Source organism: Camellia sinensis, chromosome 12 (genome assembly GCF_055761805.1).
Source record: "Camellia sinensis isolate YWXY chromosome 12, ASM5576180v1, whole genome shotgun sequence".
NCBI lineage: Eukaryota > Viridiplantae > Streptophyta > Magnoliopsida > Ericales > Theaceae > Camellia > Camellia sinensis.
Window position 1 is genome coordinate 134,725,215 of NC_138972.1, and position 72,089 is coordinate 134,797,303.

The 72,089-nt window shown below is 35.4% G+C and overlaps 1 long non-coding RNA gene and 1 pseudogene across 3 annotated transcripts; both read right to left on the reverse strand.

The window, feature by feature from the left end:
* Positions 1-22,757: 22,757 nt before the first annotated feature.
* On the reverse strand, positions 22,758-26,458 carry LOC145804797 (uncharacterized). Of its 2 annotated transcripts, XR_014347254.1 has the most exons (3): positions 24,739-26,417; positions 23,174-24,507; positions 22,758-23,079 (listed from the first exon to the last, which is right to left on the reverse strand). It is a non-coding gene; the product is annotated as an uncharacterized LOC145804797 (long non-coding RNA). The 2 variants fall into 2 exon arrangements; XR_014347253.1 differs by having other exon boundaries at positions 23,174-26,458.
* Positions 26,459-28,069: 1,611 nt separating this feature from the next.
* LOC114294674 (serine carboxypeptidase-like 18) lies at positions 28,070-54,437 on the reverse strand (annotated as a pseudogene). The gene is made up of 14 exons (XR_014347255.1): positions 54,110-54,437; positions 53,847-53,988; positions 47,401-47,477; positions 47,172-47,294; positions 45,995-46,097; positions 45,858-45,895; positions 45,639-45,740; positions 44,498-44,584; positions 44,251-44,403; positions 44,093-44,164; positions 43,885-44,003; positions 28,599-28,712; positions 28,452-28,509; positions 28,070-28,335 (listed from the first exon to the last, which is right to left on the reverse strand). The product of XR_014347255.1 is annotated as a serine carboxypeptidase-like 18 (transcript).
* Between the last annotated feature and the right edge of the window lie 17,652 nt (positions 54,438-72,089).

Below are 72,089 nucleotides of genomic sequence, written 5' to 3' on the forward strand. Positions count from 1 at the left end.
GCTCGGCCCAGCCTGTTAACAATGTAAATATTCACATTGACATGTTAACATTTACATTGATAAGAGTATAAAATTGGCCAGCGGGCCCGACCCGGCCCGGCCCATTGACAATGTGAATATTCACATTGACATGTTAACATTCACATTGATAAGAGTGTAAAGTTGGCCCGCAACCCGTGGACGGCCCGAAGCCCGACCGCAGCCCGACCCGTGACATTGTGAATATTCACATTGACATGTTAACATTAACATTGATAGGAGTGTAAAATTTTCCCGCTGCCCGAAGCTTGCCCGCGGCCCGGGGTAGGCCCGGCCTGGCCTGTTGACAATATGAATATTCACATTGACATGTTAACATGCACATTGATAGGAATGTAGAATTGGCCCGCGGCCCGTGGGCTGCCTGAAGCCCGCCCACAGCCCAGGGCAGGCTCGTTTGGGTCCGAGCCCGAGCTGGTGGGTCGAGCCTTGGATTGGGCCGATGGGCTTGGGCCTAGCCTCAGGCTTGGGCGGGCCTGGCCATTGTTTTTTAATTCTGCTTAATTTTTTCTACCAAAATTTTATTATTTTCCACAAAAAAAGACACTAGGCCTCGGCGCGGGCCTGGCCTCGGACCAAGCCTTGAATGGGCCTTAACCGGACTGATGGGCCAGGCCGGGCTTCAAAGTGATGGCCCAGGCCCTAGCCTAGGATCTCGAACTAAGCTCAAGCCCGGGTCCAAACGACCCTTTCCCGAGCCACGGGCGAGCTTCGGGCAGCCTACATTCTTTTTTACTATTCCATTAAGTCCTATTTGAGGTAAGAAGACTAAAATACCATTTTTATCTACTTATATTCTATTTAGTCCACATTATTTTCTTATGTTTCAATAAGTCCTATGGGAGACATAATTACCAAAATACCCATAATGTGAATGTTCACATCGTCAATGTGAATGTTCATATCATCAATGCGTAGAGGCCTAAGCCGGCCCATATCGAGCCTCGTGGGTGTCCGAAAAAATCCCGCCCGACCCGGCCCAGCCCACGGGCCAAAAAATTAGGCCCAAGCCCTAGCCCTGGCACAAGGGTATTCGGGCTTTGGACGGGCCAATGGATCGAGCCTTGGGTCAGGCCGGTGGGCCTGGGCCTAGCCTCAAGCTTAGGTCAAGCTTGGGAGGGCCTGGCCATTTTTTTTAATTTTTTCTACCAAAATTTTATTATTTTTCACAAAAAAAGACATTGCGCCTTGGGCGGGCTGGGCCTCGGATCGAGCCTTGAATGGGCCTTAAGCGGGCTGATGGGCCGGGCCAGGCTTCAAAGTGATGGCCTAGGCCCTAGCTTAGGGTCTCGGACATGCTCAGGCCTAGACCCAAACGAGCCTGCCCCGGGCCGTGGGCGAGCTTCAGGCAGCCCATGGGCCGCGGGCCAATTCTACATTCCTATCAATGTGCATGTTAACATGTCAATGTGAATATTCACATTGTCAACGGGCTGGGCCGGGCCTACCCCGGGCCGCGGGCAAGCTTCGGGCAGCGGACAAATTTTACACTCCTATTAATGTTAATGTAACATGTCAATGTGAATATTTATATTGTCACAGGTCGGGCCAAGCTCGCCTCGGGTTGCGGTCGGGCTTCGGGCCGCCCACGAGCTGTGGGCCAATTTTACACTCTTATCAATGTTAATGTTAACATGTCAATGTGAATATTCACATTGTCAACAGGCCGGGTCGGGCCCGCCCTAGGCCGCTGGCCAATTTTATACTCTTATCAATGTGAATATTCACATTGTTAACAGGCCGGGCCGGGCCTGCCCCGGGCTGCCCACGGGCTGTGGGTGGGTTTCGGGCAGCCACGAGGCTCGGGCTAATTTTACACTCCTATCAATGTGAATGTTAACATGTCAATGTAAATATTCACATTGTCAACGGGCCGGGCCCGCCCCGGGCCGCGGGCGGGCTTTTGGCCACCCATGGGCCGCGGGCCAATTTTGTACTCTTATCAATGTGAATATTCACATTGTCAATGGGCCGGGCCGGGCCGGGCCCGCCCTAGGTCGCCCATGGACAGCGGGTGGGTTTCGCGCCGCCACGGGACGCGGGCCAATTTTACACTACTATTAATGTGAATGTTAACAAGTCAATGTGAATATTCACATTGTCAACGGGCCAGGCCCCTACGCATTGACGATATGAACATTCACATTGACGGTGTGAACATTCACATTAGAGGTATTTTGATAATTATGTCACCCATTGGACTTATTGAAACATAAAAAAATAATGTGAACTAAATGGAACATAAGTAGATGAAAAGGGTATTTTGGTCTTCTTATCTCAAATAGGACCTAATGGAATAGTCAAAAAGAATATGGGTTGGATGGAATAAAGCTCTTAGAAAGTGGATTTATCAAAAAAGCTCCCTAAAAAAAATTCAAGCTACTTTGCCACATTGTGCTATTGGGGACAATTTTTTTTCAACTTGCTTTACCACATAATGTGTATATATATATATATATATATATTTGCAAAAATTAGAATAAAACTAGTTGTCTTTTTTTTCAAGAAGGCAAGGAAAAGGAAAAGGAAATAAAGAGAGTTTCCAAATGTCATTCAATTGTATGGAACCTTCCTCTTTGGAGAGTCGCCCCTTACACATGGAAAAGGAAATAAAGAGAGTTTCCAACTGTCATTCAATTGTATTTGTATATTGTATTTGTATGGAACCTTTTCAACAAAATGACTCGAATGGAAAAAGAATATAAATAATTAGGAAAAGGGAAGGCTTGAAAATGGAAAAAAAACATAAGACTTCTCCCATTACAGAAATGACCTACTCTGTTACTTGATGGGATAAAAAACTATTCGGACATTAAATTAATCTCTCCATTAGCTACAATTTGCAGTGGTGCACTTCCTTGGTTAATGATTCATCAAAACATATTCGCATTTATCGAGACATCTTTTGACATGAAAATGTACAAATTCAAAAATATAAAACAGATAATAAAAAAAACAGAGAGAAAGAAATATGAAAAGAAAAATAGTTTACATTTCAAATTCATTGAGAATTTACACAGAAATATGAAGATGCCCATGAACGCATAGATGCTTGAGTGGACTTTGCTTTTCTCTCCACACGTGCATCCCTGTAACCTCCAGTTGATGATGAGCTTGAGTTTTTCATCTTCTTCGAATTTCCATTCATGAACGGAGAGTGTAAAAGGCTCACGAGCATACCCCAGTCGTCTTCACTGGCTGTTTCTCCTTCTTCGAAACACTAGTCGTCTTCACTGGCTTTGGCTTCGTTGCAGTTAGGGGTGTGCGCGGTGCGGTTCGGGCGGTTTGAGAGTAAAATTACAAACCGAATGACGGGTTAGCGGATTAGTGGATTGACAAATTGCGGTTTGGGCAGTTTTTGGCGGATTAACGGATTGAAGAATATTTTAACCAATTATCATACATTTGCATAATATATAATACGAATTTGTATAATATTTTTTAGATATAACCAATAATTTGTAATAAATTTCATATCTTAAATCTCTTTCATACTTATTTTTACATTGATATTTCATTAGAAGTTAAAAAATATATACGTATTAACTATAGCGGAGCGGAGCGGTTCGGTTGGCGGATTATAAATTTTAAAGTTTAAACTGCGGTTAGCGGTTAGAGCGGTGCGGATTGATGTGGATCAGTGCGGTTTTAGCGGATCAATGCGGTTTTAGCGGATTGGGCGGTATTTTGCACAACCCTAGTTGCAGTGAAACAAGCAGTCAACGATTGCTCGTGCTCGTGGAAACATGCTCGGCGGATGCTCGCGAAGTCTTCGTATTTGTCCATGACAGTATGGCTCTGTTTCTCGTTCCCGATGTCCATGGAACGGCAGACTTCGTCGAGAATACTGGTAGCAAATGTATATGTATATGTATATTTGGTCATGTCCATTATATATATATATATATATATATTTATATATCAGAGTTAGGGGGTTGGTGTTTTTTAGAGAGAGAATACTGGTAGCAAAGAGTTGGGGGTTTAGAGACAGAAGAAGAAGAAAAAGAAGAAGATGATGATTGACGTGAGTAAGATGAAGAGAATTGGCGAGAAAGTCTGAGTTTATATAGGGAAGGAATTGTTGTTCAAAAAATAAAAAAGGCAAGGGAATGTTTTTTTTTTCTTGATCATATAGAATCAAGAAGAAGCAGAGTAGCAAAGTCGTGCGTGTGTGAGTGTACTTTGCTAACCACAAGAGGATCCAAAAATTGTTTCTTTTTTTTTTTTCTTCGTTACATACATTTCTTTCTTTTTCAAGTACTCGTAACTGAATTAAAAAAGGATTTACGATAAATTATCAACTTAATTAATAATTTTTAATGATATTAAAAATATATTTTAATTTCAATTTAGATGATTATTATATTACTATATTATTCCCTACTATATTACTACTATATTACTATATTTTAAAATTTATTTCCTACTATATTATTCCCTTTAAAATTTATTAATATATTACTATATTACTAAATTAAAATTTTAAATTTAATTTGGCTAATCCATTAAAGTAATAGTTTTCAAAATATTAATAATTCCATAATTTATAGTTTTCAAAAGGAAAGATAAAAAATATATATATATATTCTATATCTTTCCAACCTAATCATCTCCTACTAATTTTTATTTCCTTTAAAAAAATTAAAATTTGTTTCTTACTATATAACTATTATTCATACCATATATAATTACTTTCAAATTTTTAAAATTCATGATAAAAATTAGGAACCGTCCAAATATTTTGATTGAATTTACGGAAGGTCAAAGGGTGAGTTTATGGTGCATTCACACAAGTAAAAATAGACCAAAAACATTGGAGACAAAATAATAATGTAAAATCTATGTCACGATTGTATTTATGATATTATTTTTTAGTAGTGCCTCCTGCTCATAAAAAAGTATTTCGAATTTGGAATTGTGGAGAGAGTCTGGCTTTATAAAGGGAAGGGAATTGTTGTTCAAATATATAAATAAATAAATAAAAATTTAAAACAAAAGGTAAGGGAGGGGAAGGGAATTGGGGGTAAGGGAAGGGAAGGTAAGGTAAGGGAAGAAGATCACCCGTTATTATTTCATAATAAAAAAATATTTCATATCTTTTTAACCTAATTCTCTCTTATTGATTTTTATTTCTTTCAAAAAAATTAAAATTTGTTTCTTACTATATTATTATATTATTCATACCATAGATAACTATTATCAAATCTTTAAAATTCATGATAAAAATTAGAAACCTTTTGAATATTTTGATTTAATTACACACATTTAATTTTTTTGTACACTTTTTTTTTTCATTTTTGATTTGTTTTGTACACTCATATGTACTTATATTTATGCCTAAATTATAAATTATATATATATATATATATTATATAAGTTAAAGGAGATTTTCGTGAGAAATATTGTGGGAGTTCCAAAACCTCATAATAAATTTAAATTGGCCAATCCATTAAAATAATAGTTCTCAAAATATAAATAATTTCATAATTTATAGTTTTCAAAAGGAAAGATAAAAAAATATCCCATATCTTTCCAACCTAATCATCTCTCACATTTTTATTTCCTTTAAAAAAAATTAAAACTTGTTTCTTACTATATTACTATATTATTCATAACATATATAATTACTTTTAAATTTTCAAAATTCATGATAAAAATTAGGAATCTTCCAAATATTTTGATTTGATTTATAGAACGTCAAACTTCGAAATGTCATTAGATAAAAAAAACATAGTTGGTTATGTATAAAAAAAAAAAAAAAAGATAAATCTTTTGTTTCCTCGGAAAATTTGGTGAAAATTTCAAAATTTTTGGTATTTATGGCATTAGATTTAAGAATTATTTTGTTTTCATGATAAGACATAATTAATAAAATTATTTAGTGAGAATGATTAATTATTATTTTGAAGGACTTTTTTTAAATTATTTTACTCTACTACCCCCAAACTACTGGATAACAGTCAGAAAAATCGCTAGAAGTAGTTAATGACAACGGCCAGCAGTAATGGTGGTGATGATATGGACAGATAAGCATGGTGGACAAATAGAAAATGACATTTAAAAAAAAATGATGTAAATAGATAAGTGAATAATAAATAAATATACAAATAAATAAAGATGATATAACATTTTAAATTATTATTGTTTGTTTGTTCCTAAAAGAATAGACCTTGAGGGCATGTTTGATTGGGTGGATTAGAGCATAGAATTGGGATTATTAATCCTTAGGTCCAATTATCCTATGTTTGTTTTAACATTTTGGTTTAGGATTATTAATCCAATGGATAATTAATCCAACAAATTTGTATGATTATTAGTAATAGGGTAGAGGTGGAATTATTAATCCAATAGATATTAATCTAATTGGATAGTGAATACCACACTAATGTAATAGGATTATTAATATTTCACTATTAATCTTGTGAATCAAACATGACCTAAGATTATTAATCAAAAAAAGCTTTAAATGAAATTAATGGGAAATTTTATTATACACACCCTTGGAAGGGTGTACCATATTATGCATCCTTAATCATTTTCCTTTTTAGTTATGACAATATTTTAGTTATAACTTATGAAATTTTTGATTATACATCATGTGGTGCTTGGTTTTAACTTCTTTTTTTTTTTTCTAGTTATGACTCAAAAAGTATGATATTATATTATTAAAAATACTCGAACAATTGCATCCACATTTGTTCTTGTAATAGATTTATCTTGTAACCAATTGGCGAGTGTTGTGCCGACCCAAATAGGCAATTTGAGAGGCATCGCTGGACTGCACCTGTCAAATAACCTTCTTACTTGTCATAATTCCCTCAAATTTTAAAAACATAGTATTTTGAGTCTTTGGACCTTTCCAGTATCCAGTTGTCTGGTGTAATCCCTCCAATATTAACTTCCATTTCATTTCTCGAAATATTGAATTTAGCTACAATGACCAGGCATCATACCAAGAGGATTTCAATTTGAAACCTTTGTCAATGAAAGCTATAGGGGTGCTCTGTGGAGTCATTATTATTAATCCATGCCTTCAAGTGCTTTTGAGACTGGCTGTGCACATCTTATAACAGAGTTACTGTTGCATTGTAATTTCCATGGTAGATGGTAATGATCAGAATGAAGCCCTTTCAGTTCTTCAAAAATGACAGGTTTTATTATTATTATTTAAATAAAATAAAACAATCAAAGTGTTGTTGGTAATTTTAGACAAACCATAACATTACTAATCTCCCAATTAAACCAACAAACACCACCAAATTTTATATTTGTTAATACAATTCTATCTTGATATAGTGCTTCTAATACTAAGGCCCCGTTTGGTAGAGCTGTGGAAAAGTGATTATAGATTATAACTTTATAGATTATGGCTTCTAGCTGTGAACATAAGCTGTTAACCTGTTTGGTACAGCTGTGGGATTATAGATTTAAGCAACAGAGTAGTGTTTGGTTAATAAGCTGTAAATTAACTTTTTACTGTATAATTGTCTTTTCTACCCTTAAGTGATATAAAAATGATTATTTTGTCATTTTTTTCAGTTTTAATTTTTAAAAAAAATATTTCATTAATAAAAGTTAATATAATTAGTATTAATTAGTATCAAATAATATAAAAATTGATACATTTTCTAAAAATGTAATGGAAGTATTATTGTCACAATTATTTTCCATTATAAATTAATTAGTATCAATTAATTGCTTAATTAGTATCAATTAATACTAAAATTATTAATTAATATCAATTAATGGCTTAATTAGTCTCAATTAATACTAAATTATTAATTAGTATAAATTAATATTAATATTTAATTTTTATTAGTATCAATTAATATTAATAATCAACAATTGTTGTTAATTAGTATCAATTAATAATTAATTCATTACAAAAGTATACAATATTAATTTATTAATAATTAATACCAATTAATATTGATTTTTTTAATTAATATTGATTTTTTTCTTTTTCTTTAGAAATATACAATTTTTTATTTTTTAATTAATATAAAAATATACAATATGAATTTATTAATAATTAATACCAATTAATATTTATTTTTCAATTAATATTGATTTTTTTTCTTTTTCTTCAGGAATATACAATTTTTTATTTTTTAATTAATATTAATATTAATATTTGGATATTGACGAGGGCATTTAAGTAATTTTAGTCCCCCACACCAGCTGTGCGCTTAAGTAAAAAATTTAAACACTCCCTGACCAGCTTTTGAGATAAGTCGAGAAATTGCTTGATTTAAGTTATGAGCTGGTTAACTTAAGCTGTACCAAATACAATATTTTAGCTTAAATTAAGTTAAAAACTGAAATAAGCAGCTTATAAACTCTACCAAACAGGCCTTATATATTGGCATAGATTATAGATTAAATTAAAGCAAAATATTATACATGATAAGTTTTCTTTATTTCCGTTTCATATCAGTCCCTGTATATATATATATATATATATATGGTTGATTTTCTTATTTAAATTAAATTCTCCCTCTTTTATGTTAAAAAAATGTAGAAATTCTAAAAGTCATTAGAAGTAGCTGGCGACAATAGCTAGTAGTAGTGGTGGACAAATAAAAAATGACATATGAAAAAATAAGTGATGTAAATAGATAAATGAATAATAGATAAATATACAAATAAATAGAGATGATATAACATTTTAAATTGTTATTGTTCGTTTGTTCCCAAAAAATAGACCTTGCGATTAGTATTAAAAAAAAGTTTAAAATGAAACTAAAAATTGACTGTAGTCTTTTCTTTTAAATAAAAGATAAATAAAAAGAGGATAACATCACAAAACTTTTCGAATTCAAGACAATTTTATGCCAAACTATTCCCTCTAATTGACAGAGTGGAAAACTCTTTTATTTTTATTTTTATTATGTATAGGGTAAACTTCATCTTACCCCTCTGTGATTAGGGTTATGTGTGATTTATCTCTTAACGTTTGAAAATGATCGCATAATTTCTTTGTGGTTTGTGAATTGAAATGCACCATTAGGCCTGATAACGATTTAATGAAAAAGACTAAAATATTTCTGTATTTTCATTATTTGTATAAAAAATAAAGTGCATTTAGCCACGGTGCTTTATTTAAAAATAAGTATATAATTCGTTAGTGTATCATGACACTTGTTCTTAAATTAGACAAATGTGTCGTTTGGAAAGTGTGTTGGCTTTTTGGTTTTTTTAGTTATTTTAGCCTGAGATTAAAAAGCCTGATTTGGAAAGGACTTTTGACTTTTTTGACTTTTTTGTGAGAGACAGAATGTAATGATTATGGGTTGGATGTGATGTTTTGTCTTATTATGCTAAAAAACTTATTTTGTTTTTTGTGACTATTTTAGTCAAAAAAAAACCTCAAAACCATCTTTCCAAACAAAGGTAAAATATTTAACAATATAATTCATTTCACAAATCACATGGTGATTATATAATTATTTTCAAATATTAAAAGATACAAACCACGAGAATGTGAAATTTGCCCTTTTATATATACCGAAAGACCACACTGTTTGTTCTCTCTCTCTCTCTCTCTCTCTCTCTCTCTCTCTCTCTCTCTCTCTCTCTCTCTCTCTCTCTCTCTCTCTCCTTTTTATTTTGCATTTTGGGTCTCGTTACACTGTTCATGAGAGCGTTACATATTCTGTGAGTTTGTGATTATTCCTGTAGAGTCTTTTCTAGATCTGCACAAACCTAGAGCTTCTCTAATTTTCTAGTTTGTTTGTTTTTTTTTTTATTATTATTATATTTTTTTTAATTTTTTTTTATTTCTATGCAATTACCCACATGTGTACATGAATTATTATTATATATATACACACGCATATATAAAACTAAGAAATTTTAGTAGTTTTTGAAGTAAATTTCTTAGTTTTCTAAAACTGTAAAATTTTATAGTTTGTGTTTGAAAAAATGCGAAATTTCAAATGTAATAGTTTTTTAAACTGAAAATTTGTAAAATTTTACATTTTTTTCATAATTAGGAAAAGTAATAATGCATTTAGGGAGTTGGGCCATAAAAAAAATGTAAAAAGTTAAATTAAAAAAAAAAAAAGGCTCTTATTGAGGGAGACAGGCCACCATATATTATTGGGCCCACCAAGAAGGAGAAGCAACCATGTATTATTGTGCCCAAGAAAGGGAAAATGTAAATCAGATATTGGGCCCGAGTGTAAGAAAAACAAAAAAGTGAAGGATTCTATTTCCACCAAAAAAAATCATTAAGTACGTTCAATTATCAATACATCCCATTAAATTATTTAAAGTTATATTTTATTCTCAAAACATCCTATGTTTTTCCTAAATTATCCTTCTAGATACACCTAAATAATAAACAAATCAAAAATTTCAAATTACACCACTTTACAAAAAACTTTTCAAAAATTCTTAAATAGATTTCTCACAATTATTTATTCACATACAGATTTCTCAATATCAATTAAACCATCAGTAATTTATTTTTATTTTTTTTATGAGAATATATAAAGCAATTATTTTATTGATTTGTGAAAAGGATTTTTCTAAAAAGTGTCAACAATTATTCTGTTCACCATGCCAAGTGCCCATTGAGAACATGATTGATGGGTTGTCCAGTTCGTTCTTTTTTTCTTTTCTTTTTTTGAACGATGCCCAGTTCTCTCTCCCGTCTCTCCTTATATATTTCAGTACAGTATCTATATATAGTTTCTTATAATTTTTGTTTATCTTAGCCTCAAATTCTTATTTTAATTTTTCCAATTCAAATGCAATTTTAAAGAGTTTTTTCTTTTATCTAAATAATACCCTAAACACAAAAATTAATAATTGTAATTCGATATTTATGTAAATACTTACATCACCTTTGATGGATTGTTTCAAAAAATAGTTTTGATTGTTGTTCTCATTCGTTATTTGATTTTGTTCAAACTTTCTTCTATTTGTAAGTAACAACACAAAAAGAAACAATGGTGTTGATAATGGTAAGTTTTGGTAAGGTGAATTGAAATTTTAGAGTGAGAAAGAAAAAGATAAAATAATTGAAATTTGGGGAAGAAGATAAGAGACTTGAATCTAAATAATACATAAGTAATTAGGGTGTGCCATGAAAAAAAAGATATTTTATTTTAGGATTTAATATGTGTTTTCCCTATTAATAAATGTAAATTAGCATATAATATGAATTAAAATTTCTAAAATTTAATTAGGTATACTCAATTATTTTTTAAGTGCAAATAGAATCACCAAAAAAAATGATTGTCATTTTCATAATTAGGAAAAGTAATAATGCATTTAGGGAGTTAGGCCATAAAAAAAAAACGAAAAAAGTTTATAAAAAAAAGTGGCTGTTGTTGTGGGAAACAGGCCACCAAGAAGGGGCAGTCACCAGATATCAAGTGTTAAAAAAAACAAACACAAAAATGGTTGTCATATTGAGATTGGCCCAGCAGATATGGACCTAAGGAGCACCAGCCGGCCCGTAATCCATCCACCGACAAGAGTGGGAGGTAAACCTGTAACCTGCTTCCAGCAATTCTTCCACCTGTAACCTGCTTCCAGCAATTCTTCAAAGCCCAACTCCTACCTTAGGATGGGCGGGCCAGCAAATAAATTCTTCCACCTGTAACCTGCTTCCAGCAATTCTTCAAAGCCCAACTCCTACCTTAGGATGGGCGGGCCAGCAAATAAACCCATCAGGGACAGCCTGCTGGACTATACCAACTTCCAACCACTTTAATACCCTCACTTGAGTGACAGGCTTGCGTTACCAAGCCCGGTGACATTAACCTCTTTGGTGGCTCTTTAAATGGCGTGAAACTATGGTCTAATATTTCGATGTGGGAATAGAACAAGTCAAGATGTCAACTGCTCTCCAATCTGTGCACGTGCAGTCCCTAAAGCAATCTTGACACGTGTGTTCCAGGTCAATGGCTTGCTAAATTCATCTGAGAGATGGAGGAAGTCATAAAGAGAACCATTTTTATGGAACTCATATACCAGCAGGTGCTGTCCTGCTCTGAACAATAACCAACAAACTCTGTTATATTTGGATGCCGCAACCGGGATACGTCTGAAACTATATCCATAAAATCTTCAGACAAGTGATTTGGAAGAGCAGATGAATTTATTTTCTTCACAGCAAGAACCTGTAATATCATCAAAAGACATAAAAGGTGAAATCATTAAACAAATGATTTGACCACTGGGTGAAAAATGAGGAAAGGTCAAAGAAACCCAAAAAAATGGTTCATTCAAACTGTTTTTGTTCAGATGCCCATCGGGAATTGTGGACAATAAAGAAATAAGGGAAGGGGCATTGTATAGTATTATGGAAGCCACTCTGGTGAATTTATTTTTCATTTGAAAATCTCCATACATAATTATGACTGGAAGTGTAATAGAATAGAAGATGTAGAAATTCGAGAACAAAAATCATGTGCCTCATATTCCATTCTTTCAAAAACTTATTCTTACCTTTCTTAGAAATCACAAGTATGGGTTGCAAATAAGATATCACTGGTGTTGTAACCCTCCCTGCTTATAGCGGTCCCGATATTTCCTGTTGTTGTTTAACTATAATCCGGACTCGGTTCCGTAGATTCGTTGTTATCTTATCCTCATTTCTATCCCTTACTCTTTTAATTAGAATTTTGGGTTGTGTTGGGCAGGTTGGGAATAAGTGGGTCGTGTTTTAAAACTTAGAAATTTTGCCCAGGTTTTGGTCTCTCCGCTCGAGCGGCGATTTGACGCTCGAGCGGGATTTTGTTGTTGCCTCTCCGCTCGAGCGGCAGTTTGGACGCTCGAGCGTGAATTTCCTTCTCTCAGCATTTTGGTCGTCTGCAGAAAATTCTGGGAGAGTGCACCCGGCGCTCGAGCGGATCTTTGGACGCTCGAGCGTGAACCTGTGTCTGTACGCTCGAGCGGGGTGTTGTACACTCGAGCGGACCTGCTTTTATATCAGTTCGTGAAACCACCTTTTTGATCACTTTTTGATTTCCTTTCTCTCTCTTACTTTTTCAAAACCTCCATTGGAGAGCACCTCACTCTAAAACCGAACTTCTCTCTTAGGATTGATCTACCTAGAGTGTTTTCCTCACCTTGGGCCTTTGTAAGAAGTGTGTTGATCGTCGAGGGCTTTGTTGAGATCTGAGAAATTTGGGATTTGGAGCACTTCTGAGTTTTACTCATCTTCTCCCTTGGAGCTCTGAATTTGAGGTAGGGATATCCTACTCCTCTCTATGGATTTTGTCTTTAAATTTTGGTAATTTGAGATGTTGGGGTTGGTTTGGTAATTTTGTGAAAGTTTGGGCCTTTTGTGTTATTTTACAAAAGTTGGGGTTTTATTTGTAATAAACCTAGATGCATGTTTGGTATAGAGAAATGGAATAAATGTTGAATCATTGATGAAGATGGGACCTAAGGGTGGTGATGGTAATTATGGAAAATGACCTAATTACATTGTTTAATTAATTGAGATAATTAATTGTGGGAAATGAGGAAATGAAATGGAATTGTTGAGATTGGGAGTGCATGGGGTTAAAGGGTGTAGTTGAATTATTTATCACTCACCGAATTGAAATGTCGATTGAATATCCATTGTGCATTTATTTCCTGCTTAGAAATAATTGCTTTGGGCTACCGGTGGAGGGTAGTGTTGATTGTTGTAGACAATGCTTGATGATTAGGCAAACTAAAACTAATCAATTGGATGTGTCATAGAGCATGTCTGTTGATAGAATACATTAATTTTATGTATTGATTGATTGCATATGTGATTCTGTGTTTATATGCATTACTTGTGTATGGGAGGAGATAGGAGATGTACTCCACGGTTTAGGGGAAGATGGGGGATGTACCTCTAAACCGGTTAATGGTTTAGGGGAAGATGGGGGATGTACCTCTAAACCGGTTGTTGGAATGTTGATACAGCTCATATGCTTATCGGTTGAAGTGTTGATACAGCTCATATGCTTATCTGTTGTAGTAGTGATATAGCTCATATGCTTATCTATTGAAAAGTTTGTTTGATTTGATATAGCACTAAAATGTATATCATCATTGTTTGCGAAGTATGGGAGTAGTTTATGTGTTATTGATACAACACCATAATGTGTATCCACCTTGGATTTCGAAAGTGTTCTAGTGATGAACTATAATCTCATCAAACGTTCTGGCCAGAGTACTGAGCCTTGTTTTCAAACTCAAGGTTGAACAAAAATGAAAAGTGAATTGTAACATAGACTTGGCTGTCATGGTAACGTAGGGAGATGTAAATGGAAGTGTCAGTGTTGACCATCTATCAGTTGCTAATCTTTTAGTCATTGTCCATGGTTGGTTTAGTGTATTTCTACTGGGCTGTGGCTCACCCTATATGGGAATATCATTTTCAGGTACAGGTAGCATGCCACCTCCAAGGACGTAGCTTGGGAGGCCAGAGGCGGACTTTTTTGTTGTTTTACTTTTGATGTATTACTTGTAAATTCAAGCCAAGGGCTTAACGTGTTTGAGTTAGTACTCTTTGTTGTAACCAAGTGTTAACTTGGAAAGCTGTAAGCCCATAGGGCATTTGCTTTTGTTATTAACATGTAATACTTTTTGTAATGAAACTCTGTTAAATGAAAGAATGTGGAGCTTTTGAATATCAATGCATGTCTTATTTAATGGGTTTAAAGCTATTATTTTGAGGGCGTTACACTGCTTCTTGCATAGGAGAATCCAGTGCCAACAGGGGCATCTAAAAATATTATGTTAGCAACCTGAACAGTGTCATTTGCATGAATTTGTAGCTTTCACATTAATGTTAATTTATAATCAAAGCACTACAATAATAGGATGAATTTTCACAGGGTAAAGTACATCTTACACTGTTTAAAGTATAGGAAAATTTTACTCTACACTCTTCACTTAATTTTACATTTTTTTTTTTTTTGTTTTTGTTTTTGAATAGTCACTTAATTTTACTTTGCCTTCTGATTTTTATTTGTCCCTGTAATCTCTTAGACTTTGAGTCAAGTAACAATCGAGCATAATGGAAGTACTAAAGTAGTATTTTAGTAAAAGTATTAGAGCTGCTAAGGGCTAATAAGGGATTTTGATAAAGGTGTAGGGTACTAAATGTACTTATTACTATCACCTTGTTGTTCTCGATGAGTTTTTGAAATGGTGTTATACAAATAGGCCCAATTGCAATTGACTTAAAATTTAAGAGTTGATTGATATAATTAAAAGGTCGGGGGTAAAATAGAATTGAATGTGAAGTATAAGAGTGCAAAGTGATATATATTTACCTTTAAAGTAGTGTCTACTACTCAATGTTTACTTTGGTTTCTCAACCATTGGGTTTTTGTTAATGTGGTCTAGCTAGAGCATTTCTGACTAGTATGGAATGGCTCTCCAGATGTAGTTAGCTAGTAGCAACTCCAACGCTAGTAGATTAACAAAAGTATATATAAAAGGTACATTTTGTGATTTTACCAAACCACTTTGTCTAGTGTGAACTCTAACAACATTCTTTACTCCTGAAATTGGTTTGTCAAGAATGAGGCAAAATGTTTACTGGGTTGCCTATCTTATTTGAGTTCTACTATGTGATGAGATTGGCCAAAATGCTTAAAATGTCTCTCTTGATTGAGATGTTCTAAGAGAAGGAGAGGCAAAACAGCTAGCATGATGGTTAGGTTGTTGGAGAAGTGAAAATGAGGAGACTAGCTAAATTGACTGAAGATGTTCATTTAGTCAGTTTATTCGAGATGCTATTAGTAACTGCTGTCTGGTTTTCTAACAAAAAATGTCACATGGTATCAACAGTTTTTTTCACTTTGACTCCTTGAACATTACATTAAACTTTCCTACTCTAAATGTCTCTCCTGATTGAGATGTTCTAAGAAGAAGACGAGAGGCAAAATAATCAGCATAATGGCTAGAGAAACAAAATTGAGAGGAGACTAGCTAAAGTGATTAAAGATGTCCATTTAGTTAGTCTATTGGAGATGTTCTTAGTAACTGTTGCCTAGTTTTCTAACAAAAAATGCCACATGCTGTCAACACTTCTACTTTGAATCCTTAAGCATTACACTTTCCTACTTTGACCTTTCAAGTGTTACAATTTTTTTTTTTTTTTCTTTCATTTGACCTTTCAAGTGTCACATGACATTTTATGTTAAAGAATTTGATGACGACTGTCAACTGGACCACATTGACAAAAATTCAATAGTTCAAGGAAAAATAAAAATAAAAAAAGAAGTCTAAAACCTTGATGCTTTTGTGTGCAAACTGGAATTTATCCAGCTTTATACCTTTGTCCATGAGTATGGGTTCAATGCAAATGTTGGAATGTGCCCATTGGAATTTCCGGAGTCAAAAGCTAATGGACCTACGCATTGATGAAAAATATATATATATTAAGTTCTGCTTAGAAAAATCACATTGTCACATAGCATTTTTATTAGGGAAAAAAAAAAACCAGAAAATATTTTTTTTATGGTTCGCTGCAACCTCGAAACTAATATATCAGTGGTGGTCTTAGTTGTGGTCGTTAGGTGGAGGAACATGTAGGGATGGGGAAAGTGGCGGTGGTAGCGGTGGTAGCTGTGATAATAATGCGATAGCATTGACGAGACTTTAATTTAGAAAATATTTTTCACATTTTTAAAGTGAAAAACATTTTTCACCTCAACGAATCTTGTTTTCTATTGATCATAGAAATTGTTTTGTATTGACTTTCATTTTTTGTAGTACCAAATACTAGAAATGCAGAAATATATTTTACCGAAACAAATGGAGCAATATATACATCAAAGCAACGATTACGTACACTCATATGTAACGATTATATGCAAAGTTGTTAAAATTGGGATCCTTGGTGGGATCGTTGGAAGGATTCTGTGGATCGGATATTAAAATTGGATCGAGAATCCTAATATTTTACTTTTAATGCAAAATAAAATAAAAAAAATTATTGTTAATGATAATCTATGTTACATAATTTTAAATCATTAAATGATAAATTTGACATAATGCATCTTCTAAATTATAGATGTCTGAAAAATGCGTTTGTAGTCAATTTTTTATATATTGATATAAACATATACACACACACATATATACATATATAACAAAATAAATAATCAGAAAAAAATTGGTAAAATCAAGATCATAGTAAAATTGAAATCGTGGATCATACTAAATTTGAAATCCTACTATGATTCACATCGTTTAACGCAATTAAAATCTTAAAATCATACGATGTAGATTAAAGTTATAGCGATCCAGGTTTTATCCTGACCTTTGTTGTGTTCCGAACTCGGATTCCGTGGTTGGATGTTGCTGTCTTTATCTTGTTTCCTCTCTTTAATTCTTTGAAATTGAGTTGTGGGTCACGTTGAGTGAGTTTGGAACAGGTTGGTAGGGAGTTGGTACAAATGATTGCTGCCCAGGTTTTGGCTTCTTCGCTTGAGCGAGGCTTTTTGCGCTCGAGCGAGACTTGGGTATGTGCTTCTTCGCTTGAGCGAGGGTTCTTGCGCTCGAGCGAGGATTGAGAGTCCTCAGGTCTTTTCCCAGACGCACCTTTTCTGGGAAGGTGAAAGTGCGTCACTCGAGCGAGGCTCCTTGCGCTCGAGTGAGCCTTATGAAATTGTTTCTTCGCTCGAGCGAGAATTTTTGTACTCAAGCGTGCGTCTGCGTTGGTGGCAGACCTGAAGCTTGGCATTTTACGCTCAAGCGACGTTTCTTGCACTCGAGCGAGGTCACTGGTTGTGTCTGGTCACTCTTAAGCAAGTCTCGCATATATCAGTTCGCAGCAGCGTGATTTTAACACTTTTTGATCTCTTTCTCATTCAAAACCCTAGATCGGCTGCCTCACCCTAGTTGTTACCAAATTAGATTGGGTCTCCACAAATTAGATATAATATATATAAAATATATTATACCCAAACCAAACCAAAATAAATTTTTTTAACCAAAATCAATTGGGTCTCAACTCCAAGAAGGAGTATATCCCAACAGTGATGAGGTGGAAAGAGAGAGCTTTCGCTTTGGGTACAGCTCAGCTGGTGATAGGGGGTGGAAAAAAAAGGGAGTCTTAAACATTTTTGAAAAATAAATAAGGGGAATTGGTAGAGAAATGTAAAAAAATATAATAATAAAATGGAGCCGATATTCCCACTCCACTATGTATAATAAAAGATAAAGAAGTAAGTATATTTGAAGCAAAGTTGAGTGAGAATAACGACTCCCTAATAAAATTAGTTTATATTTCATTCATTAATTGAAGCCTCTTATTTTATGAAGTTCATTAGCAGAGCTAGCAAAATTTATTTTTTGACTCCTTTCCAGCAAATAAATTCCTTTTGTTTTATGTCTTCATTGTCTAATATTCTGTTCTACTTCTACCCATTTTAATTAAATGTTAAATGCATTCATTTTATTTTTGCTCAATGTTTTGAAAATTAGACCGGAAAGAACTGACAGTGAATGAAAGCAACTTGTAAAGTTTGAACCCAAGACGTCAAGAATGAGATTGTTACGTTCCACTTGACCAAAATGTATCTTGTTAAGTAATGGTATAAATATTTTATTTATTGTATTTCATTCATTTTCTTTCATCTATTACTATAATTAACATTTTTACAAACAAGATCAATATAAAAATAAATATTTAAACTCATATATTTGGTATATAAATATATATTTTACATTTAATATTTATATTTATTTAAATATAATTTTTAATATATTTATTAAATAATTATAACGTCACGATTTGATCCGGTTCAACCCAACGGTTGAACTAGTAATCTATCCATTCAATTCTTTTTCCGGTTCGCTTACCGATCCAATTTTTAAAATATTACTCTTAAGTACATGTAATTCTTTTATCTCACATAACCAATTAATTACCGGACCAAAATCTTAAGATAGCTTCAAAAAAAAAGAGTAAGAAATGAAACATTTAACTACTAGTCAGAGCATCTCCAACGGTTCACCTAATTTTTTACCAAATCTGAGTAAAAAAATGACCATTTTCTCAATCTGATACAGAATGCTCCAATGGTTTATTTTCATCAAATCTGCTCTAGGGACAACTGGTTGGTTGACCGGTGAGGCAAAAAAAAAAATTTTTTTTTTTTTTGAATTGTTTGAACCTACCTATTTGAACAGTTTGAACCTTTTAGTAGTCGACCGGTTGGTCGACCGGCTGGTCAACCGGGAAGGCAAAAAAATATATATATATATATATATATTTAATTGTTTGAACCAATCCATTTGAACTGTTTGAACCTTTTAGTGGTCGACCGGTTGGTCAACCGGCCGGGCAACCGGCAGGTTGACCGGTTCAGCTCTTCCAACGGTCAGGAACAGTAATTTGGTAAAATCTGCAGCTTATTCTCAGTTTGATAATTTTTTTACTGAATTCTCATTTTGATATCAATTTGGTGAAACGGTTGGAGCACCAAAAAGTACTTTTTTCACCAAAATTTAAATTTGATACCAAGTTTGGTTCACCGTTGGAGATGGTTTCCGTCACCAAAATTTTAAGCCTGTATATTATTTAGAGTCATCACAAGTGAACTGGCATTATATATATAATTATTTTTTTGCTCATGTTTTCTTTCTTTTGTTATAACAACTCTAGTGATATGCTGAAGCAGCTTCCTTTGGGAGTTCACTAAAATGTTGGTTTAATGATAAAAAGTAAGTTAATTCATTGGACATATTCAAAAAAAATAAAAATAAAAAAATTGACTTTTCAATTAATTTTTTTAAGTGGCTAAATTGATTTTTTATTTTATTTTTATTTTTTTTTGGGGGGGGGCGCGGCGCAGAAAATAAGTTTGCCAAATAACCTAAATCTTTTTTTAGCATAATGATTTTTTTTTTTTTTTGGACCAATGAACAAGTTTATTAGCCGGCACCAAATGAACTAAACTCAAAATTTAGCAAAGCTTTTCAAAAAGTTGCCGAAATGGTTTGTGATTTTTTCAGTTCAAATTTAGACTAACTTTGGTGGATGTAATAAATTGAAAAGGATATAAATAAATCTGATAAAACATTATGGAGCAACGTGAGGGCAAAAAAGAATCAAATCCAAAGTGAAAAAAAAAAATGCTAAAACTTGGCAGTGTAATATATCCAAAATAAAAATGTTAGGCAATGTGCTAGATTCACTCTTATAAGCTACTTAATTCTCATAACCTCTACTTCAAAAATGGGGAAATCATTGTCGGAAGTCTTCAAACATTTTCCAATTACACCATTTGGGAAAAATTACTCATAAATCCCATTTGAAAAAAAATTATTCCATTTAGTTTTAGAAATTTTCTTTCAAACCAATTAGCCTTTTTTTTTTAGATATGTTGTATTTCCTTGATTTGGGGGTTTGGGAGTTTACTTGTTTGCTCTTGTGTGTAATTTTGTTTGTATTTTTTCTTGATGTTGGGTATGTGTGGATAATGTAGGTTTTTACATTTCTATTTTTTTGTAGGGATTTAGAGGAGTGATTTGTGGGTGGATGGCATTACTCGTTTGTGATGTTACAAGACACTACATTTTTAAATACTAAACAAACATAGAGATTTAACATTTACATAACAATTTGACTTATACCACCACCACAAGCCCACTACAAACAATCACACCTATCCTACCCTATTATAATATTGACATTAGTTAACATTCAAATAGCCCAAATCACTAACACACTACCATATCCCCAATAATAATATCCATAACAATGTAAAAAAACAGAGACCATTTAACATGTACATTACGCATGTTAATACAAACATCACAACGACAAAATGCGGCCAACAGAAACCACAAAGTTACACAACACAATCATTGTTTGGCAACATAAAGTTACACCAACTTGCCAAATGACATCTACACATACGAAACCCACAAACAGAACAACGGCAACACCACCAAAATCCCAATGTACTCCAAACCCACATTACCATTCACATACAACAACAATACGATGTGAACCTATAACATTACCAACATGAATGAGGAATTGCGTGCAGTGATTTGGGGGGTTGTTGATGTTACCAAGTTGATGTGGGTGTATTGATGTTGGATTGTGGGGTTTGCTGAAGGAGGTGTAGGTGATTTTTTTTTTTTTTTTTTTTCGGTGTTGCTTCGGTGCCTGTGTTGCTGACGAATTGTGCAGCAATTTACAAGTTAGTTTTATATTGTTTGTGATTGGTTCAATGTGTTAGGTTGTGGTTTCACTGTTGGTGGGTGTGTTGGGAAGTATGGAGTTTAATGTGTTAATGTTACGATGCCATTATGGGGGTGTTGTTTGACTGTTGTCACGAGTTATGTTGTTTAATTTTCGGTCGATGCGGTGTTAGTAATGCCATTCCTCAACAAGTTCAAGATTGATTGTGACGAAGATTTGCAAAACATATTGTGCCTTGCAAAGTCATTCGGGCTTGATCATATTGTCCCGGGTTTCAATCGTCACCCGTTCTTTAATCAAACCGTACCACAACAACACTTCACAAAAAAACCACCATCACGCATATAAAATTTTACAAACAAAAAACTAAAAAGACCATTACAGGCTATCACGCTACTCACCTCTTGCAACCAATCGTGCACTATTACGTAATGAAAACACAAATTCCAACATATATCTAAATGTCATTCGCCTAACTGACGTACCACTACATCGAACATTTCACCAACATGAATGTGGTTGCAGGTTGCGTTGTTTAATTTTCGGTCGATGCGGTGTTAATAATGATAGCATTACATCACGGTGTGTTATTTTATTCCAGTATATTTCTGAATGTCATTCGCCCAATCAACATACCACTACATCAACCATTTTACCAACATGGATGTGGTTGCCATCACACAGTACCTAACAGGGACGTAATTTATTTTACAAAGACACACATCCATAAACGAACCCAACCCAAAGGAGATCCAACCATTTAACAACATAAGGACAAATTAATATACATATTGACAAACCACATGTTTAGGTTAACTTTTTGACTTTTTATAGAAAAATGTGTATTAAAAAATTGTATAAATTAGTGTGTAGGAAAAAATTAGGATTGGGAGTTGTGCAGCCGTAATTTTTGACTTTTGGTAAATAGTGATAACTTTTTAACTTTTTAAATAGCTTTTTGACTTTTTGACTTTTTGACAAGTTGCTAAACTTGGCCAAAGTAATAACACAAGTAATATACATATTGACAAACCACATGTTTTTCATGTTTCTTTATAATGTGATTAGCAAGTCATGCCCGTGAAAATCTCATCTCACGAAACAGACATGATTGGCCAGAAGGGTCCAAAAGCACCATCCCCAGGAGGGTTTAGAAAAATATCTCCATTTGACAATTAAATTCAATCACCAAATAGTCCACCATCCATAAAATGATTACCCGTTTCATCCTAGTCTAAGTTTCGTGTCAATTAAGTTACTTCCACAAAAACAAATTAATTATTTTTAATTAGCACGAAATTTCTTGAATTTTTGGTGCATCCAATCTTCAACTTGATTTCCAACAAACAATTCAATGTCATGCATTGAAATATATGTACCTGGACGGAACCAAGCATAGACTCTGCTTCGCTGAAAATCCTTGTTTACTAGAAAGAAGTCTTTGATGAACGCATGTGGAAAAACAATAAATAGGAAATTTTTTGGGCTTTTTTTTATGGCTACAATTTAACCAGTGTCAATTTCTTCTAGTGAAATTCATGGATTCCTATTTAGAAAACAAAAAAACCCATTCTTATTTAAATACTATATATATACACAAACATTGTATTTCTACAATAAAATTCCGGTTCCACCCCTGAATATGTATTACTAATCATATTCATTAGAGTCATTACTGATAGAACTATATAGATTTTGTTGATTTTTACAGTAATGGACTTGTATTTGATCCTCAAAGTCCCACTCACCTTTCTCATAAAAGTTAGAAGACGAGCTGTTTCTTCTGAGTCTGAACTAGCATAAGCAGAGGCATTTGTTACATAGGTGAAACCGGCGCCAACGGGTGCATCTATGAATATTATGTTTGCAGTCTGAAAAATAATATATATGTACATATATGTCATGATTAATGGACCAAAACATAGTTCAAAAACTGGAAACAAAACCAGTATTTCAAATGTGTACCTTAGTCCATGAGTGTGGGCAGTGTATCAGTTCTGGTATGCCATGGCCAGGGTAACTTAGATTGAATTCTAATGGACCTACAAAATAAACATGCATATATCATGCTCTTTTTTTTTTCTTTTTTTTTTTTTTTCTTGTTTTGCAAGATTCCCAAATATAAGTTCAACTATGCATAAAAATAAATAAAAAAAATTATAAAAAAAAAAAAAGAAGGTGAAATGAAATGGGTATCTACCAAAAGATTCTCTTAGGGTGTGTTTGTTTGGACAGACTGGATAAGGAGGGATTATAATCCATCAGACTGTTAGTCCTGAGATACATTGTTTCCGGACAATTTGGTTGGACTGGATTTATATCTTATATTTGTTTAATCATGGGATTAAATGTCTGGATTAGACTATTTTTAGTGAATCCAATGTTTAGTTGGACAGACTAAATAAGGATAGATGTTCAAAAGACTATTTTACCCTTATAATTTATAATTTTTATTTAATATATAATTTTAAATTTGTAATCTATAATTTATAATTTAACAACACTAAAAAATTTTAATTTATGAGCCCATAATTTTTAATTTATTATTTTCAATTAAATTAAATTTATAATTTATATTTTTTATTTAATATATAATTTTAAATTAACAACACTAAAAGAATAATTTTATTTAATATATAAATTTAATTTTTTAACAGCACTAAAAAAATTTAATTTATAAGGCCATAATTTTTAATTTATTATTTTTAATTTAATTTATAATTTATAATTTATAATTTATATTTTTTATTTAATATATAATTTTAAATTACCAACACTAAAAAAATAATTTTATTTAATATATAAATTTAATTTTTTAACAACATTAAAAAAATTATAAGTCCATAATTTTTAATTTATTATTTTTAATTAAATTAAATTTATAATTTATATTTTTTATTTAATATATAATTTTAAATTAACAACACTAAAAAAATAATTTATAAATGTTCAAAAGACTATTTTGCCCTTTTTCAATTGTTTATTAAGTAATAGCATGAGGGTAAAATGGATATTTCACACATTAGTCCCCATGGGATACCAATCCCATAGAAATAATCTCACTCATCCTCCTAGGATACAATAATCCCTCATTTGAGGGACTAATAATCCGAAGGGACTATTAATCCGAAGCAAAAAAATTGAACCAAACAATAGACTATTAATCCGAATGGATTAATAGTCCAATCCCATAAAATAATCCCTCAAAACAAATACAATCTTAATGTAACATTATGACCACAAAGTACATTCATGGAAAAAAATTAAATAGAAGAGAAAACCTTATTTTAAAAAGTATACTTAGGCCTCGTTTGGCAAGAGGCTATTTTAGCCAATTAGCCAAAAAGTTACTAAATTAGCCAAAAAGCCAACAACCCATACCAAAAAGTCAAAGATTCTCTTTTCTCTCTACTTTTTGCACATCTTTTCGTAATTAGCCAAAAAGTCATCCCAAACATACAAGTTTTTTTTCCTACCTTTTTAGCCAAATAGCCAAAAAGTTACTAAATTAGCCTGTTCCCAAACGAGGCCTTAATGTCACATGGGATCACTCTCCAATTTTTTCTATTCACCGCTCTTTTTCCACCGCAAGATGCGCCGACAATTAAATAATTATTTTGGTACATGGTGTGGTGAGGTGAGGGTTCAGAACCGACAAATAGTAAAAATAGGAATTAATCATCTCAGATCACGTAATGTAATGTTGGCATCATTTTTTTTTTTGGTTACTGAAAAATCCTCCTTACCCTCCCATAGGTCCAAAACAACGCCCCTTGCAGAGATTATCAGAGTGTCCTATTAGCCGTTCCGAGCATGGAGACTATAACCTGGGAACTTGCTCCGACCTCCCAAAATAAGCTCCGCTTAAGTCAAGACTCGCACAGCGGAAGAACATTGAACCCACACCAACTGCTAATTAAACAACTTGAGGTCTAACCTCCTAACCAACTGTGCTTCGCCTAGAAGATTAGTCCAGGGAAAAGAGAATTGAACCTGTGACCTGGGCTTAAATCCCAAGCCTAAACCACAACGCCATCCACTCTTGGCATCATTACTTTCATCTTAGATGGACTCACACCCCCACGATAAATGCAATGCTTCTAACAATCTGTTCTATGTACTTTTCTGGGAAAATTGTGCTTGTTCAACACCTATACATGCACCCTAAGAATGCAGATTTCTCGCCTATTGAAAAAACAAAAACAAAAACAAAACAAAACGAAACAAAACAGAACATAAGGAGAGAGGGAGATAACAGATTGGTAGAAAAGGCCATTCAAACCGGAACAATCGGGTCCTCCATTCAGATACAGTATGAGCGGGTCGACTCCCGAGTGACCCTATGACGATTCAACAAAGTAGTAGAAAAACTCGATTTCATCAACACTTACATATCTAATTATTACAAAACAAAACCCCATTAACCCATCAGTGAACTAAAGTATAGTCTCATTGAGAGTTTAAGTGAAAAGACTAAAATATCCTTATATATAAGTAATCTCATTGTGCAAATTACAAATATTTTTGTCATTTTATCGAAAGTGAAATTGAATTTAACCCCTTGTATGCAATTTATCCTAGCATTTGAAAATCAGCACATAGCAATCTTATTGTTACCATTTTACACTTGCTACTAATTTAAATAAAATGTTTGACGATACACTTTAGTCCACAAACGACATAAGAGTTATGTGATTATTTTCAAATGATAAGGAGAAAATCACAAAAAAAGTAAAGTGAAGTTTGCCAAAGTTTTTATATGGAAATTATATGCCGTGACGAATGAGAGTAATTATGCAGTTTTTCAGGAACTATGTTGACTATGTTCATGTCTAATAACAGGAGTTGTGTTTATTGGTCTCGCAGACAAACACGTAGCATTTTGGACCAATGTGATAATTTCTACTCGATATTGAATTCAAACAGATAAGAAACACACTTGCCCTGTTTCTAGAGTGAAGGGTAAATCGCCGAAAAAGCCTGGTAGAGTCTTCACAATCCAGCCAGAGAGTGCAGCTCCAGTGAAACCAGTAAAATCAACAAATGCAAACACAAGCATTTGCTTGAAAAAGAAGACATTATTGTTTTGCCCCTCAAAAAAAGTTGCCACTTTGATGGCTATACAGTTCAAGTTATATGATATCTTCTCTTTACAAATGCATATACCTATTCAGTACTGAAATTGTCTTAACCACAATTCTAACAGTGGGGTTGAAAAGGTGTTGTTAACTGCAAAAATGTACAGTTGGTTGGTGGGCGGTTTTGGAGAGTGAACCATACCAGAAACTCATGTCACCAACCTAACATTTTATAATGTGTCAATTCTTGGAATATTTTGAATATATATTATATATGATACTAGGGCATTTTGGAAAGAAGTTAAAAAAGTTAAATTTTTTTGGCTTTTTAGCTTTTTTCAGTCAAAGAAAACGGTTTTTTTTGCCAACAAAAGTCGCCAAAAAACTAAAAAAAGTCAAAAAATTAACTTTTTACCAACTTTCCAAAGCACCACATTGTATACACATGTGGCTTTTTAGATGAAGTCTCTTCAAATAATATATTTTTGGGAAAACTACAAAAAATAAATAAATAAAATAAAATAATCAACGTTTGACCTGATAATAACTCAAACCTTAGAATTTTAATTTTGTCAATTTAAGCCCTATACTTTTAAATTCATTTCAATCTTATCCATCCATCAAACTCTGTTACATTGACTAACCAAAAAAAATAAATAAATAATCATAAATCAAATGAGCTCAAATCAAATACAAAATTCACAAAATACCAATTTCATCAGCATCAATGCAAAAATTTAGTCAAATTAAAATAGTCAACTTTTCAAACGAGCCCTTAGTATGTGTAAAAAAATAAAGAGACGATGTGACAGCCATCTACTTATTATTATTGTTAGGTATGGGTACATGACAAATTTTAGATTTTAATTTATTTTGGTTTTAAAAAAAAATCAAATTTTAACACTGTAATTGATAAAATAAAAAATTGATAAAATAAAATTAAAATTTATATTGATAAAATAAAAAATTCATAATTTGTTTGACTGATGGCTAGGATTGAAACTATTTCAAAAATATATAATTTAAATTGATAAAATTAAAATTTGAGGTTTTGATTTGTTATTAGGATTAAACACTTGGAATTTTTTTTATAATTTTATCGATTTTTTTTTATTACCATAATTGCAACTCTATTTGGTTTTGTAAATTTTAAAAATAGTTCGTGAATTTTGAATTTGAATTTTTTTTAAGTGAAATTTTAAAATAATTTGGGCAATTTGTATTTTCAAAAACATTTATCCCCCCCCCCCCCCCCACTACTTAGCCTTAAAAATAGAGGATAATTATCATCTAATTAATTGTATTAGGCTTAGAAAATATTGTGTGTACCACTACTTAGCTTGTGTTTTTATATTTTTGTCAAAAAGAACAACATCAAAATTAGATAATTAAACTATACAATAAAGACAAGAAAAATCTAAAAGTGGGCCAGTATTATATATCCAGTATAGATCCAGCTAAAGTTCTTGTTTGGTTCCACCATTCCTTCAATAAGTTGTGTTGTTCAAATGGTGGGTTCACTTGTAAAAATTGAGAAGTCGAAGTCTTCGTAGACATAGGACTACAAGAGAGAGAGAGAGAGAGATTTGAATAGTAGTTAAGCACATCTACGATTGTGTGTGCTTTCACTGACTGTGTGTTCCGGGAGTTTAAAATTAACCACCAAATAGCAAATGATGGAGAACCAACCACTAGCATTTGAAGGGGACGAGAGAGAGAGAGAGAGAGAGAGAGAGAGAGAGAGAGAGAGAGAGAGAGAGCATGAAAATTACATCAAGCACAATAAATCAAAGGCTTTGGGAATTCTGGCATAGATGTTAAATGAGTGATAGTATAATAGACATCATCTATAAAAACAAACACAACAACATACATCTTCTGAACTATTACTATTAGTTGTTCAAAGTTTTCAACATCGTGGTACAAAAAACAAGATCAAACTGGAAGCAGCTAGCAAGTATTTAACTAAACAGGATTATAATTAATCCACCTGTCAAATAAACAATAACATTCCCTGCGATAGTACTCTGGAGCAGGGTGACCCGCGCCCTACATATATACAAAGCATAAATATTAGATTTTGCAAATTGTCTTTAATTTTCAGTTCCATAGCATATATATATATATATATATATTAAAGAAAGTAACAAAAAGATATTTCTAGCCTTTATGGTTGCAAAAGTCAAGTGATATCCATGCTCCTCTGAATACTTCATCGTGTATCTGAACTAAGAAGCACTGTGAATAGAAACGTCGATGGCTTACCAACTTAACAATGTTGCAAATTTTTGAGAAAAAAATAAAGCACCCACCCAGCAACTTGATTATCAACAAACCAAGGCCTCCAATCGTCAACGAGGGTCAAATTGAGAGACTTTATCCATTTTAAGGTACCCATGTAAGGAACAGAGATGTCATGATCACCACTATTGAAAGAGAGAAAAATATTAGTGAGCAAAGTAGGAATAATACTGACTAAAAGCCAGCTTAGCTTGATTATGTTGATAGTAGCAGAGTATTTTAGACTATTAGACCAGAAAAAATCCTCAAACTTGGAAGTTATAGGTATTCTTATAAAATTCACAAGTAATTGATTGGCCTGGGCTTGGGCCGGGGGTTCTGGAAATTAGGTCTGAGCTGGCTAGGCTCATGCCAAAACCCAGGTGGGCCAATTTCCATGCCTAGTCTAGTGATGAAGATCATGGAAAGAAGAAAAAGAACAAATCTAAAATTTCACATGAAGTACATTATAGTAGGTTTTAGTAATTAAGGATATAATATCCAATAATTATTGGATATGGGTTGTAGAAGTCGCCCATGGGTTTTATTATTTTGGGTCAAGTTATTAAATGAGTCATTATATATGAGTTTTATTATGGAAGTGTTTGACAAAGGCTATTTTTTGGTTTTTTAGGTTAAAATTCACAAAAAGACAAAATAAGCTAAAATAGTGAATAAGACAAAATGTCACATCAAATTCATAATTATTTCATTTTTTCTCTCACAAACATCACATCCAATTATAAAAAATTCAACTATCTTCCTAAACACACAAATTTTAGCCTACTGAAATAGCCAAAAACTAAAATAGCCTACTAAAATAGCAAATTTCCAAACACCCACTATGTCTAAAATAATCTAGGTGGTCAAAAGTTCAAATTTTCTATTTTTATATTGAAGTAGAATTAGAAGTCATTAAAATTTTATATTATGATTAAAGTAGAATTGGAAGTCATAGTTGGTCTAGAATATTAATAGTTGCTAAATATTTTTAATTTTTAGTTGCTAAATAATTAGTAGTTGCTAAATAGTTGGTCTGGGCAAGGGGACTCGACTGTTTGGAATGTGCGTTTGTGCCGCGATGTACAGGATTGAGAGCAAGATCAACTGGTGGAGCTGTTGGGTTTTTTATATGAGTTGCGAGTTGGAGGGGCTGGGCAAGATTCTTTGGTGTGGGATCAAGGTTTTAAAAAGCGGTCGCAGTTACGTAACGGTTTTGGCGGTTACCGCCACCCGTTACGGCCGCTTTTGCAGTGTGATTGAGATTCACAGGTGTGTCGGCCGTAGCAGCTACCGTAGCGGTCGTAATGGTGCCGTAACGGCCTATTACGCATCGTTACGTAATGGTTCTAAACTGTAAAAAACACAAAAAAAAGCTAAAAATGGGGGAAGAGGGATAGAGAGAAGAGGGAAGATAAAGAGAGAAAATAGAGGAGCAAGAGATAGAGAGAGAAAGAATACGGAAGATGAAGAACATGTTATTGATTTGTTGAAACTATAAGACTTATGCTATTCTATTCAGCTGCTATCACTAAACCATTTTGTTTGTGTGTGTCTATCTATATATTGTTTAAAAATAATAATAATAATAAATATGGTCATTATCTATTTGGCTTGGTTAAAATATGTATATATATATATATATATTTAGGCTCTTATTTATTCTTACTTTTGTCATTATTTATCTTATATATAATAGTTAGTGATTAATTTTTTGTAAAATATAAAGTCATTAATTATTAAAATAAAATGTAAAAAACTCAGTTTATAGTGATTTAAAAATATGAAATATATTGGATCATACTTAAAAATTTACAAAAATTGATCAATATTTATTTTTAACCCAATAAATATGATCATGGAAAAAAAAATATGCGTATCGGTAAGTTTTTTTCAAATTGTGCGAAAAATAAAAAAATTCACGCTTCCAGTTACCGCAACCTTTACACTATGGCCTTTACACCCCGCAACCGCAACCGCGTCACCGCCACCGTTACAGCGACCGCAACCGCTTTTTAGAACCTTGTGTGGGATTGTCCTAGGGCTAAGGGAAAGTTTTCTATATCTTCGTATTATGGTGTGCTTGTTCATGAGGAAGCAGTTGTTTTCCCTTGGAAATGTGTTTGGGTGTCGGATATGCCATCCAAGGTAGCTTTTTTTGTATGGACAGCCATGTTGGAGCATATCTTGACCTTGGATAATTTAATTCGTCATGGCTACATATTCGTCAATTGGTGTTGCTTATGTTGTGGTGATGCGGAATCAGTGGATCATTTACTGGTTCATTATCCGGTTACTCCTCAACTTTAGATGCCTCTTGTTGCGACTTTGGGCTTAGCTTGGGTGCAGCCGGATTCAATTAAGATAGTTTTGCAAAGTTGGATTGGGGGTCGAGTTGGGAGAAGGCGTCGGAAACGTGGATGCTTGCTTCTCATTGTCTTGAATGGTTGGTTTGGTTGGAGCGTAATAAGCGTGTTTTCCAGGGGATGTCTCATTCGGCTCCTTGGTTAGAACGACGGCTACTTACGATTTTGTATAATTGGGTAACAAGTTCAGTTGATCCTGATGTTTTGGCCTTTGTAGATTTTATGAAGGATTTGATTTGTTAATCTGTTAAGCCTTTGTGACTTCTATTTTTGTATTCTTTGCATCATCTTGATACTTTTCTAATAAAGTGTGGTTATTTATCAAAAAAAAAAAAAAAAATTGATACTCTTGTTTCTTGCAATTATATCTTTATTTTTTATGTAAGTGTATAGTATATTTGGTCAAAAGAATTATGAATATTTATCACAAGAACAATGTAGTGAATCTCTGTGGGATAGCTCGAATGGTAAGTCCCCAAGTAAAAAAAGAATGAAAAGAATTATTTGACTTACCTATGAATGAGGTAGAACCTTGTATTTATAATGAAACAGCATTACAAAATAGGAAAATAACAAAATAGGAAACGAAGATAAAAAAAAATGTATTAAATTGGTGATTAACACAATCATAGATTTTATACACACTACCATAATTACAATATCACTATTTCCTAATTCCAACACTACCATAATTATAATATCACTATTTCCTAATTCCAACACACCCACTCAAGCTGGTGTGAAGATATTCAATAAATGCAGCTTGCCGATAGACGATTGGAGTAATGTTGGGCCTACAGACTTGGCGCACATATCTGCTAACTGCTAAGAAGAAGAGACAAAGGATGATCTCACAAAACCAATCCAAACATTCTCTCGAATGAAATGTATATCAACCTCTACATGCTTAGTACACTCATGTAGGACATAATCAAAAGACAACATAATAGTAGACTTCTTGTCACAAAACAAAGAAGCAGGAGCAGTATCCTCAAATCCTAACTCTGCCAAAATAGAAAGCAGCCATATAATCTCACAAGTGCCTTGTGCCATAACGCTATACTCAGCTTCTGCAGAAGACCTAGAAACAACTGCTTGCTTCTTACTTGTCCAGGGGATGTCTCATTCGGTTCCTTGGTTAGAACGACGGCTACTTACGATTTTGTATAATTGGGTAACAAGTTCAGTTGATCCTGATGTTTTGGCCTTTGTAGATTTTATGAAGGATTTGATTTGTTAATCTGTTAAGCCTTTGTGACTTCTATTTTTGTATTCTTTGCATCATCTTGATACTTTTCTAACAAAGTGTGGTTATTTATCAAAAAAAAAAAAAAAATTGATACTCTTGTTTCTTGCAATTATATCTTTATTTTTTATGTAAGTGTATAGTATATTTGGTCAACAGAATTATGAATATTTATCACAAGAACAATGTAGTGAATCTCAGTGGGATAACTCGAATGGTAAGTCCCCAAGTAAAAAAAGAATGAAAAGAATTATTTGACTAACCTATGAATGAGGTAGAACCTTGTATTTATAATGAAACAACATTACAAAATAGGAAAATAACAAAATAGGAAACGAAGATAAAAAAAAATGTATTAAATTTGTGATTAACACAATCATAGATTTTATACACACTACCATAATTACAATATCACTATTTCCTAATTCCAACACTACCATAATTATAATATCACTATTTCCTAATTCCAACACTCCCACTCAAGCTGGTGTGAAGATATTCAATAAATGCAGCTTGCCGATAGACGATTGGAGTAATGTTGGGCCTACAGACTTGGCGAACATATCTGCTAACTGCTAAGAAGAAGAGACAAAGGATGATCTCACAAAACTAATCCAAACATTCTCTCGAATGAAATGTATATCAACCTCTACATGCTTAGTACACTCATGTAGGACATAATCAAAAGACAACATAATAGTAGACTTCTTGTCACAAAACAAAGAAGCAGGAGCAGTATCCTCAAATCCTAACTCTGCCAAAATAGAAAGCAGTCATATAATCTCACAAGTGCCTTGTGCCATAACGCTATACTCAGCTTCTGCAGAAGACCTAGAAACAACTGCTTGCTTCTTACTTGTCCAGGGGATGTCTCATTCGGTTCCTTGGTTAGAACGACGGCTACTTACGATTTTGTATAATTGGGTAACAAGTTCAGTTGATCCTGATGTTTTGGCCTTTGTAGATTTTATGAAGGATTTGATTTGTTAATCTGTTAAGCCTTTGTGACTTCTATTTTTGTATTCTTTGCATCATCTTGATACTTTTCTAATAAAGTGTGGTTATTTATCAAAAAAAAAAAAAATTGATACTCTTGTTTCTTGCAATTATATCTTTATTTTTTATGTAAGTGTATAGTATATTTGGTCAACAGAATTATGAATATTTATCACAAGAACAATGTAGTGAATCTCTGTGGGATAGCTCGAATGGTAAGTCCCCAAGTAAAAAAAGAATGAAAAGAATTATTTGACTTACCTATGAATGAGATAGAACCTTGTATTTATAATGAAACAACATTACAAAATAGGAAAATAACAAAATAGGAAACGAAGATAAAAAAAAAATTGTATTAAATTTGTGATTAACACAATCATAGATTTTATACACACTACCATAATTACAATATCACTATTTCCTAATTCCAACACTACCATAATTATAATATCACTATTTCCTAATTCCAACACTCCCACTCAAGCTGGTGTGAAGATATTCAATAAATGCAGCTTGCCGATAGACGATTGGAGTAATGTTGGGCCTACAGACTTGGCGAACATATCTGCTAACTGCTAAGAAGAAGAGACAAAGGATGATCTCACAAAACCAATCCAAACATTCTCTCGAATGAAATGTATATCAACCTCTACATGCTTAGTACACTCATGTAGGACATAATCAAAAGACAACATAATAGTAGACTTCTTGTCACAAAACAAAGAAGCAGGAGCAGTATCCTCAAATCCTAACTCTGCCAAAATAGAAAGCAGCCATATAATCTCACAAGTGCCTTGTGCCATAACCCTATACTCAGCTTCTGCAGAAGACCTAGAAACAACTGCTTGCTTCTTACTTGTCCAGGGGATGTCTCATTCGGTTCCTTGGTTAGAACGACGGCTACTTACGATTTTGTATAATTGGGTAACAAGTTCAGTTGATCCTGATGTTTTGGCCTTTGTAGATTTTATGAAGGATTTGATTTGTTAATCTGTTAAGCCTTTGTGACTTCTATTTTTGTATCCTTTGCATCATCTTGATACTTTTCTAATAAAGTGTGGTTAGTTATCAAAAAAAAAAAAAAATTGATACTCTTGTTTCTTGCAATTATATCTTTATTTTTTATGTAAGTGTATAGTATATTTGGTCAACAGAATTATGAATATTTATCACAAGAACAATGTAGTGAATCTCTGTGGGATAGCTCGAATGGTAAGTCCCCAAGTAAAAAAAGAATGAAAAGAATTATTTGACTTACCTATGAATGAGGTAGAACCTTGTATTTATAATGAAACAACATTACAAAATAGGAAAATAACAAAATAGGAAACGAAGATAAAAAAAAAATGTATTAAATTTGTGATTAACACAATCATAGATTTTATACACACTACCATAATTACAATATCACTATTTCCTAATTCCAACACTACCATAATTATAATATCACTATTTCCTAATTCCAACACTCCCACTCAAGCTGGTGTGAAGATATTCAATAAATGCAGCTTGCCGATAGACGATTGGAGTAATGTTGGGCCTACAGACTTGGCGAACATATCTGCTAACTGCTAAGAAGAAGAGACAAAGGATGATCTCACAAAACCAATCCAAACATTCTCTCGAATGAAATGTATATCAACCTCTACATGCTTAGTACACTCATGTAGGACATAATCAAAAGACAACATAATAGTAGACTTCTTGTCACAAAACAAAGAAGCAGGAGCAGTATCCTCAAATCCTAACTCTGCCAAAATAGAAAGCAGCCATATAATCTCACAAGTGCCTTGTGCCATAACCCTATACTCAGCTTCTGCAGAAGACCTAGAAACAGTTGCTTGCTTCTTACTTGTCCAGGGGATGTCTCATTCGGCTCCTTGGTTAGAACGACGGCTACTTACGATTTTGTATAATTGGGTAACAAGTTCAGTTGATCCTGATGTTTTGGCCTTTGTAGATTTTATGAAGGATTTGATTTGTTAATCTGTAAAGCCTTTGTGACTTCTATTTTTGTATTCTTTGCATCATCTTGATACTTTTCTAATAAAGTGTGGTTATTCATCAAAAAAAAAAAAAAATTTTGATACTCTTGTTTCTTGCAATTATATCTTTATTTTTTATGTAAGTGTATAGTATATTTGGTCAACAAAATTATGAATATTTATCACAATAACAATGTAGTGAATCTCTGTGGGATAGCTCGAATGGTAAGTCCCCAAGTAAAAAAAGAATGAAAAGAATTATTTGACTTACCTATGAATGAGGTAGAACCTTGTATTTATAATGAAACAACATTACAAAATAGGAAAATAACAAAATAGGAAACGAAGATAAAAAAAAATTGTATTAAATTTGTGATTAACACAATCATAGATTTTATACACACTGCCATAATTACAATATCACTATTTCCTAATTCCAACACTACCATAATTATAATATCACTATTTCCTAATTCCAACACTCCCACTCAAGCTGGTGTGAAGATATTCAATAAATGCAGCTTGCCGATAGACGATTGGAGTAATGTTGGGCCTACAGACTTGGCGAACATATCTGCTAACTGCTAAGAAGAAGAGACAAAGGATGATCTCACAAAACCAATCCAAACATTCTCTCGAATGAAATGTATATCAACCTCTACATGCTTAGTACACTCATGTAGGACATAATCAAAAGACAACATAATAGTAGACTTCTTGTCACAAAAAAAAGAAGCAGGAGCAGTATCCTCAAATCCTAACTCTGCCAAAATAGAAAGCAGCCATATAATCTCACAAGTGCCTTGTGCCATAACCCTATACTCAGCTTCTGCAGAAGACCTAGAAACAGCTGCTTGCTTCTTACTTGTCCAGGGGATGTCTCATTCGGTTCCTTGGTTAGAACGACGGCTACTTACGATTTTGTATAATTGGGTAACAAGTTCAGTTGATCCTGATGTTTTGGCCTTTGTAGATTTTATGAAGGATTTGATTTGTTAATCTGTTAAGCCTTTGTGACTTCTATTTTTATATCCTTTGCATCATCTTGATACTTTTCTAATAAAGTGTGGTTATTTATCAAAAAAAAAAAAAAATTGATACTCTTGTTTCTTGCAATTATATCTTTATTTTTTATGTAAGTGTATAGTATATTTGGTCAACAGAATTATGAATATTTATCACAAGAACAATGTGGTGAATCTCTGTGGGATAGCTCGAATGGTAAGTCCCCAAGTTAAAAAAGAATGAAAAGAATTATTTGACTTACCTATGAATGATGTAGAACCTTGTATTTATAATGAAACAACATTACAAAATAGGAAAATAACAAAATAGGAAACGAAGATAAAAAAAAAAATGTATTAAATTTGTGATTAACACAATCATAGATTTTATACACACTACCATAATTACAATATCACTATTTCCTAATTCCAACACTACCATAATTATAATATCACTATTTCCTAATTCCAACACTCCCACTCAAGCTGGTGTGAAGATATTCAATAAATGCAGCTTGCCGATAGACTATTGGAGTAATGTTGGGCCTACAGACTTGGCGAACATATCTGCTAACTGCTAAGAAGAAGAGACAAAGGATGATCTCACAAAACCAATCCAAACATTCTCTCGAATGAAATGTATATCAACCTCTACATGCTTAGTACACTCATGTAGGACATAATCAAAAGACAACATAATAGTAGACTTCTTGTCACAAAACAAAGAAGCAGGAGCAGTATCCTCAAATCTTAACTCTGCCAAAATAGAAAGCACCCATATAATCTCACAAGTGCCTTGTGCCATAACCCTATACTCAGCTTCTGCAGAAGACCAAGAAACAACTGCTTGCTTCTTACTTGTCCAGGGGATGTCTCATTCGGTTCCTTGGTTAGAACGACGGCTACTTACGATTTTGTATAATTGGGTAACAAGTTCAGTTGATCCTGATGTTTTGGCCTTTGTAGATTTTATGACGGATTTGATTTGTTAATCTGTTAAGCCTTTGTGACTTCTATTTTTGTATCCTTTGCATCATCTTGATACTTTTCTAATAAAGTGTGGTTATTTATCAAAAAAAAAAAAAATTTGATACTCTTGTTTCTTGCAATTATATCTTTATTTTTTATGTAAGTGTATAGTATATTTGGTCAACAGAATTATGAATATTTATCACAAGAACAATGTAGTGAATCTCTGTGGGATAGCTCGAATGGTAAGTCCCCAAGTAAAAAAAGAATGAAAAGAATTATTTGACTTACCTATGAATGAGGTAGAACCTTGTATTTATAATGAAACAACATTACAAAATAGGAAAATAACAAAATAGGAAACGAAGATAAAAAAAAAATGTATTAAATTTGTGATTAACACAATCATAGATTTTATACACACTACCATAATTACAATATCACTATTTCCTAATTCCAACACTACCATAATTATAATATCACTATTTCCTAATTCCAACACTCCCACTCAAGCTGGTGTGAAGATATTCAATAAATGCAGCTTGCCGATAGACGATTGGAGTAATGTTGGGCCTACAGACTTGGCGAACATATCTGCTAACTGCTAAGAAGAAGAGACAAAGGATGATCTCACAAAACCAATCCAAACATTCTCTCGAATGAAATGTATATCAACCTCTACATGCTTAGTACACTCATGTAGGACATAATCAAAAGACAACATATAGTAGACTTCTTGTCACAAAACAAAGAAGCAGGAGCAGTATCCTCAAATCCTAACTCTGCCAAAATAGAAAGCAGCCATATAATCTCACAAGTGCCTTGTGCCATAACCCTATACTCAGCTTCTGCAGAAGACCTAGAAACAGCTGCTTGCTTCTTACTTGTCCAGGGGATGTCTCATTCGGCTCCTTGGTTAGAACGACGGCTACTTACGATTTTGTATAATTGGGTAACAAGTTCAGTTGATCCTGATGTTTTGGCCTTTGTAGATTTTATGAAGGATTTGATTTGTTAATCTGTTAAGCCTTTGTGACTTCTATTTTTGTATCCTTTGCATCATCTTGATACTTTTCTAATAAAGTGTGGTTATTCATCAAAAAAAAAAAAAAATTTGATACTCTTGTTTCTTGCAATTATATCTTTATTTTTTATGTAAGTGTATAGTATATTTGGTCAACAGAATTATGAATATTTATCACAAGAACAATGTAGTGAATCTCTGTGGGATAGCTCGAATGGTAAGTCCCCAAGTAAAAAAAGAATGAAAAGAATTATTTGACTTACCTATGAATGAGGTAGAACCTTGTATTTATAATGAAACAACATTACAAAATAGGAAAATAACAAAATAGGAAACGAAGATAAAAAAAAATGTATTAAATTTGTGATTAACACAATCATAGATTTTATACACACTACCATAATTACAATATCACTATTTCCTAATTCCAACACTACCATAATTATAATATCACTATTTCCTAATTCCAACACACCCACTCAAGCTGGTGTGAAGATATTCAATAAATGCAGCTTGCCGATAGACGATTGGAGTAATGTTGGGCCTACAGACTTGGCGAACATATCTGCTAACTGCTAAGAAGAAGAGACAAAGGATGATCTCACAAAACCAATCCAAACATTCTCTCGAATGAAATGTATATCAACCTCTACATGCTTAGTACACTCATGTAGGACATAATCAAAAGACAACATAATAGTAGACTTCTTGTCACAAAACAAAGAAGCAGGAGCAGTATCCTCAAATCCTAACTCTGCCAAAATAGAAAGCAGCCATATAATCTCACAAGTACCTTGTGCCATAACCCTATACTCAGCTTCTGCAGAAGACCTAGAAACAACTGCTTGCTTCTTACTTGTCCATGATATAAGATGATCACCATAAAAAATACAGACGGCGGAAGTAGAATATCTATCCGTTCTAAATCTTGCATAGTCAATATCAATAAAACAGGAGAGTCCATATTGAGGATCAGCTGTGAAGAACAATCCCAAGCCAAGAGAGGTCCTCAAATATCTCAAGAAGTGATGAACTGCATCAAAATGTTCTGTACGAGGTGCATGCATAAATTGGCTAACCACACTAACCGCAAATGTCAAGTTACGTCTAGTATTGGTCAGATAGATGAGACGCCCAACATAATTCGCCAGAATCTGATGTGAGCTTAATATTGGCATCCATAGGAGTAGAAACAGGTTTACACCCCAACATACCAGTATCCTTAAGTAAGTCAAAAGTGTACTTCCTTTAGGATAAGAAAATCCCCTGCTGTGAGCGAGCCACCTCAATTCCTAGAAAATACTTGAGATTCCCTAAATCCTTAATATCAAAGGTGTGTCCCAAATCCCATTTTACTTTATCAATGCTTATAGAGTCATCACTGGTGAGAATGATATCATCCACGTACACCAACAAGACTATACATTGACCTGCAAAATTATGACGGATGAAGCAAGTATGGTCTAAATGGCACTAAAAAAAGCCCATGGAGATGATGACTGAGCTGAAACGACCAGACTGAGCTCGTGAAGACTGCTTCAAGTCATACAAAGACTTGCGCAGTCGACATACTTGCCCCGAATACTCCCCATCAGCTCGAACACTAGGAGGAGGTACCATATAAATCATCTCAAGAAGATCTCCATGCAGAAAGGCATTCTTGACATCAAATTGATAAAGGGGCTAAGAATGGGATGTTATAAGAAAGATAAGAAGACAAGCAGATGTAAGCTTGGCAACTGGTGCAAAGGTAACACCAAAATCCTTGCCAGGACTTGAGTGAAGCCATTGGCCACTAAGCGGGTCTTGTAACAGTCAACGGAGCCATCAAGTAAGTACTTAATAGCAAAAACCCATTTACAACTCACGGTACTCTCGCCAGAAGGTAAAGGAACCAAATCCCAAGTATGATTCTATTCTAAAGTTGCAATTTCAGTCTGCATTGCCTCCACCCATTTCGGATTCTGAATGGCCTTTGGCACTAACTGAGGAATAGACTTGGATTCAAGCTTGCAAGGAAAGAATGATACGAGTCGAAAACCCTGTCATATGAGAGATACTGGGAAATGGGATGATTAGTACTAACAGATAACCCCAACAGTTAGGGAGATGTCGATCCCGATGAGGATTATGATGAGAAAGGAAAGGAGACGTATGCAAAGGAGAAGAATTATCCAACCTAAGATCCGAAGATGTGGCAGGAGGGGGCTAAGCACAAAGGCGGCGAGAGTATACCTGCAAGGGAAGGGGGGAAGGAGGCGAAGGTGGAGGATGAGAGGGAAGGTCAACCTTATCCACAACCTCATCCAAAATGAGGACCGGGCAAACACTTATTTGAAGGGGAAACATGCAACGTGGGGTTAGGACTAAAAAAAAGAAGATCCTCACAAAAAGTAACATCCAGAGTATAGTGAAAGTGACGAGACACGGGATTAAAACATCTACACCCTTTAAACATGGAAGAATACTCCAAAAAGACACAACAAATAGACTTGTCATCTACTTAGTGCAAGTGGAATGCCGGTTCTGAATAAAACATGTACACCCAAAAACACGAGACAAAAGAGGAAAAAATGTAATATTAGGCATAAGAATATGGAATGGAGTAAGGCCATGTAACACAAAACTAGGAGTCCTATTAATGAGATAGACAACAGTAAGAACAGCTATGTGCCAATAAGACTTGGGCACACTCATACCACGAAGAAGACAACGCATGACAGACATAATAAAACGATTTTTACGTTTAGTCACACCATTTTGTTCATGGGTCCAAGGACATGTAAGTTGTTAAAGATTACCCATTCGATTAAGGTGAGAACGAAACTCATTGGAGATGTATTCTCCACCATTGTCAGAGCGAATGTTCCTGACAATGGTACAAAATTGTGTCTTAACCATTTGCACAAACTAAACAAAGATGGGAAACACATCAGACTTGTGACGAAGTAAATAGACCCAAGTGCACCTAGTGTGATAATCAATAAAAGTCACATAATAACAATGACCCGAAAAAGAAAGAACTGGAGAGGGATCCCAAACATCAGAATGAATAAGGTCAAAAGCACTAGTGGCACGTGTCATATGTGATATATAACTAGTACGGATATGTTTAGACAACTCACAAGTAACACAATGAAATTTAGAATCTTTACAAGCTTTATTTAATAACGGGAAAAGTTGACATAAATATTGAAAGTTAACATGTCTCATATGGGCGTGCCATAACTCTAAAGTTTGAGCAGAAAAAACACAAAATATAAAAGTAGGCAAAATAGAAGCCTGAAAACTAGCGAAAGTCAAAGAAGGCTGGTCCGGTGGATCCCCAAAGTAGTATAACCCATCACGCTCATATTCCCTGCCAAAAATCCTCTTCGAACTCAGGTCCTGTAAAAGACACAAAGAAGGTAAAAAGATGACGGCGCAAATAAAAGTTTTGGCAAGACGATTAACAGATAAGAGATTATAAGCAAACTTGGGAACATGCAACACAGAAGATAAAGTGATATCAGGGGTTAAAGACACAACACCCTTATGTTGGACAGAAAAGCAAGAACCATCAGCAAGACACACAGATTGGGCAGCAATGGTGAGTGCAGGAGAGGAAAGAAAAGAAAACTCACCAGTCATATGATCATTAGCCCCAGAATCCAAAATCCATAAAGGACTAGCAAACCGAACATGGAAAGCAGTAGAAGTACCTGTAACAAGGGTGGCAGTAGAAAATGATAGACCAAGAGAACCAATGGTGAGAGACCCAAGTTGGGCCTGAAGCTGACCAATCTGAGTCTATAGCTGCTGTAGATTAGGGACATTAGGAGGCTCAAAAGCAGGAGTAACTTCCATCAAAGCAGTAGTGCGAGCAGGGCCAAAACCACATGTAGTAGGACCACGAGGACGGGAATGGCGTTGCCCCAACTCAGGATGAAGTTTGAAGCAACGAGCTTTGACATGTCCAGGCGCACCACAATGATGACAAGTAACAGAACTGCTGGAACTCCAAGAACAAAACTTGCAACAAGAGCCATCTGATCTACTAAAACTGGAGGTATTGAAGGAACACTAGGCTGAACCAATCGCCAGCGACGCTCATCACTGTCAATAGTGGCAAAAGCTTCATAAAGAGATGGCATGAGTGATATGTTTAGAATTTGAATTCGAAGAGATTCAAATTCAGAGTCTAAACCCATGAGAAACTGATAAGTGTGCTGTCGGGCAAGCCTCTTGGACACAAGAGAGGCGGTTTCTGGTGGAAGGTCAGTCAAAGGCTCCTATTGAGCAAGTTCCTCCCAAAGCCTGAAGATATCCAGAAAATTCAGCTATAGAAAGGCCAAGATAGGACTGAGAGGCCCGGGCTATATCTTGGTGAAGCTCGAAGATACATGCATCATTGTGAGCATGAGCGTACATCTGTGACAATGCCTGCCACAACTCGGAACTGTATCACAATAAAGGAAGGAACATATGATAAATCCGATCTTCCATGGAATTGAGCATCCACCCCAATAAAGTGCAGTTATCGATATTCCACTGAGCACGTGTAAGGTCTGTCGCAGCTAGTGTATAGTACATAAAAGCCAATGGGCCTTTCCCTTTCCCCCAAGATAGAATTTAAGAAAATGGCTCCAAGCAGCAAAATTTTTCCCATTCAACACCACACTTGTAATACGATGAATAGGAGTGTGATGGAAAAGAGAAAAATCAGTACTTAAAACAGGCACATGTTTGGTGGAGACCGCAATAGATACCTCAGTAGGAATGGTAGAAGATAAGTTATCCATGGGGAGATGATGAGGGTTAAAATAGATAGCAATACAGCAACACAGTCCGAGTAAACAACCAGAAAAGCCGAAAAAAACTCAACGGCTAAATGCTACCGAATAAACAAAGTAGCCCACAAAGAAAAAAAAGAAAAATAGAGGTCCAGAAAAATGCTTAAAAACATTAGCACTACACCCTATAAAAGAAAAAAAAAAAAGGGTTCAGACCACCCTGAAGAGGGTGTCGAACCAATCTAGGCTAGGGGAAGACCTGGTCGAAGTACTCTAGGCCAAGATAAGACCTGGTTGGCAGCAACAAGACCCTCGGCAGGTGTAATACAGTCTTGTCAAGGGGTATAGGAGGGTGGGTAAGTGGTTTGGGTGGTCTAGGAGTGGTGAGTTAGGTTGTCGGGTGGTCTAGAGGGGGGAGGAGGTCTGTTGGCTGCTGGAAGAAGAAGAAAGAAGATGAAGAACCTGCTGGGCAGTAAAGAATAGGGGCCAACAGGGAGAAGGGGGTGGTCTAGGGTTTCTGTGTTTTGGCTTTGATACCAAAAAGAATAAAAATAACTATTTGGCTTGCCTATGAATGAGGTAGAGCCTTGTATTTATAATGAAACAATATTACAAAATAAGAAACGAACAAAATAAGAAACGAAGACAAAAAAAGATATTAAACCTGTGGTTGACACAATCACAGATTTTATACACACTACCATAATTACAATATCACGATTTCCAAATTCCAACACTACCATAATTATTATATCACTATTTCCTAATTCCAACAGTAACCCACGAAGGGGTCTTAGGTTCGTGTCCCTACGTTGCACAATATGTGAGGCTAACAGGGTGGTCTCACATATCCGGGGTTTTATCCCAGGTCTCACTGAAGGTAGGGTCAGGGGGTTCCTCGTAATAAAAAAATCAATTTAGTGAAGGGTATGTACAAGCCACGTGTATATACTGACCTCTCTACAAGTACTTCCAAGGATGATCTACTTAGTTCTTTATGAACAGCAATAACACTCAAGACATCTTGGGTGTATGATAAGCTGTTGTTGCATCTCTCCCAACGTGGTACAGTTCCCTGATTTCCATCATTACAATATCTGAGACTGTTCAGTGAGATTTTGCTTACATTCATTATGACATTATTGTATGCATTACAATACGTACCTTCCGAACATGCAATGCTTCTTGAACACCATCATCATTTGCCCAAATTCTATTGTGTGTAAGCTTCAAAGTCTGTTAAAGAACTAAAATTAGCCACCCATCTCTCTTTACATCTCATAAACAAGCTGTAATCACAGAGAGAGAGAGAGAGAGATTACAGTGCACCAAGGTTTTGGAAACGTTGATGGCGAGAGTAGGAACTCTGAAGAACCTTCTTTTAGAAATCTTCGGTCTGGGCCTTCTGGATGATCTTGGGATGATAAATCGCACTTGGGTTTCAAAATATCTTTGTCAGACAGATCTTTCAGACACTACAAATTCAAATAGGTCTCAACTTCTAAGCCTGCAGAACCTGATGGACATACATTATGTACCAGAAGTCAGAAGTACTTTAATTCCTCTAACCTTTTGTATAGCACCCATAGCGGTTATGCATGCCGTATTTGCTGGATCTACATTTATATAGTTCTCATTGCAACTTCTTTTCGCATTCTGGAAAAGCATAAACCATTACAATTATCACAAGGGTAAGAATAACAACAAACCTCGTAAAAGGAATAATATTAACCACTACAATTTCTTTCTATTTGCTAAAATTTGACTTTCAGTGATAAAGATGCCACTTGTTTTGCATTCAAAAGCATCACTCAAGAGGCAACAGATATTAAAGGAAAAATAAGCAAAGAAGGATTAACAACACAAAATCATAAACATGTGTGAACTAGCTTGAACATATACAGGCAAAGACAGTAAGCTTCTCACATTATAGTAGATTATATACAATTATGCCTCATATGGCCACAAATTAGTGCTTGTAAAGTGTCCCATACGTAAAAGTCCCTATTTTCACTTTATACCTTTTAACAGAGAAGATCCACTTCCCCTCCCCCCTTCCCCAGTTCACTGACCCACAGCACAAAACACAGAAAAAAAGGGCAGAAAAAGAAAAAAAGAAAGAAAGAAAGAAAAAAGGGGGACATTCTTAAGGCCTCGTTTGGCAAGTGTCCCTTTTAGCCAAAAAGCTAAAAAGTTACTAAAAAAATCAAAAAGCCAACGACTCATACCAAAAAGGGAATCTATCCATTTTCTCTCTACTTTTTACACATCTTTTCGTAAAAAGCCAAAAAGTCATCCCAAACATACTAGTTTTTTTTACATCACATTTTAGTCAAAAAGCCAAAAAGTTACTAAAAAAGTCTGTTCCCAAACGAGACCTAAGTTACCAATTGTCCCAAAAGATTAAGCCGATAGGCCCAACAATGCGTATCAAGCTAACACTCCACCTCACATGTGACCCCGTCTCGCTCGTGGATAGACAAATAAATTGACAAACAAGATCCACGAAGATAGACAAAACAGAGTTCACAATGACAAAGATAATGGAGGCAACAAGACTTTAACCCAGGATCTTCTAAAACCAGAGCTCTAATACCATGTCAAGTCACCAATTGTCCCAAAAGCTTAAGCTAATAGGAAATCGGTCCAACAATGCATATTAAGCTAACAAATATAATGTGACTTATTACAATGGAAGATTTTGATTTACCTCATAGATCTCATCCGATATAAGTGCCATTCTATGAGCAAAATCTACTCTTGAGTTCCCATCAATAACTGAATCAGTCCCTGGGCATCCAACCAAGTATCCCTGATACCATTACAAAGACCATTGATTTAAATCACTCAGAAACATAATGCAACGATAAATTGCAATAGCCAAAAAGACTAACTGAAAGCAATCCATGTCTTTAATTAGGTCATGTACTTTGATATTCATATATGGCTTGGCTTTTTCTTTGTTACCTGAAAGTCCATAAACCAAACACCAAGAGTGAGCTAGAATTCGAAGAGAGATTGCTTTTACTGAACAAAGTAAAATTAGTAGTCATGAAATTGAAATACCATCTATTATCTTTTTAGTGATCAATGGGACAGTAAGGCCTGCATAAGAATCACCACCAACAAATAGTTGAACGGAGAGAAATTGTGGGTGTTCGACCAACCACTGCATCATGTTGAGAAAAATAAAGTTAATTAACAAACAAATCTTCCATGACATGGCTAGAAAGTTTTGACAAAATTTCCAAAGTGGCCATGGCAGTGGTCATAGCCACACAGTCGTGATAGAATGGAACCCAGTAGTTCATGATGATTTTTAGGATATTAGATAATGCAGATCTAGATCTGCATAATGGTTTTAAATAATGGTATCAGGATCAATATCTTATGATTCATGATACGTATCTTACAATTCGATACCTTTTAGAAGGAAATCGATACTATCATCAATACGTATCTTAAATTAAATGCATCTTATGATACGTATGCAATATGTGATGTTATATACGATACGCCATACATAATGCGATATGTATGGTACATAAATACTTCAATTTCTGTAGCAAATTTGAAGAAAAAAAATTCAAATTATTTTTATGTAAATTAATATTGTCAAAAATTTTCATTAACCTGTTTTAAAAAAAAAAAAGCTACTTTTACCTTTTTGACATATCTATTGTATCGTATTAAGAATCTTGTGTTATTAATTTATGCCTTATAAAGATAATATGTATTGCTGCATGTATATATTTAATTTAAGGAACTTTGCTTTTGCAATTGACCGAATTATATATTGTTTAGTATTTTATTATCATAAGATATTTGTTTTTTATAACTACACTTATCTTTTTACCTATTTCTAAAGGTATTAAAACATTTTACGATACACAATACGATACGATATGCGATTCAGAAAAATTAAAAAACGATACACAATCCGTATCCCGATTTGACAACAACGATCAAGATACGTAGGTACTAGAAATACGATCATATATCAGCCCAAGTCAAATAGTATCGGCTGATATATCGGTAAATATCAATATTGGAAGTACAAAATTCCGATACATATTGGCCGATACGACGGCTGATATTTAAAAATTAAAACCCTTGTCTCCATACATAATCAATCTCTCACGACAAGTGTTGTCTGCATGATCAAATTGATTGTTTATATCCCACTGTAAGTTTTGTCTGCTGTAATAGTAATGAAATTGCTCTTTCTTTTTTTCTAACTCACCTTCCTGAGGAACTGGTACGACTGTTCAGCTGATTTTGTGTCTGATGTAGGCCAACCTCCAGGGGTTCTTGCATAAGAGAAACCAGTGCCAACAGGTGCATCAAGAAATATCATGCTAGCGGTCTACATAATTTAACACAATTTTAAATAACAATTACCAAAAAAGAAATCAGAAACAAAAAAATATACATATAATAAAAACAATTCAAGGCATGTAAGGTTTTTTTACCTTCGTCCTTGCATATGGATAATATTTCAATTTTGGTAACCCTCCAGTGTAGTTATCAATGTCATACTCCATTGGACCTACACAAAGAAAATGAAAGCATAAAGTTATAAGAGAAGTCATTTTATCTCTTTAGGGAACCACCAACTGCATTTAAGCATCAAAAGTGGCAACAGATTAGTTTCAAGAGCATACAAGTATTAACGATTAGGTTCAAAGGTTGAGAGATCACATACAACAATACAATTAAGAATTTGATGTGAAGAGTGAAACCCAAACTTAAAATGGTTCAAGAAAACCATGATTGCAAATCTGGGGCGGGTTTAGCATAGGTTCCAACCACTGAGAATTTTGACTACTTAGAAAAAAGCTTAACTAACTCGTGTACCCACTTTCAATTTAACATTGTATGCCCTGACCTTGTATGAGGCCATATAAGTTTATCTACGTCATGTGAAAAAGGGATGTTAGGATAAATTGTACGGCTTGAGATACTATCATTCATAAAAGATTATTAATTTTAATGGTTGTCCAAATTATGCCAACAGTTTCTGTACCCAATCTACCCATCCCCAGATCCTATCAACTAGGACTAAATTGGGCATTCTTTAAGCTAACCCCACTTAAGTGGGACACAAGGTGTAAAAATTGATGTATTATTGATTATTGAATGTTGTTATCAATTACAAATGGTGAGGGACTCCTTATATAGGAGATGCAGTGGAGTAGGTGGTAGTAGGTGGTAGTGGTAGGTGTAGGTGGTAATGTGTAGTAGGTGGTAGTAGGTGGTGGTAGGTGTAGTAGGTGGAGTAGGTGATGGTAGATTTTAACAGCCCCCCGCAAACTCAAGGGGGATAGGAACTAACCAACTTGAGTTTGGAGAGAGTAACAAAACAAGAAAACAATCTGAAAAATAAAAAAAATGGATAGGAGACACTGTATGGTCGTGTCAGATCGTTGTAGAAGACTGTATGGTTATGGCAGACCGATGTAGAAGACACTGGCTCGTGTTGGACCGATGTAGAAGACAGTTTATGGGGTCATGTCGGACCGTTGTAGCAGACAATGTTGTGATAGTTGTTGTGACAGTTTACGGAGTCTTGCTGGACCCTTGTAGAAACTAACCGAAATCAATGTCGGGACAGTTTACAGAGTCTTGTCGGACCCATGAAGGAGCTAACCGGAATCAATGTCGGGACAGTTTACAGAGTCTTGTCGGACCCATGAAGGATCTAACCGGAATCAATGTCGGGACAGTTTACAGAGTCTTGTCGGACCCATGAAGGAGCTAACCGGAATCAATGTCGGGACAGTTTACAGAGTCTTGTCGGACCCCTAAAAAGTCGCACCCTCAAAAGGTGTGCCCAATTTTTCAAAAGGCGTGCCATCAAAAGGCGTGCCCAATCCATAAAAAGGCGTGCCATCAAAAGGCGTGCCTATCAAAAGGAGCGCCCATGTTGTCGGCGAGCGCCGAGAGGCGCATGATGCGCGTGTCTGCCTCTTCGTCAGGGTCTTTATAAACTGAGGCAGAGGCTGTGCTTGAGGCAAAAGCGAAGACAAAAAAACCTAGGAAAAAACTTCTGAAAAACTCTTCATTTTCTGAGAGAGATATTCGTTTTATGAGAGATTGCCTCTAAGAGCTGCAAATCTTGAAACACTCTGTAACCAACCCTTCCGAACATTATCAGTCTGAAATTGCTATTTCGCTGAAACACTCAGCAACCCAAAAAACATGGCCTCTTCTTCCCGTTCAACTACCCAGAATATGGCCTCTTCATCCCGTGGTCTACTCACTCTCTTTCTCGACCTCAACGAGTCAACAAGAGAGATAACTGGTGCGGTGGCCCGTGAACCTCAACAAAACACCTCTGGTTTTGCTCCGTTGAACTTTCCGATGCGGTCGGTGGAGCAAAAAATGGCGGTGCAAACTGATATTGAGGCCAATCAGTATACTTTGAAGTCATGTGTGGAAACCATGACTGCAGTCACAAACTTGTCGCACCGGCTGCAGAGCAGGACAAATGAGGTGCAGCAGTTAAATGCCCAACTGGCTCTGCTCCAACGCATGTATAAGGATGCGCGAGCAGAGATAAGTGTGTTAAAGACAGAAAACAAGGAGCTGAAGCGGAAGGCCACCGTGATGTTCCGATTTGGAGGTCCACCATATGCTGCAGTGGAGGAGCAGAGAGGAGTGATCATGCCCAGTGGAGTGGGAAACACGGAGGCAGCACCGTCAAGGGCCGCCCAGGACGGAGGCAAGAAGAAGAGACTGGCGGCAGAGTAGATAAGAAAAAATCCCGCCTGTGGATGTGCTTTTTTTTTTTTTTTTTTTGTGTAAAATTGTGATCGGGGTTGATCCCTGAGATGAATAAAATGAGTTTGGTGTGCAGTGCTTCTTCTTCTGCTGCTTCTTCCTCTTTTTTTTTTTTTTTGTTTTTTTTTTTTTTGTTTTTTTTGTTTTGTTTTTTTTTTTTTTTTTGAAAAGAAAAGAAAATAATGGAAAAATAAAAAGGAAATGTGAGATTCAAAGTTGTGTGGTCGGGTCCTACCACTAATGGAAAAGTAAGATGATGGGTGTGCAAACCAGGTGATGTTTCGGTGTCTTTTCAAAAGATGGAGTAAAATAAATATAAAATAAAAAAAGAAAAGAGGAAAGTGTAGTGGGGAACAGGAGTGTAATGAAAAAGAAAAAATATAGGTTGGAGAATCTGAGCATCGTGGGAAACAGGAGTGTGGGGAAAGAATAAAAAAGAAAAAATATAAGCTGGAGAGTGGGTCACATGGGAGAGAGAAAAACAACACACATGCATGTGCTCACTCTTACCAAGTCTTCCTTCACAGAGAGGTCTTTTGAGTCCAGAATAGAGTGGCCAAACAAACAGGGCACTATACAGTGGCTCATCAAACCATGAGCTTTCTCATTGTTGTAGCCACACGTGTGTTTGCTCCACTTTGCTTTTTTTTTTTTTTTTTTTAACTTTTATTTTTATGCCACAACGGATATGCTTCTGCGATCTCGGTTTAAGCAATCGAACCCCTCGACTCTCACAGTGGCCTGTTTGTGACCAGATTTCACCCAAACGCATGATCCTCCTTTGCGTGCGGACGAGGATGGAGATTTTGGCAGAATGGGTGCCTGCGGTAACGGACTAAACATGTTGTTGCCGAATTTCAAGTCTTGGATTATAGGGTTTGAAGCCCTGCTGGGTGGAGATCCACAAAAAAATGGTGGCGATGAGGCCACTTGATTATTGGATTTTTCGGCACTGTAACTTCCCTTGGTTAGGATGATGTCAAGAAGTTCCATCCCTGCTTTGGACTCGTAAATCTCAGTTTGATGATTGAGATGCCATCTCGAAGGTCTGATTTGGTCGTTTATGGAGGGAGACGAGATCGCCGATGATGTGGAGGACGGTGTAGCTGGTGGCGGAAGGAGGAGCATCGGTGTAGCTGGAGGATCTCGAGCTGTACGAGGCCGAGGGAGTGAGGCAGACTGGGAGAGAGCTTCGGCAGATTGAAACAAGCTTGCTAAATTAATCGAACAGACTGAAACCCATGTCATCATCAGACTCCTCCGCTGGTTCTTCCTTCTCTTCCACAGCAGCAGCAGGAGCAGAACCAGAATCAGCAGCAGCTGCAACAGGAGCCACAGCAACAGCAAACTTGGTCGGATCCTCGAGGTACTCCTTAACTTTGTCTGCCTGGGGGAAGGAATATTCAGTTGCAACTGCAACAGCCAAAACATTTTTGTAGGCATTAAGTGTGTATCAGTGTGTATGTCTTGAGTGATGGCAACAGTGAGGTGCCGAGAGGGAGAGGGAGGTTTGAATTGGTTGAGATCCGGCGGGCGGTCAAGGCAAGGTTGCCACCCGCCGGAAGGCGAAGAACGCCAAAATCTTTAACCTATAGCTCTGATACCATGTAAAAATTGATGTATTATTGATTATTGAATGTTGTTATCAATTACAAATGGTGAGGAACTCCTTGTATAGGAGATGTAGTGGAGTAGGTGGTAGTAGGTGGTAGTGGTAGGTGTAGGTGGTAGTGTGTAGTAGGTGGTAGTGTGTAGTAGGTGGTAGGTGTAGTAGGTGGAGTAGGTGATGGTAGATTTTAACACAAGGTTTAATTTGGTTTAGTTTGGTTCTTTAAAATTTCCAATGTTGATTAAAAAGATATAGACATTTAAGGGGTTAGTGCAAGGATCAGCACCATCCTTGCCAAACTTAGGATGGATCTGTCCTGCTAAGCCATTCCTAACAGTGTAAAATATCTTCATTTATCAAAAACTTGTGCAACCCCAGGATGACTGGCAACCAATCTTTGTTTCCTAAAATTCAGAGTGCAATGTAAAACTTTTTTTTTTTTTTTTTTTGGGGGAGCAATGGAAAAATTAAAGCAACAGCTAACTAGGAAATCTCCAGTCAGGAGCATCTAGAGCCAATAACGGCCAAATTCAAATCGGTGGTTCCATAAAGATCTGAAGCTCCATGGATCCTTTAAGAGTCTCATGAGCAAGAAAAACTGCACATTGATTTGCCTCACGAGGCCCATGGAACATATGACACGTCCAGTTCCACCCCAGAATTTGACAGATTTGAGCCACTAAGTTGTATTCTGCATGTCCCTCAGTTGGATGTTGTATCAGCGACACCGCCTCAAGAGAGTCTGTTTCCAACACAATCAATCGAAAACCCCATTCCCAAGCTAACAACAGCCTTGCATTATGGCCCACAGCTCCATAGCTATAGCACTTGCCCATCCCATTCTTCTGGAGAATCCTCCAATCCAAAGCCCATGACTGTCTCGAATTAACCCACCAATGTCCACACAACCCGGATTGCCAACTGAAGACGTCGGTATTTATCTTCATGGAATGGCCCATCGGTGGCTGCCATTGCACTCTAACACACCTTCTCTGTTTCTGAATACAGAACCGTTGTGCTAATTCAACCTCCTCAATGTTTCCATAGATTTCCATCACTGGATTTGAAGGCGGAACAAACTCTGGATCGAGGCGCAGTTTATTTCACCAAAACCAAACAGAGGCTATAGCACACATAAAGAGTGATTGCCAATGATCCTTAGTTTCCAGACCACCCAGCTCCCCACCCATATTAGCATCAGTCCAACTCTTTAAAGGGAGACTAAAGAATCTTTCACGTAGGTTAATTGGCACCAATCGCTGCCAAATGGTTCGTGGAAGGGAACAATCTCTTAAAGCATGAACCACTGTTTCACTATGATAACCACACAAGGAGCAACTTGCATCATCAGAGATATGCCGCCAGACAATCAGTTCATTAGTTAAGAGCCTTCCAAATATGTTACACAAGGTCAAGCTGGGTCAAGCTAGGATGCTATACAATACAATGTCATATTGAGGGATGTTTGCATAAGCTATCTAAAAATGCCAAGACCACTCAAAAAGCTTACATAAAAATTAATTTAAAAAATTAAGCAAGCTGCAATTTTCATTATTTTGATGGCTCTGGACACTGCTGAATCAGCTCTTTTGGTCACTCTCATGAATCGTATGATTCATACAATACAACCATGATTGCAAGTGAAGTTTAGTAATGTGTAAGAGCAATGCTTTGACTGATTTCAGAAGAGAATGAAACGGGGTAAAAAACTAAGCAAATAATTAAAATGGTAAAAATTTGCAAAAATAAAAAATAAAACTGAAACATCCATTTTGAACAACAAAAGGCCAGCAATTAATTAAGTCTGAAGCAGGTTCCCAACAAGCCTTACAAGGAACTCCCAGGAATTTTAACTGGTCTACCGAACAACGGCTGATATTGATGTAACATTGGAGCCCATATTGGCAAACCAAACATGAATCTTTCAATTCATTTGGCTTTCATGCTCAATTACTGTTAGCATTCATGGTCAATTCTAATTTTCATTTTTAAATTGTAATCAGCCTACTATGTTCATATTTCAAATTTAAAATATAGAAATTGATCAATCAGAATCAGCCAAACTATTCATAGCACTCACCTAAACCCCTAGCATACACAGGTGTCCGTTTAACATTCTACAACAAAAAATGGTTTTTTTCCAATAAATAGAGCACCAAATTTATTATAGTAGTATGTTATGCCATTAAATGCAACACAAGGTTTCCAACTTCTATTGTTGATGTAATTTGAAAAGTACTGGGCTTTAATTCGCAAAATTCAAAACCCAAGTTTTAATTTGAAATTTATGTAAAACCCTAGTTTTTATTATTATTATTATTATTATTATTATTATTATTATTATTATTATTTTCCCCAGAAAAATAATAATTTAGTCTCTGACCATCTCAGCTAAGATAAGAGAGTGAACTCAACCCAAATATTGAAGATTAAACAAGGCAGCAATTTTTTTCATTCTGATACTGAAAAATAAAGAAGAACATAAAAGATAAATATATAGCTATGTCTACAGATATAGACATATACCAACTTCATAGAGGAGTCCACTGAAAGAAAAGAAGTGCAGCCAGGTCCACCAGTGAGCCAAAGAAAAAGTGGGTCTTCTTGAGGGTTCCCTTCTGATTCAATGAAATAATAGAACAACTCCGAATCATCAACGCTGATATATCTGTCAAAATCAACAACAAACCCATCATCAGATTTCAACTCAAGCAAATTGCCAATTTGTACCCACAAATAACTGGAAAAAAAATTTTGGGGAAAAAACCCAACAAAAAAAAAAGACTTGCCCAGTTTCAAGTTTGAAGGGAAGTTCACCATCAAAACCAGGTAAATACTTGACAATCTGACCACCAAGGACTGGTTGTGCCAAGAGAAGTTGAAGAAGAAGATGGTTTTGTACCCATCTGATCCAAGCGCAACTTGGCTTTTGTAGAAGCTGCTTCTGAGAAGCAGCAATGGCTTCTACTTGCACCATCTGTGAAAAAATTTATGAGCCAATAGAGGCAAAAGAAAATCCGGAAGGGACGATCAATGTATAATGATCATTTTCATGAACCCAGAATCATTTTTATTCTTCCGATTTTGATATTGGAGTTACGGATGTAAATTTTTTTCTTCTGTTCTAAAATATGTATTTTTTTTTTCAACCGTGCTAGGGAGCTCGAAAACGAGCTCCCCCGAATCCCCCTAATTTCTCTTCTTTTTTTTTTTTTTCAGCAGAAGGAAGAAGAAGACGGAGGGGGAGGGGGAGGGGGAGGGGGAGGGGGAGGAAGGAGGGGACTGGAGGGGGCCTTTCAGAAGCAGAGAAGGAGAAGAGGAGGAGGAAGGAGGGAGGAGGAGGAGGAGGAGGAGGAGGAGGAAGGAGGCGACTGCGACGGCGGGGCTGGGCTGCGACGACGACCGGCGGCTGGGCATCGGCGATCGACGATCGTCTTTTCTCTCTCTCTCTTCCCCTCTGCCTCTGCTTCTCTACCTCTCCCCCTCCCCTGTTTCAGATCGAAAACGGAGAAAAAAAAAAAACAAAAAAAAATCTCCAAAACGACGTCGTTTTGGGGATTAGTGGGATTAGGGAGCCAAAGTCGAGGTGTCAAACATTATTTTTTTTTTAATAGAAAGTCAATAATTTATTTGAGAAGGGTGCTTTCAATGAAGTGTTTGAGAATAAATGGAGAAGATGACCAAGATAATCAATGGGGGAATGAACCAGTTATAGGGGATGATTTTTACGACTAATTTTTAGTAGCAGATATTGACGATCTTTCAGATAAAATGTATGATTAAAAAAAAAAAGGAGGGGCACTTCACATAATTAGACTCATATAATATTAGAGTTTCTTGTAGATTTTTGACTCTTTAAAATTTTGTAAATTTTCTACAAAGGATCCACCATGAAGATTGATCATCCAAGCGTCAACATCAATTAATGGCATCTCAGAAGAAAAGGACAAAAATTTGTAGAAGAAAAAGTCTCTCTTCAACGATCAGAGAAAAGCACTCCAAAAAACGACAAATAACTATTGTAAATATTTATGTCTGTAATTATTTGTGTCTGTCAGTGATAAGACTTCTCCTTCACTCATTACTTTAATAAAGCAGATGACCTCTACCCTGCTTCATTAAAGAAAAGCTGTGAGAATCCTTACGCGTGTCCTATAATAAATTATATTGTCAAAATTTTATCAAAAATGGAGGATTGAGTGATGTACGATGGGGCCCAAAGCAATACCCGGTATCATTATCCAAACCTTCTACTTGTTTTTATCTGCGTAGAAAGTTTGTCAAAATAAGCATATAATTGTACACATAGTCTTTGTCTTTATTACTTAAAGATAGATTTTGAAAAAGCATATGTCTAGGCTTGAATAGGTCTTAGACTTTTAGGAAAAATTGGGACGTAAGGCATTAAGTCTAGGTTTTGAGTTTTTATTTTTATCTTCCTTTTGTATTGTTTAAATTGGCATTCATGCCAACGGAAGAAACAATGAAAAATTTCCCTTCACTCTACTTCGCAAAAAATTCCAACCCCTCTCAAAAATTCTTAGTGTTCCAAGTCTTTCAGAAACTCAAAGTCTGTAACATAATCTTTGTAAGTATATTACATATTAATATGAAGTGTGAGTAATCTCTCTTTTTCCTTAAATATTTCAAAAAGGTAACTCTTCTATTTTAAATTTTTTTTTTTTTTTTTTGGAAAAAACTAAGTTTATGGAATGCTTGTTTGCTCATTAATATTACATGCTTTGCACCTTCGTAGTATCTGTTATTTTCTATTTTATTATTGAGTGACCTTAGCTGAAGAGCCCGTGTGAGCCGTGGTTAGGCGTTTGAGGGCAAATTATAGGCAGAAAGGAAAATGTCAAAAATAGAAAATAAAAATATACTATATTGAACAAGACTTAGCTTTAAGGTGGGAAGTACATGTAATGAAAACAAATATTGCCTAAAAATAGTTTTGCCAAAGAAAAAGAATTTTAGAATATAAGGAGAGCAATCTGAGTAGAAATATTAAGGAAATATTGTCCATAATAGAAATTTAAAAATCAAAATTTTATGCCTTTAGAAGAAGAACTTCGGATTAAAATCAGAACCAGTACTGAGCTTATACAAGAATTAGAAGATCAAAAATTATGATATCAATTTCTATTATCATTAGCTTTTGGCAGATCTCTAGAAAATTATAGTTTGAAAATTTCTCAAATAAATAGACAGATAACTGTGAAACAAGAAGCTTTACAGCTAGCTATACAACAGTTTAAAGACTTATTAGCATAACTGTAGAATTAAGTAGATAATTCTCAGCCCAATTTCAAAATAGTGGTAAATCACTAACTGACCCCAACCCAAAATTGGTATCAGAGCAGTGTTCAGTTTTAGGACAGTTTAAGTTAGTTTATGCATTTTGCTTATAGAAATAGAGTATTTTTTATTTTTGGACAATTTAGTTATAAATTTCATATTATAGTAGCTTTTAATAATTTTAAAGTAGGATTTAATTTTGTGTATGAAAATAATAGAATATTTAGATTTAGAACTCAGCAATCATAACCATCGTCTTAATATAGATAAAAATAAATTCCGTTGTAATTTTGAAGGTACTTTTACACATCAGCTCCATAGTGAACATAATCCTCAGTTAAATAGTATTATAGATTACCAGATTAATTTTGCAGAAAATATTAAAAAGGACGTAGATAAAATTAGTAATCTCTTTACTTCATCTATAGACCATCTTCGTAATACTCGCAGTATAATTAAAGATCAAGATAAAAAATTAGATTATATCCAAGATCAGTGTAGTTCTATCCTATAAAAACGAATAGATTTAAATTTATAAAAATTTCCCACTAAGCTAGAAATAGAAACTCTAATTTCAACTATAAATACTAGCAGCTCAAAGCAAATAGAGTTAGAATTTAAGCAATTAATTGAAAAAGATCATAGTCAAATAAATCAAATAGCTAAACAAATAGAACAAATCAACCAAATTCAAGATAATTTAAAAGAGAAATTAGAAATTTTAAAACAATTAATAAGATCTCAGTTTATGAGTAGTGATAAAAAGGCTAATAGGGACTACCAAATTATTTTAAAACAAGCAGGAGACTTTCATAATAACCCAGAAGGAATCAGTAGCTATCAGAGAATAAATCAGTCAGATAAAATAACAGTAAGACAAAATAATATAGAAATTTTATTTCTAGTCAAATTGTGTGAAAAAATTGAAGAATTATCAGAACAACTACACAGTTTAGAAAATCGTTTAGCTTTTCTAGAAAGAATAATACTTCAAAAAGGAAAAGGAATAGAAGGACAAGTAAACAAACCCCAATCTCAGATAAACGAAGAAAATATAGCTAGGTATTTCGAAAAGCTTAAATTACTAAAGAAACCTGTGTGTAGAACTTACAGAAAATAAAGATATTTAAAGAACTAGTAAAAGAAAATAGTAGTAAAACGCGTAATGAGGATGAAGATGTTCAAATGGAAGAATTTATAGATGTAGAACAACAAATAGAAAAATTTAAGAAGGAAAAACTAGAATTAATTCCAGCTAAATATGTATATAAGCTAGGAAAGATTCATAAAAAACAATATCTATTTAAACACTATGGTGAGCAAATGATTAGTGTAACTCATGAAGATGAAAAAATAGAGCTAAATTTAATAGATAGAGAAAGCTATAAATATGTTGTAAATGAACACCTCAAAATGACTCACTTAGGATTAATTGTAGTAGGAGTTAAGGTTTTAACCAGAGAAAATTTAGGAACTAAAGTTTTTGTATATCTTTATGATGATAGGTTTAATGATGTAGGACAAAGTATTTTAGGCAACTATGAATTAGATATGAATTCAAAATGAGGAATAGTTTCTTTTACACCAGATTTCTTACTACCAACCTCGACCTTTCAAAAAAAGATAAAAATAAGGATAAAAAGTAGAGGATACAAAATGAAAAAATGATAAAAGAATTTATTAGTTTGCACAAGATTTTTAAGCTTAGCAGTCTCAGAAAGCAATACTCATTATAGACTTACAAATGATCAAATAGTTAAAATATTAAGCGCAAAAGGAATAAAGGCAGTACCAGCTAAAAAATACAATTCTGAAGATAATGCAGCAGTAGATTGGAATTTATGAGATTTTCTAGGACAAAAAAGTTTAGCCCATAAAGATAACATATTATATCAAAAAGCAGATCGAAGCTATGTAGTAAGTGTCATGACCCAAACCCGCCCCCGTGGGTTAAGGACATAACCGGCCAATAATCATGAGATTACCTACAGCCTCAAACCAAACAAAACGTATTTCAACAGAGTTAATGGAGGCTAAACGGAAGCAATTTAAAACTTTGTCCATAGAGTCGTGATTACATGGCACATCAAAACAAACCATACATGTGCATATTAATAACTCACGACAAAATATATACTACATAATGTTCTGCACATACAGGATCACAATAGTCTAAGTCAACCCATCAAAACTATAAACAACAGATGCAAGGTCTTCGCCAACATGACATAATATGAGTACATAACAAAAGGGCGAAGACGGGTCTCATGCGTGAGACACAAGGGCTGACTCTCTAAAAACTTGGGTTTTTCCACACAGGCTTCACTGAGGCTGGGTCTGCACCTCTCTTAGCTCACCTACAAATACATGAATGAGCATGAGCGATAGCCCAGTGAATAATATCAAATACAGAAGTTATATAAACGATATGCAGAACAACAAGCTTCAAACAGCCTTGGGCCCAAATTCGTGTTTTTATTTAGCATATATACACAATTTAAGTCGTGTGACTGCGATTCCTAACAAACTGGCATTTGGCCCATTCAAACTTTCATTTGTGTCAAAACGGCCTTCGGCCCATTCATTTATGTCAAAACGGCCTTCGGCCCATTCATTTGTCCTTGTCAAAACGGCCTCTAGCCCAATCATTTGGTATAGCAAACATTGTCCACTAATCGAATCAATGAATTATAAAACTTACATAAAAGTAAGCAATTGGACAACAACATATTTTCAGATATCTCCGTTAAGATATTACTCACAGTGATCGGTTGGTTGGTTTGCCCTGGAGCTCGACCCTACACATTCCATGAACACAAAAGGGTCACAAACAATTCAATCCGTTCTTAAACCCACATATTCTTCTTTAGGCTTCATTCTTATCTCTTTAAATCATTTATAATACTCAATGTATGCCTAAGACCGCTTGCAAGGGAAAGAGAACGGCAAACGAAACACATATTGCATTTTCAAAATTTCATAAAAGAGGGTCCCCGCTCGAGCGTGGACTTTTCCGCTCGAGCGGACCCATGAGGTCTGCAAAAGTACTGGTTATGTTATTTTTACGCTCGAGCGTGAAACTCGGACGCTCGAGCAGAAGTTCATCCTACATAGCTCCCCACTCGAGCGGACACCATGTCTGCAAAAATATACTAGGAGCACAAATTTCACGCTCGAGGGGCGGTTTCCCCGCTCGAGTGGACATCAAAATTCTGGAAAATCCAGAACATGTTCTTGAGCTTCAACTTCACATTCAAGGGCTCCAAACACATTATTTCAGCTCAAACTTCACATATTCATGTACTAACATGGTACAAACACTAATTTACAACACAATGGAGCTCAATTTCACAAATTAGTCACATGCATGGCTCAAATTACACCAAACTCATTTCCAACATAGCACATTCATGCCTTCAAAGCTTCTATTCTCATAAATTGTACATGCATGTGATATATTGCTCTCATTATCAACTTAGATGATACAAATGGTGATCATAACATGAGCTTAAACCAAAACTCTACATGAATCATGTACTTCAAGCTCAAACATGCAAATTTAAAACAATTTCTTACATGTATGCACATATTGGCCCTTAATTCAACAAAACCAATTCAATTACATCATGCTCAATCAAATTCATGTTCTTGACCATTATTCCAATTTGAATTCACAAAATTACAACTTAATATTCATGAATCCACTTACCTAGAGGCTCAATTCTTCACAAACTATGGTTAAATCTTGAATTGGTCTTCAAATTATCAAGCTTCAAGATCAAACTTACAATCTCCTACTCTCTCTCTCTCTAGCCGGCCTCTTCCTTTCTCCTTAGAGTGATTTTCAGCCAAAAATGATATTAAAGAGAGAAATCAATTATATTAAGGCCCTTAAATAAAAGTCCCACTAACCAAAATTATAAATATTAAATAATTGAGCACTAAAGTACCAAATTAATCTGTTTATTTTGATCCGAATCAATTTCCAATTAAGTTTCATCGTAGACTCTAAAAATTATGCTAATCACAATGGTGTGATCAATTTCGGGTTCTGTGGCTGATAAGGCCTTCAATTTAATTTTCAAAGCAAATAATCAAACAGATATTCCTACGGTGAACAGATAGAAATTCAAAACCACATATTTTCACATAATGGCACACAAAATCATATTAAACACATAATCATACTCATATTAAGGACCAATTAACATCTTACGGAACAGAGATATCACAGTCTTCCCCCCCTTTAGGAAGTTTGGTCCTCCAAACTTATTTTACCTTCGTCAGGAAACAAATGTGGATAGCGTAGTTGCATTTCATCATCTTTTTCCCATGTAGCGTCCGCCCAATAGTGTTCCTTCTATTCCACTTTCACCATTGGGATGGACTTGCTCCTCAATTGTTTCACTTGCCGATCGATAATTCGTTCCGGCCATTCAGCATATTCCATATTTTCATCAATAGCTACCCGGTGGTAATCAATCACATACAACGGGTCTCGGAGGTAACCCCTCAGCATCGACACATGAAACACGTTATGGATTTGTTCGAATCCCGGTGGCAAAGCAACTCTATAAGCCACTGGGCCAAGCCTTTCCAAAATCTGAAACGACTCAATGTAACGGGCGCGACAACTTGCCCTTCTTTCCAAACCTGACTTGGCATTTCATCGGAGATACACGGATGAACACATGATCACCAACCTCATACTCAAGAGGTTTTCTCCGAACATCTGCATAATTCTTTTGTCGGTCCTGAGCTGTTTTGAGCCTGTGCCGAATAATCTTAATTTTCTCAGAAGTGTCTTGCACAATTTCAGGCCCAAGTAAAGCTCTATCGCCGACTTCTGCCTAACAATTTGGTGATCTACACCTTTTACCATACAAAGCCTCGTATGGTGCCATTCCGATGCTGGAGTAGAAGCTGTTATTGTATGCAAATTCTGCAAGTGGCAAATAATCTTCCCAACTCCCCTAAAAATTCAAAGCACACATCCGAAGCATATCTTCCAAAGTCTGTATTGTTCGTTCTGACTGCCCATCTATTTGTGGGTGGAATGCAGTACTGAACCTAAGTTCTGTTGCCATAGCTTCCTGCAAACTCTTCCACAATCTTGAAACAAATTTCGGATCTCTATCCGACACAATAGATACCGAAACTGCGTATAAACGGACAATCTCATCAACATAAATGGTAGCCAGTTTATAAGCATTAAACGTAGTTCTAACTGGTAGAAAATGTGCAAATTTAGTCAGTCTGTCAACTACAACCCAAATAGAATTTATACCTCAAGGAGTTCGAGGTAGGCCCACAACAAAATCTATAGTCACATGCTCCCACTTCCATTCAAGAATAGGGAGAGGTTGAAGTAGACTGCCTGGTTTCTGATGTTCAGCTTTAACTTGCTGACACTGAAGACATTTGGACACATATTCTGCAATTTCTTTCTTCATTTTAGGCCACCAATAGGTTTGTTTCAAATCCCGATACATTTTATTATTACCCGGATGCATAGCAAATACGGATCTATGGGCTTCATCCAAAACCCTCTTCTTTAGTTCCGGAATATCTGGGACACACATTCTGTTCCGAAATCTCAACACTTCATTCTCAATGCCAAACTTTGCTTTTGGACTTGTCTCAAATTCATCAATTACTCTCTTGAGGAATTCATCCTCTTTCTGTTTCTGTTTGATTTCATCAATAATTGCCGGCTCGGCTGTAATAGCGGCTATCAATCTGCCATGTTTACACATTACCACTTCAATTTCAAACTTCTTAAAATCTTGCAAGATTTATTTCTATTCAGTAAGCAAACAAGCCATACTCCCCATTGATTTTCTACTCAAGGCGTCAGCAACTGTGTTAGCTTTCCCAGGGTGATACTGAATCTCTAAATCATAATCCTTTATCAGTTCCAGCCATCTCCTCTGCCGCATATTCAACTCCCTCTGCGTGAAGAAGTATTTCAGACTTTTGTGATCCGTGTAGACTTCACACTTTGCTCCATACAGATAATGCCGCCAGATTTTCAAAGCAAAAACAACTGCAGCCAATTCTAGGCCATGTGTTGGATAATTCTTCTCGTGTGGCCTCAACTGTCAGGAGGCGTAAGCAATAACCTTCTCGCTCTGCATTAACACACAACCCAAACCCTTATAAGACGCATCACTGAAAATTAAAAAATTTTCCGTACCTGAAGGTAGTGTCAAAATTAGTGCAGTGGTCAATCTTGTTTTCAGTTCTTGGAAGGCAGATTCTCTTTCGTCGTTCCATTCAAACGGTTGCCCTTTTCGTGTCAATTGGGTGAGAGGCACAGCTAATTTCGAAAAGCCTTTCACAAACCTTCTGTAATAACCAGCTAAGTCCATGAAACTGCGAACTTCTGTCACATTTGTCGGTGTAGGCCAATTCATAATTGCCTTTATTTTCTGTGGGTCCACTGAAATTCCTTCCTTGTTGATCACGTGCCCTAAGGAAACAACTTCATCCAACCAAAACTCACATTTCTTTAGTTTAGCAAATAATTTCCTTTCCCGAAGTATTTGTAGGACAGTCCTCAAATGATGTTCATGTTCAAGTCTATCTTTAGAATATATCAAAATATCATCAATAAAAACCACAACAAATTTGTCAAGGTAGGTTTTAAAAATTCGGTTCATTAAGTCCATAAATGCTGTCAGAGCATTAGTCACTCCAAATGGCATAACAAGAAACTCAAAATCTCCATACCTCGTTCTGAATGCGGTTTTCTCAACATCGTCTTCCTTAACTTTCAGCTGATGATACCCGGATCTCAAATCGATCTTAGAAAACACCTGTGATCCCTGCAACTGGTCAAATAAGTTATCAATACAGGATAGGGGATATTTGTTCTTTACTGTTACCTTGTTCAATTCCCGATAATCGATGCACAAACGCAAGGTTCCATCATTCTTTTTCACAAACAATACTGGTGCACCCCAAGGCGAAGTGCTAGGTCGAATAAACCCCTTGTTTAGCAGGTTTTGCAATTGTTCTTTTAGTTCTTTCATTTCGGTAGTAGCCATTCTGTAGGGAGTTTTAGAAATAGGTTGGGTGCCTAACACAGTTTCAATAGTAAACTCTATCTCCCTATCTACCAATTCCCCTGGTAATTCATTTGGAAACACATCTGGAAATTCTCTAACAATAGGAATATTATTCAATTCAACATTCACAGATTGTTCAGACAACACATAGCACAAATAACCCTGGCACCCCTTCCTGATCAGTTTACATGCTTTCATTGCAGATATCAAATAAGGTGGAGGCACTACCCCATTACCCACAAATACAATCTCTTTCTATTTTGGTGGTTTAAACATAAGCCGTTTTGTCACACAATCAATGGTGGCACAATACTTGGTCAACCAATCCATGCCCAAAATTACATCAAAATGCCTAAAGTTCAAGGGCAACAAATCTACATATAGGATAGCATCCTCCACACGCATATCACAAAACCGGTATATCGATTCACACAATACAGATTTCCCAGATGGAGCAGACACACATAGCAGATATGGCAGTAATTCTAAGGGTCTATTCAGTCTAGATGCAAATGCATATGTCACAAAAGAGTGTGTGGATCCGAAGTCAATTAACATAAAAGCATCCTGATTACATATAGAAATAGTACTTGAGACAATTGCGTTGGCATTCCGTGTATCTCCCGGAACAAGCGCAAAAACTCTCCCCTGTCTCACAGTATCCCCGGTGGTAGCAGATCTCAAAGTATTTCTCGACTTTGGGATCGATGCAGTGGAACTAGCAGCTATCTTTTCACCATTCTAATTACAATCTCGGGCTATATGCCTTTGTTTCCCACACTTGAAACAGGCTCCTGACACACAGTAACAGACTCCACGGTGCCTTCTGCTACAAATATTGCACATGGGAGCTGTGTCTCGGGAAGAATTTGAAGTATTTAAGGAGCCCGTATTTTACTTTTTCAAAAATTTCTTCTTTGAAAAGAAGCCTTGCCTTTTGTTGTCTTTCCATTCTGTCGTTGGCTTAGCCTGTCTAGATATGTTAGCCTCTAATATGATGGCCTTGTCTAGCACCCCAATGTAAGTCTCCAGCTTTAAGACATTCACCCTTTCTAAAATGTCACTTCGGAGCCCACCTTCAAAGTGTCTCGCCTTCTTATAGTCAGTATCAATTACATGTGGTGCAAACCTGGCCAATTCGGTGAATTTGGCCTTATACTCAGCTACAGTCATACTGTCTTGCCTTAGTTCCATGAACTCTGCTACTTTCCTATCCCGAACACATTGTGGGAAGTACTTGTCACAGAAAATTTCCAAAAATTTCTCCCAATCAACATCCCTGTGATTTTCTCGCATCAACATCCACCATCTTCTTGCTTCGTCTTCTAGCATAAAAGTGGCTAGAAGCACTTTCTGAGTCTCCGAGCAAGGGAACACTTCAAACAATTTTTCGATACTGAGAACCCAAGCTTCGACTTTCAACGAATCTAATCCACCATGGAACTGCGGTGGTTTCATTTTGTTGAATTCTTTGGTGAGAGCGATTATTCGATCATCATTCTGATTATCTGGCATGGGTGGTACCGGAGATGAAGGTGGCGGGTGTGGTTGCTGCCACTCCGGTTGCTGTCTCAAGGTTTCTGTCATTTCATGTATTAGTTTTTCTATTCTGTCTATTCTGGCAGTAGAGGATTCCTCTATTTCATCACCTCTTGTTCTCACCATCTGATTAAATTTGCATTATTTTTCACACAAAAGATTCACAAGTATGCATATACTAAAGAGCATACCTATTCAGATAATTCGCAATGCAAGCAAATCACAACTTATAACACATAATTGTTCATATCAAAACATTTAATCATATACTCGATGCTTCCAAATTCATACTTATCACATGAATGCATCCTAGATCTTTTCTAGACGCTTATTGCTCTTTTGGACAAGTGTGTGAGTTATTAACTCGTGCTCTGATACCACTCTGTCATGACCCGAACCCGCCCCCGTGGGTTAAGGACATAACCGGCCAGTAATCATGAGATTACCTACGGCCTCAAACCAAACCAAACGTATTTTAACAGAGTTAATGGGGGCCAAACGGAAGCAATTAAAAACTTTGTCCATAGAGCCGTGCTTACATGGCACATCAAAACAAACCATACATGTGCATATTAATAACTCACGACAAAATATGTACTACATAATGTTATGTACATACAGGATCACAATAGTCTAAGTCAACCCATCAAAACTATAAACAACAGATGCAAGGTCTTCGCCAACATGACATAATATGAATACATAACAAAAGGGCGAAGACGGGTCTCATGCGTGAGACACAAGGGCTGACTCTCCAAAAACATGGGTTGTTCCACACAGGCTTCATTAAGGCTGGGTCTGGACCTCTCTTAGCTCACCTACAAATACATGAATGAGCGTGAGTGATAGCCTAGTGAATAATATCAAATACAGAAGTTATATAAACGATATGTAGAACAACAACCTTCAAACGGCCTTGGGCCCAAATTCGTGTTTTTATTTAGCATATATACACAATTTAAGTCGTGTGACTGCGATTCCTAACAAACTGGCTTTTGGCCCATTCAAACTTCCATTTGTGTCAAAACGGCCTTCGGCCCATTCGTTCATGTCAAAACGGCCTTCGGCCCATTCGTTCATGTCAAAACGACCTTCGGTCTATTCATTCGTTCTTGTCAAAATGGCCTCTAGCCCAATCATTTGGTATAGCAAACATTGTCCACCAATCGAATCAATGAATTATAAAACTTACATAGAAGTAAGCAATTGGACAACAACATATTTTCAAATATCTCCGTTAAGATATTACTCACAGTGATCGGTTGGTTGGTTGGTTTGCCCTGGAGCTCGACCTTACACATTTCATGAACACAAAAGGGTCACAAACAATTCAATCCGTTCTTAAACCCACATATTCCTCTTTAGGCTTTATTCTTATCTCTTTAACTCATTTATAATGCTCAATGTATGCCTAAGACCGCTTGCAAGCTAAAGAGAACGAAAAACGAAACACATAATGCATTTTCAAAATTTCAGAAAACAGGGTCCCCGCTCGAGCGTGGACTTTTCCGCTCGAGCGGACCCATGAGGTCTGCAAAAGTACTGGTTATGTTATTTTTACGCTCGAGTGTGAAACTCGGACGCTCGAACGGAAGTCCATGCTACATAGCTCCCCACTCGAGCGTGAACTTCCCCGCTCGAGCGGACACCATGTCTGCAAAAATATATTGGGAGCACAAATTTCACGCTCGAGCGGCGGTTTCCCCGCTCGAGTGGACATCAAAATTCTGGAAAATCCAGAACATGTTCTTGAGCTTCAACTTCACATTCAAGGGCTCCAAACACATTATTTCAGCTTAAACTTCACATATTCATGTACTAACATGGTACAAACACTAATTTACAACACAATGGAGCTCAATTTCACAAATTAGTCACATGCATGGCTCAAATTACACCAAACTCATTTCCATCATAGCACATTCATGCCTTCAAAGCTTCTATTCTCATGAATTGTACATGCATGTGATGTATTACTCTCATTCTCAACTTAGATGATACAAATGGTGATCATAACATGAGCTTTAACCAAAACTCTATATGAAGCATGTATTTCAAGCTCAAACATGCAAATTTAAAACAATTTCTTACATGCATGCACATATTGGCCCTCAATTCAACAAAACCAATTCAATTACATCATGCTCAATCAAATTCATGTTCTTGACCATTATTCCAATTTGAATTCACAAAATTACAACTTAATATTCATGAATCCACTTACCTAGAGGCTCAATTCTTCACAAACTATGGTTAAATCTTGAATTGGTCTTCAAATTATCAAGCTTCAAGATCAAACTTACAATCTCCTACTCTCTCTCTCTCTAGCCGGCCTCTTCCTCTCTCCTTAGAGTGATTTTCAACCAAAAATGATATAAAAGAGAGGAATCAATTATACTAAGGCCCTTAAATAAAAGTCCCACTAACCAAAATTATAAATATTAAATAATTGAGCACTAAAGCCCCAAATTAATCTGTTTGTTTTGATCCGAATCAATTTCCAATTAAATTTCACCTTAGGCTCTAAAAATTATGCTAATCACAATGGTGTGATCAATTTCGGGTTCTGTGGCCGATAAGGCCTTCAATTTAATTTCTAAAGCAGATAATCAAACAGATATTCCTACGGTGAACATATAGAAATTCAAAACCACATATTTTCACATAATGACACACAAAATCATATTAAACACATAATCATACTCATATGAAGGACCAATTAACATCTTGCGAAACAAGAAACAGACCTACAACACAACACCAATACACAACTATTCACAATATTCCAAAGTGAATAGAAAACAGTATAAACGAAACAGGTCATGTGAATATTTATATCTACATTGCCCTATTACTATTGTTATTTTTGGATTCGGGTTCGTAAACATCAACGATGTGAACATGCACATTAACGACCATTAATAATTCATTGTTAATTGTTGAGTCATTGATAATGTGAACATTCACAATAATGTTCATGAATGGATCAACTGACATTAGTATACACTGATGTGAACATTCACATTAGCGTGTACTAATGTGAATGTTCACATTACTGTCATTAGCAGACACAGATATGAACATTCACATCAGTGCATACTAATGTCAATGTTCACATTACTTATAATTTCTCAATCACTCATTTGTCCAGACTATGCTGTAGAGAATTAATATTTACATGAATAGACAGCTAAAAAAAATACTAACCATTGTTTCCGTCTTTCGCCGTTGCCACAAGTAGCTGACCTTTGTACTTTCCTTTGAGGAATGTTCCATCCAGGAATAATAAAGGCCGACAAGAATTGAACCCAGAAATACACACAGCGAATGACACAAAGAAACGACAAAACTGTTGACTACTCGCATCATAGTCAATATTGACGTAACTTCCCGGATTGTTCCGCATCACAGCATTCGAATACCACCACAGCTGGTCAAACGATAATGAGTGATCTCCATGAATACCAACCTTTGCTTTCTCCACACCCAACCATACGACATGGTAACTCACATCTAATCCCTCTTCAAAATAGTCACCACCTCACACGGCCGAGTCAACGGCTTGTCCCTCACAATTTCAGATATGGTACTTGACACCAAATCTGAACTAACTCGCGGATTCTTCGATGTTCGGACATCCGTACCATAACTATGCACATCACTAAACCTCTTGATGTAGAAAAAACCATTTGCTCATTGTGCTCTACAATGTATAGCCCACAAGCAGCCTCTCTCCTCACGCATCGCACACACAGCAGTAACTCTTGTTGTCTCGTTCTTGACATACGCAAACTGAAACCCACATTGAATGGCATACTTACATAAAACATCACGAAATTCTTGTGCACCTCCAACAAACCGTTGTCCCACATGCGTAATACCATTTGCCCAAGGGGCTGACAACAGCACCTTCTCCTTATGGTGGCAAAATCTCCGTAACGCATCAATATCTTCCTCAACCCCCACACACAGCGATCCCGAGCTACTTGACTGACCAATATCACTTTTCAACTCAACCACAACTTCTACATGTTGTACCCTCATTGATTTAGCAAGCAGTAACATGTTCTGAAATTCTTCCTTATTGTCCAAATCACACCTATTAATCCCAGGTAACTGACAGAACAATGAAATAGAACCAGTAGACAACTCCCCCCATTTTTCACACAAATAGTCCACCAAACACGAATAACACAACGCGCGGGTAGCATTTATTACAGTGGTACTGTAATAATATGTACACACCAACATCATAAAGGTATCTATCTCCTGTAAAAACACAACAATACAACAATCAACAATAATCCAAACCGATATGAATATTCACATTGTGCAAAAATTAGATGAATACGTGTACAGTTCAAGTGTTACATCCATAATTTACATCAACAAGATGTGAATATTCACATTGATACATATACTCTGAATTATATCACCCACACAAAGCCTCATTAAGCAAACATCAAAGTAAAGTGAGAACATCCACATTATTCACATAATATTACCACGATGTAAACATTTACATTGACACATATACTCTGAATTATATCACCCACACAGAGCCTCATTAAGCAAACATCAAAGTAAAATGCAAACATCCACATTCTTCATGTAATACTAACATGATGTAAACATTCATATTGTTCCACAAACTCTGAATTATAGCAGATCCACATTCATCACTAATTTGATGACCTCCCCTCCACAGGACCACGATGTAAACATTCACATTGATTTATATACTCTGAATTATATCACTCACACAGAGCCTCATTATGGATACATCAAAGTAAAAGGAATATTATAACATTTTTCACATAATTTGAATGACCTTCCCTCCATAGGACCACGTATGATGCATGTAATTGAAAAAACAGGGCATCCGATCTATAGCAATCAAAAAACAGAGCATCTGATCCATCTTAAAAATCTGAATGTTCTTATCCCCAATGTAAAACCTCCCACTAGATGGCTTGAATTTCTGCACTATACGTACAATGACATCATCATATTTCATGCAGTGGTTGAGGTCGACTTTATTACTGATCAAGCAGTCAAATAATGGCCAAAATGGTATTTTTATAAGGCACTTCAATTAGCCATTTGTAAATTTGGTATCCTTTAACAGTTTGACCAATCCAGTTAAATTTGACCGGTAGTTAACTTTTTTCATGTTCACTTCTTTAGGAACAGCTGTTTGATCAGGTTTGGCTTTGGCACGGGATTTCCCTCTCTTTCGCTTGCCATCAAATCTAACGGGAAGACCTGGGTGTTCAAATAAGAACATTTAATTGGCTGAAAAACAGAGGATGGAACTAAAAGCACCAAACAACATTCAACAATCAACAGTGACAGTAATCTCAACATTCACATCATTGTACACTGATGTGAATGTTCACATCAGTGTATACCAATGTTAATTTACCCAGTATAGTACTGTGAATGTTTACATCATCTATGTATACAAAATCAATTCCGAAAACAACAAAAATTATAGGGCAATGTAAATGTTTACATGGGTGATCACATTATGTTATAATTGGCTAAAAATCAAAGGGTGGAACCAACGGCACCAAACAACACCCAACAACACAAACAAGTATGACATTGATGTGACAATGTGAATATTTACATCATATTCCATCATATTGTTGAGTGAAGATTGGGAGTTCTATGGACATCAACAATCAACAATATCAACATTGACAGTAATGTGAACATTCACATTCACATTGTTATACACTGATGTGAATGTTCACATCAGTGTTTACTAATGTAAGTTTACCAAGTAATCAACACTAATGTGAATGTTCCCATCATCTATGTTTAAAAAATCAATTCCGAAAACAACAATAGTTACAAGGCAATGTAAATGTTTATATGGGTGATCACATTATGTTATAATTTGCTAAAAATCAAAGGGTGGAACCAACAACACCAAACAACACCCAACAACACAAACAAGTCTGACATTGATGTCACAATGTGAATATTTACATCTTATTCCATCGCATTGTTGAGTGAAGTTTGGGGGTTCTGCGGACATCAACAATCAACAATATCAACAGTGACAGTAATGTGAACATTCACATCATTATACACTGATGTGAATGTTCACATCAGTATCTACTAATGTAAGTTTACCCAGTAATCAACACTAATGGGAATGTTCACATCATCTGTGTTTACAAAATTAATTTCGAAAACATCTGTGTTTACAAAATCAATTCCGAAAACATCTATGTTTACAAATTCAAATCCGAAAACCAGAAGGTGGATGTATACATCGATGATCACATTATGATTGAAAAGCAGAAGGGGGAATGGTATTGCTTACTTTTGTTCCTCATTGTGGGTGGGTATGGTCACTCTCAGTGGATGAAATAAACTCAATCCAACGACGAAGAAGCACTCTTCTTCCGATGTGAACCTTCGCAGCGGTGAGATGAAGAGGAATCTGGGTCGACGGTGAATGGTGGACGACGACAACGTTGGTGAGGCGATGTGAATCTGGTTTCGTGGATTCAGTTTTTGTTTTGGAAATTTTGTGGATTGAATAGTTGGAATGGGAATGGGTTTTTGCAGAATCGGTTACATGCGGGAGAGGCGGAGGAGGGGCATTTCGTCCTTTTATAATTAATGGACCTAATGGAATATTCAGAAATAGTTTGGGTTTTATGGAATAAAACAGTTACAAATAGGATTTATCAAAAAAGAGCCCTATATAAAATTATTTCCTAATTATTTTTTAATAATAAATAAGATTAATTAAAAATTTAATAGTAATGAACAAAAGCAAATATACCTTTTAGAAAGGAATTATCGAATAAGTTGATATTAAAAAATAATTACATTTTATAAT